Here is a 72,089-nt window from a genome sequence, read left to right as displayed (position 1 = left end):
TCCAAAGGTCATTGGCAAGGCATCTATCCAGCCTTTCAAGGATTAGACCTTGTCTATTTCTATATCTCATGTTAGACCAAGTATATTTGCTACCCCTGAAGCCTAGATCAATAAGGTTACAGTAATTAATGCAGTTCATAAAGAGGTTGGTTCTATTCTGATTAATCCTAGAACCTTCAAATTTCTCAGAGGCCCCCTCTACTAGCCAGCTCTTTCCCTCAAGGAAGATGTAATTGTCAGAGAAAGAAGCAAGCTGATTTCAGAGGTCTACCCTAGAGTGGAAGTCAGTACTAGCATAAATAATACTAACTGACCAAGAAGAAGAAAGGGAACTAACCTTGACCTTAGCATTAATGTTTGGGTGGAGATGGAGACAGAGGTGATGGAGATGAAATCCTCCCCCAACATAATGACCAGTCCCCCTGAATTTCCATTTGCCTTAGATTGGATATGGTTATGTAAGCCAAGCTCCTCACACAAGTCTTGGTGGTTAGTCATCTTAGTTTTCAGAAGAGCTAGTATGCATGGTTGATGTATATTAACCATGGCTTTGCAGTGCTTCCTGAATTCAGCATTCTTAGCCCCCCTAGCATTCCACACAATGCATATCATCATCTTTAAGTGAGGGGGTGTGAGGGTTTTGCTGTAGTCACCTTTTCCTTCCCCTTTGGGTTGGAGATGGATGCCAGAGTGGAAGCCTTTTTTTTCCTACTTAGAGGAGCTAGCAAGACCTTGGGAGTTTCTTCTTACATAGGGTTTTTTGGACTTAGTCTTAAACCTAGACCTACTAACCCTAACGGAATCAATATGATCACTACCACCTGAATGGGCTCTGTGAACTCTAACTCTAGAGGCTCTACCAGGTTGAGAATCTCTGTTCTTGAAACCCTGAGTTGAGATAGGAATTCCGCCATGTCCCTGTTGCTTGGTCTTAGAGCTTTTATAGCATTCAACCTCTCCACCCTCTCCAGAGTGAGTTGCGGAGAGGTTGTGATCAAGGGTAGAGGTTGAGCCTGGCTTGCTGAAGTTTGGTGCTCCCCAGTAGGAGGTGCAAAAGCTGGGCCCAGAAACATCAAATTTGGGTTGTGTGGTGGAAAGAATGGAAGGCTCAGACTGAGCTTATTGATGATGTTGGCCAGTGACTCCGTAGTCAGTTTCTCCTAGAATGGTGAGTCGATTACTTGGAACAAGGTGGCTATCCAAACATTGGACCCGTACGTCTATAGGCCCTGGTTCAAGCTCACCATGTCCATCTGAGCAAGGTACTGGGGATCCTGAATGAGAATAATAATTTGTCTCCGCTCTCATTCGAGATGTAGGAAACAGTTTGGTTGGATAAATAAATCTCTAACCAAGAAATTGGTTGATGATTCGGGGATAGAGGTGTTGTGGTGAATATTATTTGGTTAGAGTTGGGGGAGTCTATGGTTGCCTTCTAGTGAAAGCTCAGTCATATTTTTCTCCAGATATATAGAGTGAGTAGAGTTGAGATAGGACAGCTAAGAGGTTTTTCCATGGGAAACACCACCAGTATTAAATGCAATGTCCACGTCCTGGACATTCCCAATCACATCACTGCAAGAAGAGGAAGAGTTTCCCGCAGTCATTGGTGTAGGCTTATCATTGCCTAAGTCCAGGTGGCTTTGGGCGGTCCCACAACGGGAGGCTTCTTTTCTTTTGATTCCCAATTTCCCATAAGGGGAAGTAATTTTAGAAGAAAAGGGATTTGGAGAAGTGGAGTCAGGTAGCTTAGGGCCCAATTGGGTCTTAGCATAAGGCTTAGGAGAGATAGTGGTATTAGGCCTCTAGGTTAATAGTGTTATTGTTTGGCCCTCTACAGCAGACGATAGTTGTACCTGTTTATTATTTGTCCCAGTATTCAATCTGCTAGGGGCACTGTCGTTCTTAGGCATGGACTTGGAGGACTCACCTTGGGCCGGTCCAGTGGGTGAGAGTCCAGGTGAATGAGGAGAGGGGGCTTTTCCAGTGCCGCCTATAGCATTCTAGGGTTAAGGAACTTACCTGACACCACATCAAAGGTCTTAACCTTCACGATGGGTGTTCCTTTAGAGATTGGTTGATAATTTTTTTGGCACCGATTTTTTCTTTTTGGTGAAGTAAACCGTTTGCCAGTCTGGTGTGTAATTCTCCATCGTCTTCTTCTCCTCCAAAGTTGATTCCATGGTCTATGACCCTGCTGCTTCAATTTTGTTGTTGGATTGATTTGTTCTTAGTGGGTATAAGCAAATGACCGTCGTATGGCCTATACGGCCACAGGTCTTACAAAGAAATCCCTCTCCCTCGTAGAAGAGAGGTTGCGTATGGTGGTTAATGGAGATAGAGGCTGCTACTAGTGTGTCCAAAGAAATTTGGACACAGATCCTAGCGTATCTTCCCCTTAGAGCAGCAGAGGTGCAAGCATCTACTTTCAACAAATGCCCTATTTTCCTGTCGATACTTTAAGGATAGATGTGTCAGATAGTTCAGTAGGCAATTGAGAGAGCCTAGCCTATATAGCGGTTGATTCTACCTTTGAATCGCTGGGTATAAAATTGGGTTCCCACTTCCTAATTGAGATGAAGCTTCCGGCAACGAACCACGGTCCTCTATGGAGAATTGAGGACTGACTTTCCGGCTTGGATAGTTTCACAGTAAAAAAGCCCAATCCCAGATCTATGAGGCACAGTGATTCTGAGAGTTTCCACAGATCCTCCAATTTTCTTTTAAGATATTGGTGGTTGAACTTCAATTTGAATGGTTTTATAATGATGGAGTGTATCCACGGTGCGTATAGTCTGTGCTTGTTTTCTTCCACTAGGAGGATTTCGTTCTCAGCAGTTTCTAGATCTTTATTCTCGACGGACATTCGAGTTTCTGAGTGCGAATTGGGGGTTGAGATTTTCCCCACCGCTATGTCTCTATAGGAGGGGATGGCCTCGTCTATGAGAATTTCATTAGGGGTATCTAATATTGGGGGATTTGAAAGTAGGGGTGGTGTCAAAGTTGTATTCATGGCATGGTCTGTGCCGATGGAGTGGGAAGGGGATAGAGAGAGGATGGTCTTTCTCTCTCCCATGTAGACCTTATTACTTATTAGTACTACACTAAGTCAGTGGGGAAGGATCTTTGATGTGATATTGAGTTCTTTTTGCAGCTAATAGTGGTCAAGTGAGATGGTTATTGATGTTGATGTTGATGTTGATTGTGATATTGAAGTTCCTTGTGTAAAAGTATTATAATGTTAGGAAAATAGGTTAACATATGCTGAATTTCTAGAAATCATCCATTTTAACACACATAAAATATAAAGCATCAAAGAATTAAAAGACAGAAATTAATAACTGGACGTAATTTATTGAATTCATATAAAAAAGGAATATAAAAAATGAACTAACTTAAATTACACGCACTATATTTGAGTCATTTGATGTTTTAGTCCAAATTAGTGGATAGATACTTTGTTACATTTGATAGTTGATTTTTTTTATTTTTAATTAGTATGCTTATTAAAAAAAATCAAGTAATTAATATTTTTGAACGCTTATTACTACTGTATAGAAAGACGAGCAATGGAACGATCAATGGCAAAACTGAAATTAAGTTCAATCAATAAGATTAAAGTGATAAATTGACATACAAAATATCTTTGGGGACAACTCTGGAAGCATCTTACTTCATCACTCTCATTCCAAAAAATCTCTTTCACATCTCCAACAATATTCATTGGTATTCATTAGCTTTTTTCTTCATCATTTCAAGACGCTCTTTTTCATTTTCTCGATTGGATGATGACAAAGGATAAAAATGTCATTGCAATAATTTTGTAGTTTAACTACATCATCCAACTTCAAGCAGTTGTACAACATGCAAATATTATATTAAAATTTTGAAAAGTCATTCAAGTTATATTAAATTCTAATGGACACGGAAAAATCACATATTAGAACAACAAAAATATCATGTATACGTGTAAAAATGTGAACTCAATTTTTATCTTCAAATGGTCATCAATTATCACTCTTATCAGAGAAGCTTTTTTTTGAAATAGATAATATTCAATGCTATATATATTTTTTCTTATTTTAAATTAATCTGAGATTTAATCTAATTATCTTTTGCAATTGCTCCACTTTAATTCATAACATAACTAATGTGAGTATAAACTATTTATTATTTTAGAAGTTAAACAAATTAATTATTTTTTAACTTAGTTTTCCTTTAATATAATAAAAGTTGAATGAAAGTAGTGTGATAAAACAAATAGTATATGTTAAATTGAAATAAAATAATTTATTGAATTATCATTTTTAATATTTAATAGAGCATAAAAATAACAAGACAAATAAATGAATCAGGAATGCTTGAAATTTAAAGTAAACTAAGTAGGAGTTTGATCATAAATATTATTCACAGTATTTCATAAAATATTTTTACTTTATTTTGGATTATTTGTTTGGCCATAAATATTTCGAATTAATTTTTCACTAATTTTAGTTTTTTGAAAAACACCTCTAAACACCTCAAGAGGTGTTCCACTATTTTTTAATTCACTTTTTGTATTTTTTAATTAGTTTATTTTTTAGAATAATTTTTTTTATTTTCATAAAACTTCAATTTTTTTTAAATTTATTTTCAGCTTTTGTATTTTTTTTAACTTCAAAAATTACTCATTTCCAAAATATTTTGATCAAATGGATCCTAAGAGTAGTCCCTAAATTCAAAAATTGTAGTTGTTTATCTAAATAGAGAATCAAGTCTGTATTTTATTTCATTTTAAACATTAGAAAATACTTTAAACAGTTGAATTAATGTAAGTTTGATTTAACTTTGAGTTGCCGAATCAAATTTGATAAAAGGTATAAAGTATTCTTGAGCAATTAATATATGTCGAATTATTGATAATAGAATATCTTTAGATTATCAATGTGGATAGTGGTGCAGTGTTGGGATTGCTCCACCCTTAATCAGAGGTTTCAAATTTGAACGTTGAAAATGAAGAAAAATCTTTTGGGAGCACCACCCTTTGCAGTGCGTGATCCGAATTAGTCGGGATTTTAATGCAAGTACTAGACATAGTGAAAAATAAAAAAAAATATCTTTATATTTTAAAATTGATCAAATCAAAATTTAATCAACCATAGTAAATTATTTTTCTTATTTCTTTATTTTTTTAATTTTAAGATAATTAATACTTAAAATTCTGTTAGAAATAGTTTTTCTACCTCTGAGAGTGGAGGTAAGGTTTATGTATATTCTACTATTCTCAAACCTATTTTGTGAAATTATATATTGGATATGTTATTGTATCAATTAAAACTTAATATTATTTTAATAATTGATAATTTTGTACAAGTAACAATTCATGTGCAAAGAATAATGAAGAAAGAAGTATTAGAACCATGTTTTTAATAGATCTTTCAAAGGAAATAAAGGAGTTAGGAATACTGTAGCAAATTTATTAAATACACGATATGGTTTTTGACTTTCTTGAATAAAGTATATTTCACGTATAATTCAGTTCAATCAAATAAATTAAATTATTTTTTAAATCGTAATAAATTTATGTCATTATGCGATATTGAAAAGCAAATTAAATTTTAGATCCTTAGTGCTTTAGAACAGTAAGAAATGAATGTTTTCATATTAGATACCAACAATACTTGAAAATATTTGTGAATTAGGTAACTTTGTATATAGTATTTTATTTATGCTAAAATTTTAGTTGCTACTAATGTTTTAAAGGAAGTTTTGAGGCTCACCCTAGGGCAGGGCACTGGCAAAACGCCTCGAGGCATAGGAGTAAGGCTTTACTCCTATGAGGCTTATGCCTTAAGCGCTCGACTGTACGCCGTAAACACGCTTAACACCCAACGCCCAGGACTCACCTAGCAGATCTTAGACAAATTATGAGTCAAGTTTCTTAATTAACACTGTTGACTCTTATAATTCTATATTAAATAAATGACATTGCATAGTTTTTTTTCGACTATATGAATAAGAATTTTGTGAATAACTTAATAATGAGTCATTACATTACTTATTTACCATTTGAAAGTACCATAAGGATGAATATCATTTAACATTATTTTAAAAAATATTTAATTAGTTGAATTCTACATCTTCACTTATAATTGATCTTCATATTATTTTCATACATCTCAAATTATCATATTTTATTATTTGCCACATGTCTCAAAATAATCGCTATGTGAAATGATAACTATCACAAAATATTGAATCCTCATTCTAATTTAGGTAGTTATCCACTTTTAATCGAATAGTAAGTAAATTATTATATTTTATTATCTCAATATTACCATGGGGGTACTAGTAAAGTTTATTGTTTAATTTCTTTTAGGATATAAATTGCAAGTACAGTAGTAATATATTTTACAAAAATGTAATTTTTTTATCATTTGAAAGTGCAAATGTTAGAATTGAATTGCTTATCACAACAGCTTATAACATTACTTTATTTATATGCATAAAATTAGATTAGAAGATTTATTTTCTATAATTTTGTTTAGTCATATTTTTAGTTGTTTACAGTTTTTGCTTTGTGACATTATTTTACTATATTATAAATTAAAAATTGAAAGATTTATGGGGCTTACGCCTCATTTCTTTGAGGCTTATGCCTCGCCCTGTGCTAACTAAAACGTCTCGCTTCACGTCTCTGCCTTTTATACCACTGGTTGGTATCAATAGAATGTTGGTCAAAATGCAATATCATATTTTTGAGAATAATTTTTAAATTTTTGTTTAATAGGCAAAATAGTAGCAAAAACTTGAAACTTTTTTGTGTATACTTAATAAATTTAACGTTTGTAATAAGTTATATTGGGTCCGTTTACAGACCTTAAAATTATCTAGTATGTAAATAAAGCTGAAAGACTATTTGCTTTAAAAATGAAAATCTTGAGGTTTGATCGATGGAATCCAAAAATATTATGGAAACATAATGAAGAAGTATAATCTCCTAAGGCAGTTAAAAATTTAACTTATTAAACTTTAGACACACTTAAAAAAAATTATGACAAAAAATTTAATTGAATTTTTCTCGATATAATTGAATGATGAGTAATTACTAATTGACAACACCACTATGAATATAGGTACTCAAACTATTTGAAATTTTCTAAATAAGATTTCTCTTATTTCAAATACGCCTATGAAGTAATAGATTATAGATTAGATGAAAGCATCTTTATAAGGACATCTCACAGAAACATAATTCGCATAGACAATTAAAAAAACTGAATTATATTTGTGAGTAATTAATAATTAATTTATAGACTACTCAAAAAAAAAAAAAAAGACACAACATATAGATGTTATCTTAAGTTTTTAATCATGATCCAAGAAAATGTAGAAACAATAAGATTAAATTCATTAAGAATGTTGAAATAGAAAAAATTATATAATTTTATACATGTCTAATTCTTATTGGATCACATAGTTATATTCATCTAAGATACATTAGAAGTGTATTTTTAATTTAGGAGGATAAGTTATATTAATTACGGAAGGTGAGATTTATCTTTGACTTGGACATTACTTTATTATTAAAGATTTAAGTATATTAATAATAAATATGATATTTTTTCTCTCATAGAGGAAGTTAAGCAGCTCAAGCAGACACGAGGTCGACATATCAGCTTGTGTTGTCTGCTTCAACTGTTTCAGTTATAATTTTGATGTATCATTCTTAATTAATTATTATAAATCATTTACGTAGTAGAAATTAAAAATATTTAATAAAAATAAGTAAAATAGATATTTCTGACATGTTTGTTTCAACTGCTTCAATCGTAATTTCACTATATCACCCCTAATTAATTATTATAAGTCATTTAAGTATAAAAAAATAATAATATTTAATAGAAAAGTTAAAATAACCATAAAATGATAAATTAACTCTTGATGTTTTAAATTAACTTAACGTCTTATATGATGCCCATTTAAAAAAAAATCACAAGTATTTTTTATAGTAATTTTGTTATATTACTTCTAATTAGTTAATTATAAGTCATTTAAGATATGTTTGTTTCATTGGTTCCATCGTGATATAGTAAGTCAACATGCTGAAGCAGACACGAGGTTGACATGTCTGTTTATGCTGCCTGCTTCAGCTGTTTTCAACCGTGATTTTACCGTATCACTCCTAGTTAATTAATATCAGTCATTTACATATTATAAAATTAATAATAATTTAATAAAAAGATAAAATAGACATTTGTGACATGTTTGTTGCGGTTGTTTCAACCATAATTTTATTATATCACCCTTAATCAATTATTATAAGTCATCTAAGTATTAAAAATTAATAATAGTTAATAAAAAATAAAATAGACATAAAATGATAAATTAACTTTTGATCTTTTAAATTAACTTGACGTCTTATATAAGATCCACTTAATTTTTTTCACAAGTATTTTTTATAGTAATTTCGTTATATGTCTTCTAATTAGTTATTATAAGTTGTTTAAGACATGTCTATTTCGCTGCTTTCATCATGATTTTACTATATCACCTCTAATTTATTATTATGGCCATCCAAGTATTAAAATAATAATAATATTTCATAAAATGGTTAAATAAGCATAAAATAATATGTCGACGTAAAAAATTTGATTGAATATAAAAATTATATTAGTGCCGCATAAATTGATATGTAATAGAAAGTCGTAAAGTAGCATATATTATTTGAAAATGAGATAAAAAGGATTGCAAATCACAATAATTAATAACTTAATATAAATATATAAAAAATCAATTGGCAGTCGAAATTTTATTACATAAACTAGGACAGAGAGAGTATTCATATGTTATTGAAAAATTAGGTAAAAAATATTATAAATCACATAATTCATAGCTTAAAAATTTTAAAAGATATAAAATATTTGGCTGACTCTCAAAATTATATCAGTCACTTAAACTAAAATAAAAGAAAAAATATTATAAATTATAATAATTAAAAAATTAGATTATTTTATTGAATATTAATTATTTAAATTCTATTTATGTCACATAAATTAAAATTAAAAAATAATATATATTGCACTCGTGTCAATATCTAGTTCCAAAAAGAATTGCACTAGTTTTTTGTCATATTTTTTGTGGAAATTCCTTTTGGAAAAATAAAAACTGCAGTAGTTTTATCTTTTGGCAAAATAAAACTGCCACCCTCCTTAAACAGTTAAGCGTGTGTTGTCTAATTAATTTGCAACTAACATTAATAACACCACCCCCCCCCCCCCGCCCGCCCCTCTCCCACTTTCTCGGTTTCAACACACACACTCAACCGCCGTCGCCCCCTCACGCGCTCTCTCTCACTATAATTTATTATTATAAAGTAATAAAATACTTTTTATTCATTGCACTTTGCATAGATTTTCTCTCCTTCATGGGTGCCACCTTAAGCTTTTCTTGTTTTTCTCTACTACTAGATATGCACAGCCCGTGCTAGAATTTAAATTTTTAATCATTAAAATAATTTAAAATTTTAATTATTGTAATTTATAATACTTTATTTTTTATTTTAATTTAAGTAATAATAATATAATTTTGAAAGCCAGCCAAGTATTTTATATTTTTAAATTTTAAATTATTAATTATATGATTTATAATATTTTTTACATAATTTTTCAATAAGATATAAATACCCTCTTCGTCCCAATTTATGCGGCACAAATAAAAGTTTGGCAATCAGTCAATTTTTTTAAATATTTTTGTTAATTATTGTTATTTACAGTACTTTTTATTTCATTTTTAAACAATATGTGTTGCTTTATATCTTCCTTTGTCCCGTCCCGATTTATATGATACTAAAATAATTTTGATAGTCAATCAAATTTTTTACGTTAACATATCATTTTATTATTCTTAATTTTTTAATACATAAATGACTTATAATAAGGAGTGGTATAATAAAATCATCGTTTGAAGAACGACAATTTAATTTAAAACATCATGAGATAATTTAACATTTTATGTCTATTTTATCTTATTATTAAATATTATTAATATTCTTAATACTTAGACGACTTATAATAATTAATTAGAAGCGATTGATTATGTTACTTTTATAAAAATTAACATAATTTTATCATATCCAATAGTAATCATCAATAACTCATCGGAGTAGTATATTAATTAAATACGGGATGTTATATTTTACATATACAAAATATGATATTATTAAACATTAATGGATGGTGCATTATGTTTATCTCTCACAGTAATAAGATTTTATTATATATATTTCTTTATTTCCTTTTTACTTCATTCATATTGACCTAACACAAAACTTAAGAAAATATTCATTAGAAATTTATTTTACTAAATTAAATTTATTAATGTTGTATTTTAAAAATTTAAAGTTAAGGTTAAATATTAGTATTTCTATATAAGGAAAAAAATAAATTTAAATTTACTAAAATAAATGAGTAAAAAAAATTAATTTTGAAAATAAAAGTCAATTAAAATAATAAAATTTATTTACTTTAAATATTTAGTAGCAATTAATTAAGATAAAATTATTATATTATTAAATTACATAAATTTAAGATGCTATATTTTGCATATACAAAATATGATATTATTAAACATTGTTGGATAGTGCATTATGTTTATCTGTCACAATAATAAAATTTTATTATATATTTTTCTTTATTTCTGTTTTACTTAATACATATTGACCCAACACAAATCTTAAGAAAATATTCATTAGGAATTTATTTTATTAAATTAAATTTATTAACTTTGTACTTTAAAAATTTAAAGTTAAGTTTAAATATTAGTATTTCTATATAAGAAACAAATAATTCTAAAATTTAAATTTACTAAAATAAACAAGTAAAACAATTAATTTTGAATATAAAAGTCAATTAAAATAATAAAATTGATTTACTTTAAATATTAATTAGGATAAATTTATTATATAATTAAATTACTTAAATTTAAATTAAATCTATGCAAAATTGGAACGTACTGTGGGACCCACCCATCATATATATAAGCATAATTAAATATAGCTTAGAGGGCAAACTTGTAAATAAATAAAATAAGGTAGACTTTTTTAAGGGCATGGTCTGTAATTAAATAAAAGATTGTGAGCATTTTTTAAAGTTATTAATAAGATGCAATTAACATAGCACGAAAGAAAAATTCTTTAAGCAGATTTTTCACGTAAAAAGACTAAAATGCTCTAACTTTTTATTAATTAAAAATAATTATTTCAATTTACTTGTTCAAATTTTGAAATTAAGAAAATTTTGTTATATTTTCTCCTTGTCTATCCTTAGTATTTAATAATTATATAAAATATCAGTAGTCAAATTTAGAGTTTCTAAGTGCATTTAATAAAGTTAATTTAGTAAAATATACTCCTAATTAATGTTCTCTTAAGGGTGTATCAAGTCAATATGATCTTAAAAATTATTTATTAAAAAATTATTTTACTAATATGTTTTGAAAATCTAAATTTGATATAGTAACTTAATCACAAGATTAATATTAGAAGAAAATAATATTTTTTTTCTTAATTTTCTCAAATAAATAAGTAAAAAGAAAATTATATTTTCAATATATGAGACAATTTAACAATAAATATATGACATTTATTAATTTTAAAATTCAATGACATTTATTACTTTTGAAAAGGTTGTATACAAATTAACAATAAATATATGACATTTATTACTTTTGAAATTCAATTATGGCTAATTAATATAAATTATATTTTCAATATAAGATATAAACTAACAATAAACATATGACATTTATTACTTTAAAATTCAATTATGATTAATTAATATTATGATTTGTTTTAAATTACTTAATTATAATAAATTTAGAAAGTTATTTAAACATGTACAAAAAGTTGTTATGCAAATTAACAATAAAGATATAGCATTTATTACTTTTAAAATTTAACTATGATTAACTAATATAAATTATGATTTGTTTCAAATTACCTAATTATATTAAATTTACAGAAGTTATTTAAACATGCATAAATAGTTCGAACAAAAAAATAAATAATTTTTTTAATTCCCTAAAAGAAAGTATAAAAAGTTGGAACGAAAAATAAAATTAATTTTTTATCCCATAAAAGAAAACATAAATGAGTATTTGTACCATTTCCATAAAAAGAGAATATGCATTTAAAAAGGAGTTGTTGTTTTGTTTTTTAAATAAGGATTTGTGCTTAGGATCATGGGTCCACCATGTGGAAGATGACATCACTTGAAGGGGACATAATTGGTATTTAGAGAAAGTTGATTGATTCTTTTGTCATTAGATATTTATATTCATATTTATTTAAGTTATAGCACAATCCAACAATACACAAGTTTTTTTTGAATTGACAATAATACCCTTAGAATAATTTCTTTTTACACAAGCACACATATTGAAGTGGCTCTTCTAATATATGCAGAATTTTGTTCTTTAGATAATTATTGCATCATCTCCGTACACGAGTTAACTTTTATATATTTGATACATCCAATAATCAACGCATACTTTCTTTTATAACTTCTGCTTGAACTTTTTAACTTTACGATTCTCTATTCTTTATGTATGAAAATATTATTGTCGATTTCAGAAACAAATATTCTCAAAGTCAAACAACGATCTCAAAAAAATCATTGATTTTATACATAATACGGTATGCACTATGTCTTAAATAGAGATATAACTTTTGATTACTTTTGAAAATTGATTATATTATACTCTTCGATTATCGTTAGTAACAGATACAAGATTTATATGGAATTTTGAAATAACTATAAATTTATCATCTTTTTTCTATAAATCTAAAATATTATACTTAACCACTCCTTAAATTTTCCTTAACAATTATGTTCCTAAAATACATGGTGAATATTACGATCAGAAATTAATTCCTAATCATAATACGGTGCTTAAAGTCATAAGTGATCCTAAGCTAATCCATGACCTGACATGTCACTAGAAATATTGTATATAACCGATAAATACTAAGCAAAAGTTAAAGTTTTAGGGATATGGTAGTAATTAAAACCAAAATTCAGTACTAGAGTCAAAACAAAATTCATCTAACATGAAAAAAAAGTTGAAAGTCTACTGTCTATCCATAACCCTCTACTAAGACGAGTTGTTGGGACAAACTCCCAGTTAACAAGAACTATTTGAAACTGAAATAATATGTATAAAGATACTAAAAACTATTCCTCGAATGATGAGGACTCATCAAACTCTGCTGCTGAGATGAGTACGAGATCGTGTTAACTGTGAGCTGGAGGCTGAATATTTGAATCTATATTATAACACAATATAGCGAATAACAACTACAAGCTGGGCATGCTGATGATAAAATACTGCAAGGGCTCATCATATTAAGCATGAATACTAATGCGTAAGTACTATTTTGAGATAACTGAAATACTGTGAATAAGATTGAGTTGGGGTTATGCAAATATTAAAGTTAAATTGTGAGAGATACTATTCACCGACATATATCCATGTGAGTTAAATGTGGAGTTCAGTGTCATACACCCACTAAAAAAAGATTATTCTAACCTGTCAAAGTAGGAACCACAAACACAAGGACCCTGAAGATGCTTCTAAGAGAGGGCAAATGTGTCAACCTCAATTAACGGAAGACTCTTATACTACGACGACACGTAATTATGATACTTGAATTTATTTTGAGCCCTTGTTCTCTCGATGTTAAGTACTACTCCTAACTGAATATAACTAATAGCTTTTGAGGATACTTATGGTACTATATTTGAATGTCAAACTACCCATAATCATGGATGCCATATTCGATTTCCATACTATTAGTGAACTTTGCTTTTTATAAAAAAACTACTTTACTATCATTGATGACTTTTCGAAGACCGTGCTAATCGTGAAACTTACTTTTGAAGAAAAGTGCTCGAAAGCATTGGTGACATATTTGGATGTCATGTATTATATTATTGTAGGCTGAAACTCCTGGTTATGATATATATATATATATATATATATATATTGAAACTTACGTTTGAAGAAAAGTGTTCGAAAGCATTGGTGCAATATCTGGATGTCATGTATCATATTATTGCAAGCTGAAACTCCTGGTTATGATATATATATATACATATAAGAGACTTGCGAATTTATGGGAGACATGAGATGACTGAAGCAAATGCATAACTCCTCGTAATCTAAGATCTATGCTCGTTTGAAGTTGACTATAGAAATATTCTATACAAGAATCCAATCGGTAAGAAAGCTTTCAACTTAACTATGAATTGGAAGTTACTTATTGCCTTAACGAATTCCCACCTCAAGCACTTTGTAAACTACCAAATCACTGAGTCTGGTTTTAAATCTACTTGAAAATTAATTTTGTTCTTAGTTTGAATTTTTGAAATGTTATAGTAAAAATGAAGTTTATTTAAAAAATGCATAGTCCCTAAAATATATCGTAAGAGGAAAGATATGTGATAAAAGTTCTAAAATTTCTCTTATCAATACGTATGTATGAAATACTTTAAAATTTTAAAAAATCACAATGATGTTGATGAATTTTAATGCAGTCCTGAGAAAGGGGCGTAGTTCAAAAATATCAGTAGTATTCCGTTACAACTCTACAATAAACTTATATATTTTGTGTATTGCTTTGATATAACTTGGAAATGTTTTTTTCTTGCATTCTATTTTCTTATTCCTTTTTGTTTCCCAAATTGATGATATGGATGCTCTTTCATTATTTAAATTAAAGGATATTGAGTCAGTACCCTTTCATTAAAATCGAGTCAATACTCCTTCATCAAAATTGAGTCGAGTAATTCTCTTTTAGGTTATTTCAAGTTTTACTTTTTTGCAGGTACTTTTAATTTTTGTGTAATTGTTATCTTCATCGATAATAGTATGTAGCACCACTGCGTCCCAACAACATTCTCATAATTTGATTTCAATCATATTCAGAGAGTATATCAAGAGTTCATGATGCAGTTTGCATCACAAATCATCCTAAGTTCGAGAAATATGCTACCAACAACCCTCAAATCACAACGAAAATTTAGGAAAAAAGAATCAATAAAATATAGACACAAAATAATATTCACAATTTTAAAAATAAAATCACTCCTATTTATTTGTTTTATGATTATTGTTTATTTTCGATAATTTTATTTTCGATGGCTATATATTTTAATCTTTTAAAATATGAATTTATGTCAGTTTATTCAAATGAATATGAAAAGTACATATGCAATGCATGTACACAATACCAGTTTATTTCAGTATTGAGATGAAATTTCTATAACGAAGATCGGAAGCAAAAAGAAATTAAATACCTATTTAAAAATTCTTTATTTCATTACACACACAACGAGTCGACTAAACTTTCACTTGAAATGACATAATCATTCGAATTAATGACTTTTTATTGCTAATTGATTGACAGATGAGTTTAAGTACATCTTCTTCTTCTTCTTCTTAAAAAAAACTTGCTCCTACTTTTAATGAAAAAAAAGAAGAAGAGATTCTCTAAAGAAATTTATATAACTTTATTTTATGATTTTTTTGTCCCTTTATTTTTAGAATTAAAACATTTTCCCTTGCCATGAGAAAGTTCATGCTGTAAATCAATAGAAAAAGATCGAGTCTGATGTCAAAAAGTTTATTTTTTCAAGCTAAAATGCCAAAAGAACAGTGCTTTTCTAGGAAAATCAAGATGGACACAATGTTCAACTTTCAACAACTTACTATTTACTTAACGATACGATTATTTGCCTAGTTATTTATTTTTTAAATTTTTTACAAGGTTATATGTTGCTCACGTTTACACGACTCACATTATTTTTTTTAGTTTATTTTAGTTTTTGTTGGTAGCTTTCTAACTGACTTATGTTAATTTTTAATTTTAAATTCTGTGTTTTCACACTACTTCTAAAATATTTCTTTAGTTGTCAATTTCACATTGCTGTTGGGTTCAATTGGTGTGAATGAAAAATAAAAAAGTTGTTTGGAAGAGACAAAACTCTTCGAGTAAAAGACACACTATTTCAGAAAAAGGTATGACTGTTTGGATGGTTGTGGCTATTTGGAAAAGTCACACTCTTTCGAATGGACTGACATGACTGTTCAGAAAGGATACACCTTTTCGGTGAACCATTGCCACCTTTCGGAAGGGACACTTAATGGCTATATAAACCTGCATTTTTCACAAGTTTTGTATGAATTTTTCTGCACTTAAAAATATTTCTTGTATTCTAAAATACTCCATGTGATCATCTAACTGTTGAGTGAGTTCGGAGAGAATTCGATCGTTTGAGGTACCACTAGAGTCGGATTGTTAAACCATTTTATCCTGGAAGAAAAATTTCACAACTCGGTTACTTGAGGAAAATTATTTTCTTAAGGACAATCCGTGGATTCGGAGGACTTAGCTTTTTCTGTTTCATCTAATTTTTCTGAAAAAAACACACTTCTTTAAAAGGTCTTTTTGATCTTTTGTTGAGGGTGTTACATAACTTCATAAGTGTTCTTGTTTTATACTAGAACTTGTGTTGAAGTTGTTGTTCTCATATACAGATTTTTGTGTACCCAAAAACAACAATCTTAAAGAAATAACTTTGAAAAAAAATATTCTTTTTTGCTTGTTTGGTGAAATTTCTTTTCACAAAAGTTTTTTTTCCATAATCTGTTTAGTTTGGTTTCTAGAGATTAAAGCTTTAAGTTTTCTACTCCGTTTGAACTTGACAAGTAATTTGAAGAAATAAAATATCATCACAAGTTAAAGTTCACTCGACTGACGATTGGAAGTCATAAAAACTTCATCGTTAAACTAGAAACAAGGGGTGTTTAAAGTTGCTACAACTTTCTAAGTAGTATTTCGATATACTAAAAATTTACTGTCTTGTTGTGACAAGAAAATAACCACTGACAGTCATGTGCATGATACTGCAACGACTGTGACATCAACTAGTGTTGCCACAACGAGTCGTACGAGTGCTCCGCAGGCAATGGCACCAGCGAAGAAACCCGAAAAATTCACGAGTGTTAATTGTAAAAAGTGGGAGCAGAAGATGTTCTTCTACCTTACAACTTTATGTCTTCAAAGATTCATATCTGAAAAAGCTCCAAAAGTGCCCGAGGGAACTTCAGACCAGGAGAAATTTGCCGTTATGGAGGCGTGGAAACACTCCAATTTTCTATCTAAGAATTACATTCTAAATGACCTCCAAGAAGAACTGTACAACGTGTGTAGTGGAATGAAGACGGCAAAATAATTGTGGGGTGCGCTAAAAAAAATACAAGACTGAGGATGCTGGAATCAAGAAGTTCTTCGTTGCAAGATTCCTTGAGTTTAAAATGATTGACAGCAAGTCTGTTGAATCTCAAGTTCAGGAACTGTAAGTGATCATCCATAATCTCCTCGCGGAAGGTATGAGTTTGATAAATACCTTAGTTGAACATATTAAAAATGTTCTTGATGTTCACATAAACTTTAATTGTAGGTTTGATTGTGAACAAGGTGTTTTAAGTCGCGACGATAATAGAGAAGTTACCACCTATGTGGTAGGACTTCAAGAACTACTTGAAACATAAGCGAAAAGAGATGTTAGTTGAAGATCTTATAGTAGGACTGCGCATTGAAGAAGACAACAAAGTCACAGAAAGAAGGTCAAAAGGAAACTCTGCAATAAGTGGAGCAAATATTGTAGAAGACGACCACAACAACTCCAAAAAGTGAAAGAAAACTGGACAGAAAAACAATTAACCTACGAAGAAATTCAAGAGAAAATGCTTTAACTGTGGCAAGATTGGCCACAAGTCAACGGATTGTCGTGCCCCAAAGAAAGGCAAAAAGAAGGACCAAACAGATATGACTGAATCCAAGAAAGAAGTGGATGATCTGTGTGCCATGCTATCTGAATGCAACTTGGAGGGAAATCCTTGAGAGTGGTGGATGGATTCCGGTGCCACATTTGCGCAAATAAGGAGTTGTTTGCTGCTTTTTCTCCGGCTTAAGGTGAAGAAAAGATATATATGGCTAACTCCGCAACTACAAAGGTTGAAGGAACAGGAAAAGTCTGCCTGAAAATGACATCAGGCAAAGTGTTGACTTTGAACAATGTCCTATATGTACTGGAGTTACGAAAGAACTTTGATTTTTGTATCACTTCTTGAAAAAATTAGATTCAAATGTGTATTTATTTTCAAAAAAATTGCACTTAGTAAAAGAGAAGTGTACGTAGGAAAAGACTACCTCACTGGGGGCCTATTCAAAATGAATGTAATGAATATTGAAATCAAATAAAAGTTCAATTTCTTCTTACTTGTTGCTTGAGTCTAATGATTTGTAGCATGAACGATTATACCGTGTTAATTACAAAACATTGCGAAAACTGATTAACTTAGAAGTTTTTCCAAACTTTGAGTGCAATAAATTAAAATGTCAAACGTGTTTGGAATCAAAGTATGCTAAGCATCCGTATAAGTCCGTTGAAAGGAATTTCAATCCTTTAGACTTAATACACACTGACATTTGTGATAAGAAGTCAACACTATTTCGTGGTGAAAATAAGTATTTTATAATTTTTATTAGCGATTGCACTAGATATTGTTATGTCTATTTGCTAACCATAAGGATGAAGCAATAGATGCGTTTAGGCAATACAAAAAAAAGTTGAAAATCAGTTAGAGAAAAAGATCAAACTATAAGAAGTGGTACGGGTAGAGAATTTAAATCTCCCTTTGCAAAAATATGTGTAGAGAATGAAATTGTCCATCAAACTACGGCCCCGTATTCACCTCAATCTAATGGAATTGTGGAAAAAAAATCAAACCTTGAAGGAAATGATGAATGCTTTACTTATAAGTTCAGGATAACCGCAAAACTTATGGGGGAAGCTATCCTTACAGGTAACGGAATACTCAATAAAGTGCGCCATAGTAAGACACAATTTCATATGAAAATAGAAAGAAAGGAAACCCAACTTGAAATATTTCAAAGTGTAGGGGTGTCTAGAGAAGGTCCAAGTTTCTATGCCTAAAAAAGTAAAGATAGGACCTAAGACGATGGACTATGTGTTCATAGGATATGATAAAAGTAGTAAAGCAAGTTGGTTTTTGGTTCATAAATTCGAACATTCAGATATCAATAAAAATACGGTAATTGAATCATACAATGCTGAATTCTTTGATAACATTTATCCGTATAAAATTAGACATGAACAGTCTATTGGAGAGTCTAAACGACCTCGAGATAAACCAAATGAGGATGTACATAATGATGAGAACCCAAGACACAGTACACATCAAAGAATGTCAACTTCATTTGGATTGAATTTTATAACATTTCTCTTAGAAAATGAGCCTCAAATATTTAAAGAGGCGATGACGTCTTCAGAAATTACCCTTTTGGAAAGAGGTAGTCAATAGTGAGATTGATTCAATCTTAAGCAATAATACGTGGAAGTTGGTTGATCTTTCTCCAAGAAATAAACCTTTAGGTTCTAAATGGATCTTCAAAAGAAAAATGAAAGCGAATGGTACTATTGACAAATACAAGGCACGACTTATAGTAAAAGACTTCAAACAGAAAGAAAGCCTTGATTACTTTGATACATACTCGCCTGCAATGAGGATAACGTCAATTCGGATGTTAATTACCTTGACGGAGGTATATAGTCTTAAAATTCATCAAATAGATGTGAAAACAACATTCCTAAATGGAGAATTGGAGAAAGAAATTTACATGGAACATCCTGAGGGTTTTGTGATTCCAGAAAAAGAAAATAATGTGTGTAAACTTGTTAAGTCACTTTATGGACTAAAACAAACACCTAAACAATGACATGCGAAGTTTGACCAAACCGTATTGGCAAACGGGTTCAAGATAAATGAATGTGATAAATGTATTTACATTAAAGACACTCCAAATCACCAAGTCATTGTTTGTCTGTATGTGGATGATATGTTGATCATCAGTAGAGACATTTATGACATAAATGTTACAAAATGAATGCTCCTGAGTAAGTTTGATATGAAAGACCTTGGAGTTGCGGATGTGATCTTAAGAATAAGAATCCATAGAACTCCACAAGGATTGGCATTGTCACAGTTCATTACATTGACAATCTACTTGACAAATTCAAATATTCAAAATTTGGTATTGCCAAGGCTTCATTGGATGTGAGCTTCGCACTTCAAAAGAATGAGGGTGAAGGTAACTCACAGTTAGAATACGCAAGAGTGTTGGGATATTTAATGTATATCATGAACTGTACATGACTAGACATAGCATGTGCTATTAGTAAGTTAAGTCGATACACGAGTAATCCCAATAAAACTTATTAGATGACAATGAAAAGAGCTTTGGGGTATCTTAAATACACTCAAGACTATGCTTTGCATTATAATAAATATCCCGCGGTACTTGAAGGATATAGTGATGCAAATTAAATCACCAGATCGAATGAAGTAAAATCCATGAGTGGATATATATTTACTATAGGTAGAGGAGTAGTCTCTTGAAGATTATCTAAACAGACATGTATTGCTCGCTCTATAATGGAATCAGAATTTATCGCATTAGATAAAGCCTGTGAAGAAGCAAAATGACTCCGAAATTTCTTGAAAGATATTCCTTATTCGCCAAAACCATTGGCACCAGTATATATACACTGTGATAATCAAGCTGCAATAGGTAAGGCAGAGATCATGAAGTGCAACGGTAAATCTCGTCATATAAGACGAAGACATAATATCGTTAGAGAGCTTCTCTCTAGTGAAATTATCACTGTTGACTATGTGAAGTCAAATGATAATGTGTCGGATTCATTTACAAGAGGCCTATCTAGAGAAGGAGCTGAGAGGACATCTAAGAAAATGAGTTTATGGCATAGGACAAGTCAGCATGGGGGTAACTTTATCTAGCAGACTGAAGATTCCAAGAGCTAGGTTCAAGGAGATCAAACAAATTTGTGTCTGATAGATTCAACACCGTCAATATACCCAACCCATTCTCATGATGTAGACAATATTTAGTAAACAAGGATAAGACTTATGGAGGAAGTCTTTTAATGATTATCTAAATTTGACAAATTTGATCAAATAGTTTAATCTCTAGGATTGAACGTTTAGAAATTACCTATGTGAGAGTGAAGTGGAAGCCGCTTCAAGGAGAATGTTAGTAAAGGTCTATTCTCTAAACTCTCATGAGATCGAGACGTGTTCATGGCTAAAATGAACAAAACCGTGAGAACATAAATGGTAAAAGGCTGGTTGTGTAACATGTGTTGTCTAGGTGTACATTAAATCTCGACGGTTCAAAGATATCAAATCTACCAATTGACCGATTGCATCCAATGCATGTTCACTATGAAAAGTTCAAAGGAAAATCCACTTATCCAGATGTAATCAGTCTTTGCTTGATGATCACATACTTGTCTGTAAAGTTTTACAAAGAGTAGTCATTCCCCAATCATGCGGGAGATTGTTGGGTTCAATTGGTGTGAATGAAAAATAAAAAGTTGTTTGAAAGGGACACAACTCTTAGAGTAAAAGACATTATTTTGGGAAAAGGTATGACTGTTTGGATGGTTGTGGCTGTTCGAAAAAGACACACTCTTTCGAATGGATTGACATGACTGTTCAAAAAGGATACACCTTTCTGGTGAACCATTGCCACCTTCCGGAAAAGACACTTAATGGCTATATAAACCTGCATTTTTCCATAGGTTTTGTACAAATTTTTCTGCACTTGAAAACATTTCTTGTATTCTAAAACACTCCGTGTGATCATCTAACTGTTGAGTGAGTTCGAAGAGAATCCGATTGTTTGAGGTACCATTATAGTCGGATTGTTAAGCCATTTTATCCTGGGAGAAAAATTTCGCAACCTCGGGTACTTGAGGGAAAATATTTCCTTAAGGACACTCCGTGAATTCAGATGACTTGGCTTTTTCTGTTTCATCTAATTTTTTTGTTAAAAAAAAAAAACACACTTCTTTGAAAGGTCTTTTTTTTTTATCTTGTGTTGAGGGTGTTACATAACTTCATAAGTGTTCTTATTTTATACTAGAACTTGTGTTGTAGTTGTTGTTATCATATACAGATTTTTGTGTGCTCGAAAACAACAATTGCTTGATAACAACCTTTGTTTTTAATTTTGTTATTACCGTGGAGTGTTACACGCCTTACAAAGGATATGAAAAATATTACAGAACATAGCCAAAGATGCTTAAATCATTAAGAATCCATTTGGAAGAGTGTGTTAATAAAAATATTGCATGCATTCTTGTGTATTGTTAATATCTTGTTTGGTACAACTTTTCATCTTATATATAATTAGGGGTCGTTTGGTAGAGTGTATAAGACTAATGTCGAATATGGTGTATTAGTAATACTTGCATTGGATATTTTGTTTGTTAACGGCTCTCTCTCTCTCACTAGCCTCTCTCACTCTCTCTCGCCTCGCCCCGATCCACGGCCTTCGGCGCCATCGCCGACCGTCGGCGCCGACCCGACCACCGGTCTCCGGCGTCGACTGCCGTCGCCGGCCGAACGGCTTTTTCTCTCTCCCTACCCTCTCTCTCTCCCGCGCCCCGGTCTCCGGCCCCGTCGCCGTCGCCGACCTACGACGCCGACCCGACCGCCGGTCACCGACGCCGACCGCCGGTCACCGACGCCCCCCCTCCGCCGCCGCTGTACCCCCACCCCCCTCCTCCGGTGCCGGTACAACAGTGCAACAGCCGAAGCTCGGTCTTCAGCCGCAATCGCCGCTCGGTCGCCAGCAGCCGCAGATCCATCTCAGCAGCGAAATCCCCCGGCAGCAGGTCGACGCGGGGCTTGGTTGCCGGCTTGGTCTACAAGCGAAATCTGGTGACTTCTAACCTTTGCTTATTTCATTCTTCATTCTGCATTCTTTCATTCTTCGTATTATACTAGTAATTGAGTATAGTTTGGTTGCTGGAGTATTTCTTTGAATTTGTGTGAGCCTTGTATTACTTGCTGCTGCTTTGCTATTACCATCGTTTATGTCTTTATATCTTTATATTATCTTTATATTCTCTTATACTTTCGTCTAGTTGTGGCTGTGGGCAGGAATGGGTGGATAGGATCATGTCCGAGGGGGTTGGGGCAGGGGGCCGTGGTGGGGGCGGGGGATGAGGAAAGGGCGGGAGTGGGAGGGAGGCCAAAGTTTGGCCGCGGGGGAGTAGTGGAGGGCGTGCGGGTAGTGACGGTAGGCTGAGGGTTGGGTCTTGGAATATAGGGACACTGCAGGGCAAGTCCATAGAGCTTGTGAAGACCCTTAGGAAGAGGAGGATCAACATTGCGTGTGTTCAGTAGACCAAGTGGGTAGGGTCTAAGGCTAGGGATGTGGATAGTTACAAGCTGTGGTACTCTGGGAGCGAGAGGCGTAGAAATGGAGTTGGCATCTTAGTGGATGAAGATCTTAGAGGTAAGGTAGTAGAGGTGAAGAGGATCAACGATAGGTTGATGACTATTAAGTTGGTCATCCGGGGGTTTACCCTGAACGTGTGTAGTGCCTATGCACCGCAAGTGGGATCGGAGGGGGAGGAGAAGATGCGGTTTTGGGAGGCTTTGGAGGAGGTGGTGAGAGGCGTGCCTAGCTCGGAGAAGATTGTTGTAGCAGAAGATTTCAACGAGCACATCGGGGCGCTACCGAGAGGCTTTGGTGATGTGCATGGTGGTTTTGGTTTTGGGGAGAGAAATGAGGAGGGGGCTACCCTATTGGAGTTTGCGAGGTCCTTTGGGCTGGTGGTGGTGAACTCGGGCTTCCCGAAGAAGGACGAGCACCTGATCACCTTTCGAAGCGCGGTAGCCAGGACCCAGATTGACTTTTTGTTGCTTAGGAAAGGGGATAGGGCGTGGTGTAAGGACTGTAAGGTCATCCCGAGTGAGAATCTTTCGACCCAGCATAGGCTCTTGGTTGTGGATTTGGGTATAAAGAAGAATAGAAAGAGGAGGAGTAGGGAGTGTGGACTTAGAATTAAGTGGGGCGGCTTGACGCCAGTGAATGCGTGGGAGATAGGGGAGAAGTTGGCGGGAATGGGGGTGTGGGAGTGTAGGGGAGACGTGGATAGTATGTGGGATAGGGCGGCTAGGTGCATCAGGGAGAATGCAAGTGAGGTGTTGGGGGTTTCTAGGGGCCGGGCCGGGCACCATCAGGGGGATTGGTAGTGGAATGAAGAGGTGGAGAAGAAAGTGGGGACCAAGAAAGGGGCGAATGCCAAGTTGGTGGAGAGTAAGGACGAAGAGGAGAAGCGGGTAAACAGGAAAGAGTACAAGCTAGCGAGGAAGGAGGCTAAGTCAGCAGTCACGGCAGCTAAGACGGCCGCCTTTGAGAGCCTGTATGCAGGGTTACAGGGGAAAGGAGGGGAGAAAAAGTTGTTTAGACTCGCTAAGGCTAGGGAGAGGAAGGGTTGTGACCTCGATCAGGTGAGGTGCATTAAGGGGGAGGACGGTAGAGTGTTGGTGGAGGACGGCCACATTAAGAATAGATGGCAGTCGTACTTTCATAGGCTCTTCAATGACGAAGGGGATAGAGCTATTGTGTTAGGGGAACTGGAGCACTCAGAGGAGTGTCGGGATTTTAGCTATTGTAGACGTTTTAAGGTAGAAGAGGTTAGACAGGCTGTTCGCAGAATGCGAAGGGGTAGGGCGACGGGGCCGGATGAGATACCGGTCGAGTTTTAGAAGTTCCTTGGAGAGGCTGGTCTTAGGTGGTTGACGGGATTGTTTAATGAAATCTTCAAGACGGCAAAGATGCCCGAGGCTTGGAGGTGGAGCACCATGATACCTCTCTATAAGAATAAGGGGGACATCCAGAGTTGCAATAACTATAGGGGGATTAAGTTATTGAGTCACTCTATAAAGATCTGGGAGAGAGTGGTCGAGGTGAGGCTGAGACGGATAGTGTCTATTTCAGAAAACCAGTTTGGATTTATGCCTGGCCGCTCGACGACGGAGGCAATTCACCTGGTACGGAGGTTGGTGGAACAGTATAGGGAGAGGAAGAAGGACCTGCACATGGTGTTTATCGACCTGGAGAAGGCCTATGACAAAGTCCCCAGGGAGGTGCTTTGGAGATGCTTGGAGGTGAGGGGAGTACTGCTGGCATATATCAGAGCAATCAAGGATATGTATGATGGAGCGAAAACTAAGGTGAGGACGGCGGGAGGAGACTCAGAACATTTCACGGTCCGGACAGGGTTGCATCAGGGATCTACTCTTAGTCCCTTTTTGTTTGCAGTGGTGATGGATGTGTTGACGCGGCGTATTCAAGGGGAGGTGCCGTGGTGTATGCTTTTTGCAGACGATGTAGTTCTGATAGATGAGACTCGAGGGGGTGTGAGTGACAAATTAGAGGTGTGGAGGCAAACCCTTGAGTCTAAAGGGTTCAGGGTGAGCAGAAGCAAGACAGAGTATGTGGAATGCAAGTTTAATGACGTGAGGCGGGAGAATGAGGTAGTAGTGAAGCTGGAATCACAGGAGGTAGGTAAGAGGGAGAGTTTCAAGTATCTCGGGTCCGTGATCCAGAGTAACGGTGAGATTGACGAGGATGTCTCGCACCGTATTGGGGCGGAATGGATGAAGTGGAAGCTCGCGTCGGGGGTGCTGTGTGATAAGAAGGTGCCGCCTAAGCTTAAAGGCAAATTCTACAGGGCGGTAGTCCGTCCGGCTATGTTATATGGAGCGGAGTGTTGGCCAGTTAAGAACTCCCACGTCCAAAAGATGAGGGTGGCAGAAATGCGAATGTTGCGCTGGATGTGTGGGCTGACTAGAGGGGATAGAGTTCGTAATGAGAACATTCGGGAGAAGGTTGGTGTGACACCAGTGGAGTGCAAGATGCGGAAAGCCCGATTGAGATGGTTCGGACATGTGAAGAGGAGGGGCATGGATGCCCCGGTCCGTAGGTGTGAGAGGCTAGCATTGGATGGTTTTAAGCGGGGTAGGGGTAGGCCGAAGAAGTACTGGGGTGAGGTGATTAGGCGAGACATAGAGCAGTTACAGCTCACCGAGGACATGACATGGAGCAGTTACAGCTCACCGAGGACATGACCCTAGATAGGAAGGTCTGGAGGACGCGAATCAGGGCAGAGGACTAGGGCCAGTCTGAGTCGCTAGTGTAGGGAACTACTTGGTGGGGGTTTATTCCTGTTAGGAGTCCGTGTCCCATGTTTTATTATGAATCTGTGTGTTTTCCTCTGTTTTATATTACTTATGGGTGCCGTATTTATGTTATGTAATCTTGTAACCTTGTGCTGTGCTTTACTATGTGTTTGTGTGGTACCGCATGTCTTGAGCCGGGGGTCTATCGGAAACAGCCTTTCTACTTCTTCAGAGGTAGAGGTATGGACTGCGTACATCCTACCCCCCCCAGACCCCACCAGGTGGGAATACACTGGGTTTGTTGTTGTTGTTGTTGTAGTAATACTTGCATTAGTAATGCAAGTATTAGTAATGTTGGTATTAGTTATGCAAACGTTATTTCTTATACAATGTTTAGTTTGATGTATTAAAAATAATATATATTTCTATAATTTTTATAAAAAAATATTTTTTTACTAAAATGCCCTTCTTTCTATTAAAATCCCAACTTCAGTTCTTCATCACGATCCTCCAAAGCTTCTTCTTTTTCCTCAAAAAATTCTCAAGTATAAATAATTTTCAGAACTTCATCAAAAGTAGACATTCAGAATTCTTCAATAAATGCGATAATTAGCTCTTCCATCGAAAGTGATAAAGGTAAGTTGAAAAAGAAGGAAAATTTTGATGCTAATTGGAGAAGTTTAGAAAGTGATGTTGTTGAAGATCTTTGATGGAACAAAATAGTAGAACCAAAGAGTAAAGCACAACTGATGGAAAAAACAACTATTGTTTGATTAATTGGACAGAAGAAGGAGAACTTGAGAAAATTATTGTTGCTTTTCCATGGCAAACTGCAGAAAAGCGAAAGAGGGACAATTATTTGAGGGTAATTTTGTAATTTATTAAGTTAATGCATGTGTTGAAGACTTTGTATTACTAATACATGAAAAATAATGTGTATTGGTAAGACATACTTTAATACACAAAAGTGTGTACAACTAATGTAAGAATTAGTTATATATAGTCTAAAAAAAGATACCAAACACGGTACTACTAATACACAAACCATAATGCATGTATTATATTTTTAATACACTCTACCAAATGATCCCTTAATGTTTGTATTAGTTATACACTCTATTATGTATTGAGCTTTGAATTACTAGCATAAATAATGCAAAGTATTTCAACACATGCATTAATTTATTATATGAGAAATTTACCCCTCTAAAATATTTGCCTATTTCTTTTTTCACCAAAATTAAATTTTCTGACTCCGTTTTTCACCATCTTTGATTGTAAAAAGTTGTCTTCCTCTTTCTCTGTTCTACTTTTCATGGAAAAGAGGGTGCTTTTCCACATCTTCTTCCTTCTTCTTAATTAAACATTGCTTGCTTTTCTCCACTAGATTAGTAATCCTATCAAACTTATGTTTTAGTCATCATTGATAATTGTTATTTTTCGATTTCTTCCTCTTTATTTCAGTCAAAATTTCATCGATTTTATTGTCGGGTTTTTCGAATTTAGAGAAAGATCCAATTAACCTTAAAAAGATCAAAATTAAGGATCAAATTAAATGATAAAAAATGAATGTAAACGAAGGAGCTGTACTCTGATTTGATCGAGAAACCCCAAAGCAATCCAAGGAGAGGGAAGTGGAAATTGGGTTTTCATTTTCTATTACATTAGCTGTTACTTCGTTTCAAAAGAGAGTGGTATTTCGGTTAATTCTTTTTTTATAAAAATTATGTAAATACATATTATTTTTAATACATCAAATCAAATAATATATAAGAAGTAGTGTCTGCATAACTAATACTAACATTAACCACCAGAGTTGGCATAGTGGTTCAATCCCCGCCTCTGGCGAATGGAGCAAACTCTGTAGCCAGTTTTCTACCGTAAAATGTGCTGATCGAGGAACGGAGAATTAGTCTTATGGCTGCCGGCTGTGAGGATACCTTAAGAAATAAAAAAAAAAACTAATACTAACATTATTAATATTTACATTAATATTACAAGTATTACTAATATAATTTATTCAACATTATTCATATATATTCTGTCAAACACACTTCCTAGTTTTTTTCTTTTTATAAAAAACATACTACATGCCGTATCCTTTCTTGGCATGTCGTGGGAGTTGCCGCCTCCCAAGTAGTACCATATTTAATGCAAGGCGTGAGTCAACCCTAGGCCAATGCCATTTCCCTTATTTTATTTATATTCTTGGGTTAAACAAATTCTTCACATTTTATTCCTAGGAGTAGTTACTCTTCAAAGTTAACATTAACCAGTATAGAAAATTTAAATTAATTAACTCATGTTCATTAATTATTTTTTCCCCATGAGTTTGTCTTGAAAGTTAACATTGGCCTGTATAGAAAATTTAAGTGATTAACTCTTGCTCATTAATTTTCTTTTTTTCATTTTAGTCATTTTACTGTGCAAGATTTTATATTATGTGCATTGATGTTTTAGTCTTCCAACGAGCATATTTATCATTTTGTTGAAGATATATATTTTTTATTTTGTGTGCCTATTTTTACTTATCTATTTTTTAATTAATTCTAAAATATAATAAATTATAAAGGTAATTCACCATACTATCTTTTAAATATAATAAATTTAATATTTTAAGAAATACATTAGATAATGAATTGTATCTAATGCTAAAAGTAAACTGAATAGAAATAAATAAATTATTTATTGACTTTATAAATTAAATAAATATTATTGAACATTCCAAAATAAAAAATAAGACAAGTGAAAATAGATAGAAGAAGTACTATAATTAAAGAGAAAACTAAATAAAGACATGATAATAAAACTACCTACCTTCTTGAGAAGCCTGTACTCATAACAAATAACTATGGAGAGTATTAAAGGAGTATTTGAATTAGCTTTTATTTAAATGATAATTTTAAAATCAAAAGTAGGTAGCTTTTTTTTTTTTTTTTTTTACTTTGTAAGCTTAAAATAAAGTGATTAAGAATATTGTATGTCTTTACAAATCATCCTCAAGAAGTTAAAACATTAAAAATAAGTTAATTTAAACACGTTCTAAAGTAAATCGAAAAAGGAATAATTGAAATGAAGATGCGAATGAAAAGGCGGGACTAAATTGTATTTTGCACGAAAATAAGGAATCAAAACTGTAACTTTTTGAGTGAAGTTGCATTCGTAACGTCAAAAGAGAGAGATGGCACTAAACACACCCTCATTGGTTCAACGCCTAGAAATACAGATGGATAAAATTGTCCGAATCATTAGTAATTCCAACTCAAAACGTTTTTGTGTAGGTCCACTAATCCTTCCTCCTCTTCCACCTCTTCACTACAATCCACTCCTCCATTTCCACACTCCAATTTACTTTTCTCGCTACGTCCGGGATTTCCCTATATATATACACACACACTTTACTACAGGACTACTAGTTGTGCGTTACAAACGAGAGCAATTTGGTTCAATCGGTGATTGAGTATTTGTGCATTTTGTGATTTGAAGGCCGGTGATTGTTATGCGATCGATGTCGATACCAAAGGAGCCGGAGCAAGTGATGAAACAACGAGATGGATCGGTTTTGGGGAAGAAAACGATTCTGAAAAGTGATCATTTTCCTGGTTGTCAGAATAGACGATTGTCTCCTCACATCGATGGTGCTCCTAATTATCGCAAGGTTTGTTTCTACTTGTGAATTTTTGTTTGCTGTTTGTACCAAAAGCTGTTTACTGTTTGAACCAAATGTTGTTTACCGTTTGACTTATCATGTTTGAATTTCTCCATCTGTTTAATTTTCCAATTGTTGTGATCATGATTTGTTTTTTTTATTACTTGCTGGTTATATAACGCCCAAGTCAAACTCTGTATCCAGATAAATTGTTTTTAGAAAATTCTTAATTTTTTTTTTTTTTTCGAGAAAAGGTAGCAGTTAGTATCCTTCAGAAGTGTTGTAGTTACATAGGTCCTATCTTGCTAAATTACAACCAGTCAATAGCTGCATTGATTGCTAAAAAATTCCTAATCTTTTTGACTGTGCAAATTTTTATTAAGTTTGGTATTCCCTTTTTGGTACATTTTATTGATCATGGCTATTGAAAAGTACTGGTTTTTGGTACATTTTATCAATCATAGCTATCAAAACACAGTTCTCATGGCACCCAAGGGTGTGATCTAGTGGTCAATGACGTGAGTTAAGGACTATGAGGTCTCAGGTTTAATTTCTAGCAGAGACTAAACACTAGGTGATTTCTTCCCATATGTTCTAGCTTTGTTGGATAGAATTAACGTGTCTGTTGCTGGTGGGAGGTATCTCGTGGAATTAGTGATGTGGCACAAGTTGACCCGGATGTCACAGTTATAAAAAAAACACATCTCTCTTGATTCACTAAACCTCTAACTTCTAGCGTGGATTCATTTAGGCCATTTTGCATGCATTTGTTGATGAAGATTGGGAAAAGTGAAATATTGCATAATTCTACACATATATGGAAGGTTAAGTTCACTTGCTTATGGTTTTGGGCATAACCTACACGATGTTAAAGATGAAACTAATAGGCTTGACTTTATAGACTCACTACAGGAGTAGGATTTTCTATTGGTGGAATCTTCTCTCTTTTGCTTTTTACAAAATTCTCCCAAATTTTATTTCTTTGGCATTAACTTAGTGCCAGGTTTCTGATTTAATACAATTACTACTTACCAGTACATAATTCTGCATGTAAAAGTTAACAATATATCTAATCATTCAGTTTGTTTATTTCTCCTTTTATGTTGTTTGTTTTTTTGTTTTGGTTGAAAGAAGTGTACCTCATTCTCCTACTCATCCAATACTGAAGGATATTAGAAAATTGAAACTGAGGAGTTACATAATGTCAGATATTTACTTCCCCTCTTTAGATGCCTTTTTAGTTCTATCTCTTTTGATTGGTAGAGATTGTATATTAGAATCACCTCCTGGACCTGAAAGCAAGTGTTAAGTGTCTTGAAAATCTATCTCCTCATGATGAAGTGGAACGTCTAGAATTCCACTATTTTTAGGTTAATGTTGTGGAAGCAGCTAAAGGCATTGATGGACAGCAAGCTCATTACCGAAACATTCTTTACAAATGAATCCTTACAAATGAAATATGCTATGTGGTGTAAGTGACTTTACTATGCATATCGGACTCAAGATTGTGGTCTGTGATGTATTAGATACATTGTGCATGATTTCTTGAAGAAACATTCTGCAGTTTGAGAGGAAAAAAGCTAGAGAAAGAAGGATAAAAGCGATATAGACCATTGTGAGGGGGAGGAATAGAGGAGCTTCTGGAGAATTAAAATATATTGTCTCAAATGAAACATTTTGTTATTATATTTTGTATAACTTTGGGAACACATAAAATATTGAACATTGACTTGTATAGGACTCTCGTTTGGAAGAAAATTTCAGTATTGCAACAATGAAATGACATAGTTGCAGTAGAGAGGAAGAATTTGCAATACATGGTCTAAAATATAATGATTTATCAAGGCTGTGGATCTTCATACTGATCTCGACTTGTTTAAGATATTGTTAATCCACATTATGTAATTTTGTTGCTTGTGAGCGGTCAAAGCAATTGGTATTCTCACGGGTGTCCATTTCCTTGCATTTGCTATGGTTTATATGGTATTGCTCTTGGATGGCTATGTTGGAGAGATATTATGGCTATCTCAAGGGGCATACTTCTCTGCGACCTTCAATCTAGGTGATTTCATATTGATGCATGCCTAAAATGAGGTGCAATTTTTTTTTCTTGGAGAAGAGATGCCAGGTTTAATTACATGTGGTCCTCATAATAGTACTAAAAGTACATGCATATATGATCTCTTATTTTACAATGACTTTGTTATGATTACACATGTTTCTTAGCTGATCATCGATATTGGTCGACTTTTTTTTTTCTTTTTCTTTTTAAAAGAACGGACAATTGATTTTTACAAATTTAAATCCTTGAAATATCTATTAGTAACGAGGGTTGCAGGTTTGTGATTGTGATTTGCCATTTACAATATGTTGTGTTCCCTGACTAAAGAATTTGCATTAGGCCGACCATGTTCATGGTGTTGCTATTCCAACAGTTGAAGGTATCCAAAATGTTCTCGACCATATTGGAACTCAATTGAGTGGGAAGAAGACTCATATCCTCTGGATTAATCTTCGCGAGGAACCGGTAATAGTGCTTCATTACTTTTTTACATCTGCATTTCATTGAGTTTTATGAAAATTGCCCTTTATTTTATCGCTTCTTATAAGTGGTCAGTATTTCATCAGTAACTGCAATTTAGTTTTGTAAAGAATTTATGAATTGAACATATGCTATAATCTTATTCTATATGTTCTGTTAGAATATTATTAGAAATAGGAATAGTATATACCAAATCCTACTTGGAAAAGGATTGTACTTTAGTGTCTATAAATGGGGTCTTGATGTAATTATGTAAACACACCATTCAATAATATTTTTCTCCATTATTTCTCACATGGTATCAAAGCCAGGCTTACCCAGTTCATTGTTTCCGATGTTGAGTCCCCCGTCTTATATTGTCCACGCTCCAGATGTTCAGCCCTGGGCGTGCGGGGGGGGTGTTGGAGTCCCATATCGGTGGATTAAAGGGTCCTTGGTCTCCTTATATGGTCTTGGGCAATCCTCCCCTCATGAGCTAGTTTTTGAGGTTGAGTTAGGCCCAAAGTTCATTTCTTTATCATGGTATCAGAGCTTTGGTGAGAAACTTAAGAAAAGGAAAAAAAAAAACTTCAGTCACCGTCGTCAATTCCGGAGACTGATTTGTGTCATTCTTTATTTTAAGGGTTGTGTGAAAAATACAACACCACCAAGAGGCTCGGAAAGCTCAGGCGATGCAAACCCGACCTAAAATCACTGGAAAATCAGCCCCACGCGCCCCCACGCGCCTGCCGAAAATTGGCAAGTTCAATCACGCGCCGGCGCGTGTGCCTTCTTCGGTTGAATTTTTTGAGTGGTTCCTTTTTTGTTGGGTCGCCGTCCTTTTCCGATTCGGCCAGTTACCCTATATTCAAATTCCAGCAACTTTTTTGAAAATTCTAGCCGCCGAAGTTAGGGTTCCGGCGGCTTCAGTTTTTTTTTCCTGATAGTTTTTTTTTATTCAGAGATTCAGTTACTGTTCTTGGTACTTTCAAGTTAAAATTCCCAACATGTCTTTAGGGTATGATGTTTTTAGCCCCAAAACTACCGGTATCGGAAATTCAAGCCCAATGATCACTTTCGAACCATTAATGGGAAGTTCAAATTATTTAGCCTGGGCTTCCTCAGTTGAGTTGTGGTGCAAAGGTCAAGGTGTCCAAGATCATTTAACAAACAAGGCGAGTGTGGTAGATGAAAAGGGAAAGTCTAGCGCGGATGATGCGAAAGCTAAAGAGCAATGGGAGAAAGTTGATGCTCAACTATGTAGTCTCTTATGACGATCTATTGATTCCAAGTTGATGCCCTTGTCTCGTCCATTCCAGACGTGTTATTTAGTTTGGGAAAAGGCTCGTGCTTTATACACTAATGATATATCTCGTTTTTATGATGTGATAGCTCGAATGACCAATTTGAAGAAACAGGAATCCGATATGTCTACTTACTTGGGACAAGTACAAGCAGTCATGGAAGAATTTGATACATTGATGCCCGTCACTGCGAATGTTGAAAAACAACAAGAGCACAGACAAAAGTTGTTTTTAGTTCTTACACTTGCTGGACTTTCTACTGGCCATGATGCTGTACGTGATCAGATTTTAGCTAGTCCTACGGTTTCTACAATTGATGTGTTATTCTCTTGTCTGCTTCGTCTTGCCGTGCCTCCCGGTCACAAAGTAGTTTCATCACCCACTGTTGACTCTTCTATTCTTGCATCTCAAAACATAGAAAAACGAACATATCAGCCTATGGAAAATCGGCGAGGAGGAGGTAGTTTTGGAAAATCTTGATCAAAGTGTAGTTATTGTCATAAAGTTGGACACACTCAGGATATATGTCATAGTTTGCATGGTCCACCATCTAGTTATGAGCCTGTTGCTGTAAAGGAATATAATGAGTTCCTTCGAAATCAAGCAACTAAGCAGACATCTCCACAGCCTAATCGACCATCCAATAATGCTTATATTGCCCAAACAGAATATAATGAGTTCCTCCCGTATAGAGCAAGTAAGTAGACAACTCCACAAGTAGCGTTAGTTGCCCAGCCTGATGCTTCTGTTGCTGGTGATCCTTTTGCTTGTGTTTCACAGTTTAGTACTCTTGGATCATGGGTTGTAGACTCAGGTGCTTCTGATCATATTTCTGGTAACGAATCACTTTTGTCTAATATTGTTTATTCACAATCTCTTCCTGCTATTACTTTAGCCAATGGGATCCGAACAAAACCAAAAGGAATTGGAAAAGCCAAACCTCTATCTTTTGTCATTCTAGACTCTGTTCTTTATGTTCCTGATTGTCCTTTTAATCTTGCATCTGTTAGTCGTTTGACACTTGCCCTTAATTGTAGGATAACCTTTCTTGATGACTCTTTTCTAATGCAGGACCGCAGTACGGGACAGACGATTGGCGCAGGACATGAATCACAAGGCCTTTACCATCTTACCTCTTCAAATTCCTTCACAGCATGCTCTGTTACAGACCCTGCAAACCTAATTCACAAACATTTGGGACATCCTAGTCTATCCAAGCTACAAAAGATGGTGCCTAGTTTGTCTAGTTTATCCACATTAGATTCTGAGTCATGTCAACTTGGAAACACACCTGTGCTATTTTCCCACGTAGTCATGTCAACTTGGGAAACACACCTGTGCTATTTTCCCACGTAGTATTGATAGTCGTTCCGAGTCTATTTTCTCATTAGTACATTCTGATATTTGAGGTCCTAGTAGAGTCAGTTCACCTTTAGGTTTTCGTTATTTTGTTAGTTTCATTGATGATTTTTCATGATGTACTTGGGTTTTCTTAATGAAAGATCATTCTGAGATATTTTCTATATTCAAAAGTTTTTGTGCTGAAATACAGACTCAATTTGGTGTTTCTATTCGTACTTTTCATAGTGACAATGCCTTAGAATACTTATCCTCTCCGTTTCAGGAGTTTATGACTCATCAAGGAATTGTTCACCAGACATCTTGTCCATACACCCCTCAGCAAAATGGTATACCAGAAAGAAAAAATAGGCATCTTCTTGAGACTGCTCGCACTCTTCTCATTGAATCCCATGTTTCGCTGTAATTTTGGGGCGATGCAGTTCTCACATCTTGTTATCTAATTAATAGAATGCCATCATCTTCCCTTCAGAATAAAGTTCCCTATTCTATATTGTTTCAACAGTCACATCTCTACTCTATCCCCCCTCGTGTCTTTGAGAGCACATGTTTTGTCCATAACTTAGCCCCTGGAAAAGATAAATTAGCCCCTTGTGCTCTCAAGTGTGTCTTCCTTGGTTACTCTTGAGTTTAAAAAGGGTATCGTTGTTATTCACCAGATCTTCGTCGCTACTTTATGTCCGCCGATATCAATTTTTTTGAATCTCGACCTTACTATATATCTTCTGATCATCTGATATCTCTGAGATTTTACTCGTATCTCCAGTCTTACTTGCACCATCTTTGGTCTTACCCATATCTCCAGACTTACCCGACCCAACCTTTAAGGAATCAACAGTTACTTCTACATCTCCTGCTACAGTGCCACCACTTTTGACTTATCATTGTCGTCCGCGTCTACCATTAGTTCCAGATGATTCATGTCATGCGTCGGACGCTGCTCCTACTGCGGACTTGCCTTCTTCTAGCCAATCAGTTGCACTTCAAAAAGGTATGTGTTCCACTCGTAATGCTAACCCACACTATATTTTCTTGAGTTATCATCGTTTATCATCACCCCATTATGCTTTTGTATCGTCTTTGTCGTCTATTTCCATACCTAAGACTATAGGTGAAGCACTTTCTCATTCAGGATGGAAGCAGACTTTGATAGATGAGATGTCTGCTTTACATGCGAGTGGTACTTGGGAGCTTGTTTTTCTTCCTGCAGGTAAATCTACTGTTGGTTGCCGTTGGGTTTATGCGGTTAAAGTTGGTCCAGACGGTCAGGTTGATCGGCTTAAGACTCGCCTCGTTGCCAAAGAATACACGCAAATATTTGGGCTTGATTATAGTGACATTTTTTCTCCAGTGGCTAAAATAGCATATGTCCGTCTTTTCCTATCCATTGCTGCCGTTCGTCATTGGCCTCTTTATCAGTTGGATATTAAGAATGCTTTTCTGCATGGTGTGCATGGTGATCTTGAGGAAGAAGTCTATATGGAGCAACCACCTAGTTTTGTTGCTTAGGGGGAGTCTAGTAGCCATGTATGTCGATTGAGTCTAGTAGCCATGTATGTCGATTGCGTAGGTCACTCTATGGTCTGAAACAGTCTCCTCGAGCTTGGTTTGGAAAATTCAGCACAGCAATTCAGCAGTTTGGCATGATTCGTAGTGGAGCTGATCACTCAGTGTTTTATCGACATTCTCAACCAAATTTGTGTATTTATCTGGTGGTTTATGTTGATGATATCGTTATCACCGGCAATGATGAAGATGGTATCTCCAAATTGAAGCAACATCTCTTTCAGCACTTTCAGACCAAAGACCTCGGTAGACTGAAATATTTTCTAGGTATTGAGGTTGCTCAGTCCAGATCAGGTATTGTTATTTCTCAATGCAAGTATGCCTTAGACATTCTTGAGGAGACAGGAATGATGGGATGTAGACCCATTAACACTCCTATGGATCCAAATACCAAACTTTTACCAGGATAGGGGGATCTACTTAATGATCCTGAAAGGTATAGGCGGTTGGTTGGAAAGTTGAATTATCTCACCGTGGCTAGACCTGACATATCCTTTCCTATGAGTGTTGTAAGTCAGTTTATGACTTCCCCTGTGATAGTCATTGGGATGCAGTTGTTCGTATTCTACGATATATAAAGTCAACTCCAGGTAAAGGATTACTCTTTGAGGATCGAGGTAACGAGCATATCATTAGATACACAGATGCTGATCGGGCAGCTCTGATAGACGTTTTACCTCCGGATATTGTGTTGTAGTAGGAGGTAATTTGGCGTCTTGGAAGAGTAGGAAACAGAGTGTGGTTGCTTGATCTAATGCAGAAGCTGAATATCGAGCAATGGCTGTAGCAACTTGTGAGCTAGTTTGGATCAAACAGTTGCTGAGAGAATTAAAATTTGGAGAAATCGGTAAGATGAAACTTGTGTGTGATAATCAAGCAGCCCTTCATATCGCATCAAATCCAGTGTTTCATGAGAGGATTAAACACATAGAGATTAATTGTCACTTTGTCAGAGAAAAGATACTCTCAAGAGATATTGTTACAAAATTTGTGAAGTCAAGTCTTGCAGATATCTTCACCAAGTCCCTCACCCGTACTCGTATTCATTACATTTGTAACAAGCTAGGTACATATGATTTGTATGCACCAGCTTGAGGGGAAGTGTTAGAATATTATTAGAAATAGGAATAGTATATTCCAAATCCTACTTGGAAAAGGATTGTACTTTAGTGTCTATAAATAGGGTCTTGATGTAATTATGTAAACACACCATTCAATAATATTTTTCTCCATTATTTCTCACATGTTCAATTCATAAAAAGAATCTATCAGAAGTCCTAGAAATTTCTTCACAAAATTATATTGCAGTTACTGATGAAATACACTCACCTTATCAAAAAGAAAAAAAATAAAAATTCTTATAGACAATTTTTACATGTTGTGTTACACTTTTAAATTCATTATTTGGATTCCACTCATCATACAACATATTGTTTTTTGTTAAAGAAAAGACCATCATCTCTGTCTGCCTGTTTTTCTATCACCCCCTCTCTCAACCTTTTCCTTCTTTTTGTTTCTGTACATTTTTTTTTGGGGCAAGTTTAATGAAAGACTTTCCTTGTACAAAGGCATCATTCTAAAGAGTATACACACTTCTTTATTTTACAGTTTTTTCTCTTTCATGTATTGGGTTGAGTTGTTAAAATAAGTGCTCTTGCCTGTCTTTAGATAGATCATGAATTTTTTGTTCAAGTGAACTTCCTTAGATACTAGCAAACATATACTTGTCACCATTCTCAACACATAAAAGGAAAAAAATAATGCAGACTTATTTGCCATTAAATTTTGTGACGTCAAGTTCTTTAATCAATTACCTTAGATGCTACAATTGGTATCCATCTTCATGTAAAGAACAGAATATAGAAGATGAAATCCAACTGGCGGACTTCATAGGAGTTTTGTAAGTATTTCTGTCTTGTTTTTATGCAATGTAAAATGTTGTTTTTGGAGGTGGCCAGCATATCCTTAATGCTGAGGAATACAAAGTTACCAATTTCAAAAAAAAAAAAAGAGTATCTCAAGGTGCAAATATCTGCTAGCATTTGAATGAACGATCATTAGAAAAAGAAAAATTTGAAACTGATTGGGTTGAGCATAGGTATATGCATGTTGGTATGCTTGATCTCGCTGATGGCGGAACTAGATAAACCATGTATAGTGATGCCTGTGTTTCTTCCTGGACATAAACTTTTTGATAAAAAATGCTGCAAGATTTCAATGCCTGAAAACTTTATCATGATTTTTTCTTTTCTAATCACGGAACAGGTGATATATATTAATGGACGCCCGTTTGTCTTGCGTGAAGTAGAAAGGCCCTTCTCTAATCTCGAGTATACGGTGCGTCATGGTTAGGATTGAATTTTCATTTTGACTTATTGCTGGTTTTATTTTATCAAATGATCATGTTGATTCTGTGGGATTAGGATATTTTTGATAAAGTGAAAGTATTTTCAATCATATAATGATCATGTTGATTCTGTGGGATTAGGATATTTTTGATAAAGTAAAAGTATTTTCATTCATATACATGGTCAAACTGGCCTTATATAATGGATATACCAAAAGGTAAAGAATCTACGAAATATGATTCTCTAATAACTCCATATAAATCATCTATACAACAAGGAGCTTTCTCTTTATGCCAAGCAAAATAAGGAAGTCGAGACTACTCCTCAACTGAGTGAAACTCAATTCTACTCCTTCAAAAACTCTTCTATTTCTCTCTCCATACTAACCACATTAACGCAAGCAAAACCATGTTCCAAGTCCTTTTTTTTCTCATCCTTCTCACTCTTTTCCAGCTGAACATCAAATATTTCATTGTACTTGACATTGCCCAAGGCGTCCGAAACCACTTGAACGTATCCCGCCATAATCTCATGGTAAGCCCGCAATGTAGAAGGAGGTGATCCACATCCCTGCCCACCTTCTTGCACATGAAATACCAACTGAGCAGACAACCTTCCGCTTTTTAAAATTTTCCGCTATCAAAATCACCTCTCTAGTAGCTAGCCAAGCGAAGAAACACACCTTCCTCGGCACACTTATCCACACTAATAACTTCAACACTTCTGATCAAGGTATCAATGAGATATCATAAGACACATTTATTGGACATTTTCTTTTACTTTTTATTCTCAATGCCACATTGGTTGTAGGACTTTTGTCTAACACTTGCTGGGTATTCTTTCTTTCAGAGATTTATGACAAGTAATATGATAGACTTCTCTGTAGAAACCTGTAAATAAAGGAACAAGTACTGGTGTTTTATACTAAATACACTGATATTACAATAAGAAATCTGTAAACAACCACTCAGACACTGCTTACACTTGAAACACTGCTAAGGCTATAAATTTTCTCCTAATACATTCAGTTATACAGTACATAACACTAAATTCACACAGATTTCAGTATTCCTAGATATTCGATTGGCTAGAACTCTCCCAGAATTTCTTTTTCCTTTTTCTGAATACCTTCTTCTAACTGCCCTGCCCTTTTTTTACCGAATAAACCACCCTGTAAATGTCTCATGACATTATGACAGTTACTAAGTCTTTTAATTGTTTATTTTGGCCTTCTAAGTTTTAATAACTTGAGGCACATCATAATATGAACATAAACATATTACAAAGCTATACAGGATTTGTGGACAAGCAATTTTACCTTATTAAGATAGTGTGGCTCTTAATACCTGGTTGACCGAGCGAAGAATCTTGCCAAAGATTAACCTTCCTACTTCCTCACACACCCGGAAGAATGTTCCCGGAAAAAGCACCAATGTTCTCTATTCTTTGATGTTTTATCACACTAAGACCAAGAGGTGGAGGATTGGCTTTAGTAATGCAGGGGCTTAAGCAAGCAATATTTGATGCATTTAACGTTTCTCCAAAGAGAATTAGTGCACATCAAATTTTTATTTGGAGACTTCAAACTCTAGCTTCTACCCCCGATTTTAGCCAAATGCCTTGTTGATTTCGCCGCCAAAAGATCTCTTCCTTTATGGATATTTTATTCTAGTCCCATTTGAAGACTTACTCTCTGAACCAAATCTTCAGTACATAGATTCCTTGTTTCAGCTTCATTGTTGAACTTCAGAATTTCAGCAAGGATGCAAGATCTCCTTGTCCCCAAGTGGCTAGAAGATTTCAGCAAGAATGCATGATCCTAGTGCTTCTTGTTAGGGGTAAAACCGTTCTTCTGGCAATGCATATTGGTTTCCACATTTATCTTGTGTATGCTCACAACTTTTCTATATCTGGTATTTGTCAGTTTCTAATGCAAGTTTTTAACTTCATTTATTTTCCTAATCTATATGTTGATATTCTTCTTGATATGAACTTGGATTTTATATTAAATAGGGAATCAACAGGAAAAGAGTGGAGCAAATGGAGGATCGCTTGAAAGAAGATGTTCTACTAGAAGCTGCAAGGTTACTGTTTTCTCTATTTTATTGTCCGTGAATGAATATCTATTAAATGTCTCGGTGCTCACGTTATCAACATTTTTATCTGAACTCTTCTATTTGATAAACAACAGATACGGAAATAAGATCCTTGTAACTGATGAGCTTCCTAATGGTCAGATGGTGGATCAATGGGAGCCAGTAACATATGATTCTGTGAAAACGCCCTTACAGGTTTCATGAGTTTACGAAAGCTTTCTTGAAGTTGGCATCAGAAAAGATTGTATTGATTGCTCATTTTCATTTTGAACATCTCCCTCTAAGTTAGGTGTACGAGGAACTGCAATCGAAGGAGTATCTTGTTGAATACGAGCGGGTTCCTATTACAGACGAAAAATCACCTAAAGAGCTGGATTTTGATATTCTTGTGAGTATCTGTATCTTTATTTGGCTTTTACATTGATTCCCATTTTTTATGTTGAGGATACCTTGCTTGTAATCACGAAGGTATTGGAGTTTCCTTTTCTGAAGTTCTTATTATTCTTGGTCAGAGGTTACGTCTAAACTTAATACCTCATGCATTGGAATATAGTTGTTTTAAGTTGATTTGGATGGCCAAATCATGAAAATTAGACCATAAAAGTTTTTTGAAAACTTTAGTCTTATGCAACCAATCAATTTTTTTTGATCTGGTAACTGTATATTTCATTATGAACGAATCAGTACATAGGTTGTACTGTAACCATATTTAATGAGAACTCGAATCTACTGTCCTATGACTATATTGAATCTAAAACATTAATAATAGAAACAGTGTCATTGGAATATATCTGGTTACACCAAAAGCACAAGAGTCACTAGACAATTCATTTTAATCTGCTGCACAGTATTATCTATTGTCTCAAAACATCTAGAGTCCCTCTCCTCCAAATTGTCCACCAGATGCTGAGATGCATGCAGGGATCATTCTCCATCTACTTCTGTTCTTAGCCTTCAAACCTGCTTCGTCCCAGCTATGGATTGCCTCTCTAATCCTTCCAGGCATAGATCATGACATACCTTTGAGATTTAAGAATAATCTCCAATTTTTCGAATAAGATTTCTGTGTAGAAAGAGATGGTTAATTGTCTCAGCATTTTCACCACAAAAGAAACATCTGGAGCATGATTTATGGGTTTCCACCCAAATTCATGGGTTTCCACCCAATTTAGAAATCTTGAACCACCCAAATTCATGGTTTCCAACTAACCTATTCACATGATTCATGAAAAACACATCAAGACACAACCTTGAATCCAAAAAACAATCATTAACATGAATATAGTCATAAAACAACAAGGAAATCACAATTTATAATTTAAAACATGATTCTTGAGCTCCATGGATGAAAGGGACCCATGGATGAACACTACGCATACCTTAGATTAAGAATTCGTGAAGATTGACGGCGAAATTTCCTTGAAATAGACTCTTCTATGAAAACCCTAGGGCTTGTTCTTGAGAGTTTTGATCTTGAGAGGAAACCCTAATCTTGTGGTTGAGAGTGTATGAGAGAGCTTTTTGAGATGTTTAACTAAAGAGAATGGAAGATAATACGCTCCTTGAGGGTTATAAGTCGTGGGAAGTGAAGGGAAAAGATCAAAATACCCTTACTAAAATGTCCCTCAAGTTTTGGAAAGAAAAGCTGACGACATTCGTGACAAGGCATCAAAAATGTGACAGGCCGTCAAAAATGTCGTCACACAGAAGCTGGATTCTGCCTAAGGCTGACGACGTCGTCAGAATGTGACGACGTCATCAAAAAGGTCGTCAAAAAAGGGTGAAATTTTGAGTTTCGTGTTAAGGTTGACGACATTGGTGATAGGCCGACATGGGCGTGACGGCTTGTCACAAAATGTCGTCACCAGGGTCAGAAATCTGCCCAGGTCTGACGACATTGCTGATAGGCCGTCACGGGCGTGACGGCTTGTCACAAAATGTCGTCACCAGTTTCCAGCCAAACATGCTGGAGTAAAATGGGTATAACTCTTTGCTCCGATATCGGATTTAGGCGAAATTGGTATCGTTGGAAAGCTAATTCAAAGAGCTTTCATTTGATATACAGTAAACCACTCAGTTCGTCATATACAACGAGTAATGGTTGATTGAAGTTGACCCGAGTTTTGACGCTCACTAAAACTTGAGCGATAGGAAAGCTTTCAACTTGTACTTGAGTTAGGGGACCTATATGATCTAAATTCATGCTCAAATAGATTCCCACACTACATAATTGATTAACACGCTAAATTTACATAGGATTCGAGGCTTTTGAAACGTCTACGCATAGGAATGACGGATTTTCATCCTAGTCCGAAATGTGGGGTATTACAGATCCTCTCTTCCCTTTCCTTTTCATTTTGGCAATGGAAGGTCTTACTCAGATGCTAAGTAAAGCAAAGGAGCTTACTGTAATCTAATTGACTCAGTCAGTGTCTCACACCTGCTATATGCAGATGACACACTGATGTTCTGTGATGACGAGAGATCTTAAGTCATAAATCTCTACCTCATTCTGCTTATTTATGAAGCTCTAACAGGCCTACTCATTAACATGCTCAGAAGGCACTATCTATCCCGTCAATGAGGTGTTCATAATTTGGAGGTATTAGCAGAAGCTCTAAACTCCAAAATTGGTGCCAGGTATTAGCAGAATCTCTAAGCTCCAAAATTGGTGCCTTACCCACTATATATATCTTGGGCTGCCTTTGGGTGCAAAATTCAAATCCACTAGAATTTGGAAAGATTGATAGAAAGAGTGGAAAGAAGGCTTGCAACATGGCAAATGCAGTACCTATCCATAGGGGCAGGCTAACTTTGAATGGTAGTGTGCTTGATACATCCAACCTATATTATGTTATTATATTCTATGCCAGCCTCTGTCTTAAAACAGCTGAACTGTTTAAGGAGGAGATTTTTATCGGAAAGCGGCAACGAGAGTCTCAAATTCTCTCTGGTGAAATGGCCCATTATCACCCAACCAAAAACTGCTAGAGGACTTGGCATCAGGAAGCTTAAACAACATAACCAAAGCTTGCTAATGAAATGGTTGTGGAGATATGAACAACCAGATGCAGGTTAATATAGAGCTGAGAATCACTGGAGTCCAAAGGTTAGCCCAGATCCTCATGGTGCTGGACTCTGGAAACATGTCAACAGCTTCCATGAAGCCCTATTTCAGAGCATATCCTTTAAAGTTGGCAATAGCTTGAATGTGAAATTCTGGAAAGATAGGTGGATTGGAAATGGAACACTCAAGGAACTCTTACCCAGCATATTCCTTAATGCCAGCAACCTGGATACATCTGTGGCTCAAAATAGAGAGGACAACATATGGAGACCTTTATTAAGAATGAACCTAAATGACTGGGAGATCATTGATCTGATAACTCTCCTAACCACGTTGGAGACTCACTCACATATGATGTACCAGATAAGCTCTTATGGGGAAGCTCAAGGGAGGGGAAGTTCATAGTCAAAGAAGGTTACAATATTGTGTTTTCAAAATGGTGTGCTTGAGGAAGGTCCCTGGAAACGTATCTGGAGAACCAAAATGCCACTCAATGTCTCTTTCTTTACTTGGACAGCTCTCAGGTAAGCAATTTTAACTCGGGACAACCTTTGTAAAAGCAAAATTGTTCTAGCTAGCAGATGTTATTTTTGCCATCAAAGCCCATCAAAGCCTAGAGAGTGTCAATCACTTACTTTATCATTGCCCTCTCACCTCTGAAATTTGGAATTTCTTTCTATCTATTTTTGGACCATCCTGAAACCTCCCTCGGACCATCAAGGAAGCTTACAGTAGCTCGATTTTTTGGAGAGTTGACAAAACCATCAAGAAGGTCGGGGAAATGATTCCGGCAGTCATCTTTTGGGTTGTGTGGAATGAAAGGAACCCCCAGGTGCTACGATGGGATATCAACTCCAACTCAAGCCCTGAAAGCTAGATGCTTAAGTTGTTTTGTTTAGTGGAATTTTCTTACTCCTGTTAATAGCATGAACAGTTTTTTGAACTTTGTTAGCTCCATGGTTGATGGTACTAGTATAGCTCTTTTGTAACAGAGGCTAACATGTTTTTTCTTTTTGCTTCAAAAGCCTACTGACTTTTGCTTTTGTAATTTGGCACCTTCCAGTTGCCAAATATCAATGCAACATCTTACTTCATTAAAAAAAAGAAGTAACGTGCTTCATAGAAAGGCCATTAAAGAGGTGCAAAATTATAGGAGGCTAATAATAATACCAAAAATTCTCTCCTATAGAATTAAGGAAAAGTTTCCAAATTTTAACCAAAATATTTGACCATTCCAAAGTCACTTATTCGCGACTTTTTTCCTCCTTTTGGGTGTGGATTTCATGCTCACTTTTGGGCAGAAGCTTCAGTTTCATGTGGGCTCCAATATTCTTCTATTCGGGCTTGAACTTGAACCATAAAATATGAGTAGCACTTAATCCATTCTTCTCCATAATTCCTGGACTCGTTCTTGGGCTCTTCTTCCATGATAAACATCTTCTTGACTTCCCATTGAACTCCATCGGGGGTATGCCACCGTTGGATGCTATCAAAAGTGCTAATAAAATCCAAATACTATAATGAACTAGTTACTGCTGACAACATTGTCCAACAAAAAAGATTAACTAAACATTTAGCTTTAAGAGAATGTGGCTTGGAGTTGAGATGCCATCAAAACACTTTCTATTTCTCCCATTCCAAAGGCTCCAAAAAAATAGCAGCAGGGGTCATCAACCAGGTCTTCTTGATGGCCTTATCAACTTTCCAAAGATTCCATCTCATTTGAGCCTCTCTGAGATTCTGAGGCATCACCCATATTAATCCAAAAATACTGAAAAATATGTTTCAAAGGTCAAAAGCTACTGAACAATGTAGGAAGAGTTGGCTGACTGTTTCCTGCTGACAATTGCAGAAACAGCATCTATTGACCAGTTGAAATCCTCTCCTTTTTAATTTATATAGAGTAAGGCTGGCATTGTTGAGGGCCATCCAATTGAAACAACAACATACCTTGTATATTCCCACAAAGTGGGGTATGGGGAGGGTAAGTGTATGCAGTTCGTACCACTACCAACATATGATCTTAATAGGTAGTTTGGTCCACCAAATCAATTTCCAGGACCATGAGTCAATAACCTAATCTTGGTTGCCAAGTTGTCTATAGCAATCTTTAACAAAGAAATTGCATTTACTGGCCCATCTCATTTTGTCCGAAATACTTCTATCTATGTCAGATGTTTCCACTTTGTCTAGTGATTCCAATTTCCAGCAAGTCCTCTAACTCCCAGTCTTGTTGGTGTCTTCCGAAATGTATGTCCCAGATGTTATTGCTTCTACTCTGAGCAATTGAGAAGACCTTGTCCAATGCCATATTGAATAATTCAGGATACTCATCCTTTACGGTGTTGTTGCCTAGCCATTTTTCTTCTCAAAATTTGACATGTTCTCCATAGTTTAGGAGACTTATTAAGTTTCTCTTGATGAAAGTACATGTCTTATACTGCGACTTGAATTACTGGAGGAATCGTCACAAGAAAGGCTTAAATCCCTTGTGCTTTTGCATGATGGTGGAACTCTACAGCTTTCTGTTTTGCGTGAATACCTATTTTTTTTTTTGCACCCTTTGTGGTGTATTTATATGTATCTCTGAATCTAACTAGGATTTAGATTGTGGATTATCCATCTTGGATTTGAATTGATAATGAGCTAGTACCCTTTATAGGTGGACCTGTCCTAAACCTGACATCTGCCGCTTAAACACAAAGGTGTGCTTAGTTTTTTTTTTTTTTTTGAAGTTAACATATCTATTATCAACAAGGAGTGCTTAAGAGCCTATTTGGCTGGGCTTATAGCTTTTGGCTTAAAAGGCATAAGTTAGGAATTCTAACTTATGCATTTTGGCTTATTTTTGTCTTTTTGTCTTAAAAACACTTTTTTATTTCCCAAAAGCTATAAAAGTGCTTAAAAGCTAGTTTGACTTAAAAGCACTTAAAATAAGCCGATCCATATAGGCTCAAAATCTTACCAAGTCATTGTAAACTTATTTTGGTTTGGTAACTCAGGAGAGAGGTTCTTCATCCAAAGTTGTTTTTTAGGATATTTAACTTTTTCATGTGCAAGATTGCGGGGGAAGATGTGTATCTTTACGGATCATTGCTCCATGGCCTATATATGTTTGGAACTTGTTGGATTAAGCCAACAATTGTTAGAGCGCTGCTTCGCAGATGGAAGTACAAAAAGGGATATAAAAAGAATGTGATGCAACTCCTTAAGCACTCATGTGGACAATATTAAATGAGAAAAATAGATGAGACCTTGAAGAAGTAAACTCTAATTTAGATAAAAGTGGAAGATTGTTGAACTTTGTATATTTTTTGGAGTATACATCCTGTTCCAATTTGTAATGATCATTAGTTTCTAATGTGGAAAAACACATGGTTGTGTAAATTCTAATTATCTTATTGTTTACACCTTATTAATACCAGATCTTACATTTATTAAAAAAAGGACATATATGGTATTGAAGTATTCTTCCTTTATTGTTGCTTTTTAAAAGCATTTATGGTTTATATCCTCCAACTTATTCATGTGTGGCTTAGAAAATTGCTAGTACCCCCGTCCTAATTTATGTGGCATATTTCCCTTCCAGAGATTCAAACATGTCTGTGTTTGATGTAACTTTTCATATATATTTCAAATATTTTGAATAGTCAATTATTCTGGCTTATAGTACTTTTTACATAGTTTTCAAATATATAAATTTTATTTTAAAAAAACTGAAGATTTCATGGCCAATTCATGGTCTATCTTTGTTTGATAATCAGGAAACGAAATATGCTGCATAAATTGGGATGGAAGGAGTATAAAGTAAAAACATCAGCTATTTGCACTTTATCACCAAGAAAAAATTAGGAGAAAGTTACAACTCTCTTTGCTCAATTTAATTTTGCAATTAGTTGATTTGTCTTAACAAAAGAGAGCACCCCGTATACAAGTTCTATTCAAACTAAGGCTGTACTAAGGATTTGAATCTAGAAATCCCACACAATCATCTAGACAATAGAGAATATGACGTATTCTTTAAGAGTATACTAGGAATAACAAAATGTTCTTTGATTTGCGTCAATGAATTTTCCTGTCCTTCAAAAGCCCTCTTATTGCAATTTCAGTACTCCCTAGCAACTCCCTAGCAAGTTGCTTGGACTCTTCACTTTCGATGCCGCACCCGTGTCGACATGACGTGCATGTGGGTGTGGCCTATGGGTAGGGGATCCGTACCGAATCTGGTCAGCCTATTTTGGCTACTTTGACCAAAATCGGCGAAGAAATTTGGGCTTGATACAATGATTTCTGTAATCAAAACAAAAGCTATAGTGAAATTTTGAAAAATGAAATGTCTTCAATGCCGCACCCGTGTCTACATGACGTGCATGTGGGTGTGGCCTATGGGTAGGGGGATTCGTACCGAATCTGGTCAGCCTATTTTGGCTACTTTGACCAAAATCGGTGAAGAAATTTGGGATTGATACAATGATTTCTGGAATAAAAACAAAAGCTATATGAAAAATTTTGAAAAATGAAATATCTTCAATGCCGCACTCTCGTCGACATGACGTGCATGTGGGTGAATCTGGTTAGCCTATTTTGGCTACTTTGATCAAAATCGACAAAGAAATTTGGGACTAATACAATGATTTCTGTAATCAAAACAAAAGCCATAGTGAAATTTTGAAAAATGAAATATCTTTGATGCCGCACCCGTGTCGACATGACGTGCATGTGGGTGTGGCCTATGGGTAGGAGATCCGTACCGAATTTGGTCAGCCTATTTTGGCTACTTTGACCAAAATCGGTGAAGAAATTTGGGACTGATATAATGATTTCTGAAATCAAAACAAAAGCTATAGTGAAATTTTGGAAAATGAAATATCTTGTATGTAAAAATTTCGATGTCAGACCTTTTCCTTTTATTTCCCTTTGGGATTCTCCTCTTGATTAATATTTTCTCTTCAGAATACTTTGTTAGTTTTTCACATAAATGTCTCATAATTTACACATATAACTTTGATTTTAGATATTTGAATTATTTCACTCGTACTTGGATCCATATACCTGATTCTTAAAATTTGGATCATGAAGGATACGACCTCTAGATCTACACCCATATCTGACACCCTCATCCGAGTCCAAGCAACTTATCACCTTGCCTCTTTACGTTCTCCAGGATTTAAAATGTTACACTGTGTTTGGCATCACAAAGTTGATTTCCTTCATTCTAAATTAAGTTGCTCGAACTCGGGTGCGGGTTCCGATATGGGTACGGATACTTCACGGTCTCAATTTAAAGATTCGAGGATATGGATCTAGGGATCGATATGGGTGTGGGGATTTATCGAAAAATAATTTAAATATCTAAAAATAGAGTTATAAAACATAAATTATGTGATATTATGTGGAAAATTTGAGGAGAAAATATTGTTCAAGAAGAAAATCCTGAAAGGAGATAAAAGTTAACACATTAACATAGCAATTTCTATATACAAAGTATTCCATTTTCTTCAATTTCACCTTAGCTTTTGTTTTGATTACAAAATTTCTTAAATCTATCCAGACTTTCCCAGTTGATTTTGGTCAGAGTAACTAAAATCGACTGACCAGATTGGGCACGGATCCCACACCCACATCCATGTCGTGTCAGCACGGGTGCAGCACCGAAAGTGAAGAGTCTGAGTAACTTAGACTCTAAACTCCCTCACAAATTCGAAGCAAAATTACAGTTTTTCTTTTGATAACCATGGTTTCTGGGTCAGCTTGTGCACACCTCGATTAATTCTACGAGATACCTGTCACCTCCCACCAGCAACAAATACCAGGTAACTCTATCCACCATGGCTAAAACAGATGGGAATAAATCACCTAGTGTTTGTCTATGTTGGGAATTGAACCTAAGACATCATGGTACTCAACCCCACTTCATTGAACCACTAGGCCATACCCGTGCTAGGTGATAAACCTCTTTTCAGCCCCTCAAACATAAAGCACCAATTAAACAAATATTTTACTTCTCTTGAGTTTTCTTTCCAATGAGATTGAACTCCAGGAAGTAGTGGTGGAGCCACAACCACCCCTTTGTTGGAAAGTAATACCGTGCAAATAAGGCAAACATATCCTTATTAACTTTTGGATCTCCTTGTGCAAAGATAGTTAAGAATTGCGCTAGTTCCTATGTTCAAACTTTATGTATCTCCTTTTTGAAATTCCTGGTTCCTCCACTGCCCAGAAGCTGTTGTTAAAATGCCGATTTTCTAGGTGCTTTTTTTGCCCGTACAGCTGCATGAGGGAAAGTCCTTGAGTTTCACAGTCTATATAGCATGGCAGTGATCCAACTGTAAAAGTACCTGAAGGAACTCCCTCACAATTCGAGGAATGTCACCCTCTTGCAGGATCTTAATAGCATAAATATTATTTAGAAGTCCTGTGCTTCCTCCACTTTCTAATCATTGAAGGTTCTGGCTGAAGTTTAAGTCCCAACTCTTGTTGTTGACTCCACATCTACTTGAAGGTTCTGGTTGAAGTTTAAGTCCCAACTGTTGTTGTTGACTCCAATCTACCTCACTTTTGCTTAAGAAATAGTCAAGTATTTCTTCTTTAGTACAATCTTTTTTTTTTTGATCAAGTAAAAGTATTTTCATTAGTAATAGGGCCAGGAATATATGGTCATATATAAGTGGTGTACCAAACTGTAAAGAAACTACAAAATTATATGAGTCTCACAAATGTCACCTAATCCTCTTACAACGAGTGACTACATGGGTGCACCAAAAGCGACATTCCATGCTTTGCATCTTCTCCTTCATCTCCCACTCTTTCAGAAGGTAATCTTTTACGGTTTTTGGCATCACCCATCGGATGCCAAACCACCTAATAAATCCCACTATAACCTCACAGCTAAGCCATGATGTATTTCTTTAGTATATCCTTGAGAGAGTGGTTAAGGTAATCTGCCCAAGACAGGATTGCTTTTGGGTTGAATATTCAGAAAAAAATTAGTGAGCAAGGTTTCTAGATTGCAAACTAAAACAAGAAGGGATTTTATGAATTCTTGTTTTTCATTTTACCATTTTAAAAAAATTGAGAGGAATGTATGTCGTTTTAAGGTAGTGTCTTAAATTTCGTGTAATTGGAGGGAGGGAGCTAGCTGGTTTTCGTTTACCTTTAAAATTAAGACTTTACGTTTCTGTTATAGTCTTGCTACTCTCGTGACTCATTAGTTAGACTTCTTTTGTGCATATTGACATGATATGGTTGTTTAACTTTTTTTGCTTTTTAATCAAGTAGTCTAAAAATGGATGTCAGACATGTTTTTATGACCACATTTAAGCTCTTAAAATTGTGCTTTTGTTTTTATAAATATTTCTGTCTTAATATGGAGACACTCTTCTAAATCATTTCCATGTTTGATTTGAACATTTGTTTTTGTCTTATTCCTTTTGTTTTTCTGGCTCCTTTTGATCGTAGGTTCTTAGAGTTTCTCAAGCTGATGTGAACACACAGATTATTTTTAATTGCCAAATGGGACGTGGGCGGACAACCACAGGAATGGTGATTGCAACATTGGTGTACCTTAATCGAATAGGGGCTTCTGGTAATTCTTATTTTCTATGACGTCAGACCTGGCATTTCCCTTCAATTTCCAATTTAGAAATATTCCTGCCTTCAGTTTTTTTTCGTTCTAATGCAATAAGTAATTTCATTAATGGCATCCAGTGGATGCAGAAAATCAAAAGTACATAGCGCTAGAAAATATAGATCAGCTCCCACATAGAGAGATAAACTAAATATTTGGGGAGTTAACAGAATCTATTGGACTATCTTGGCAGTTTACGGGGAAGAGATTATGCCATCTTTTCATTCACTGCACTTTGACCACTTTCAGCACACACGTCTGGCATTCTGAATATTATGAGGGTTAGCTGGGCAATGCCTAGGACAACTACTGAGCTCCTAAAATGTTGGTACTTGAAAGGGTTGGGCAAGGAAAAGTAAAAGATCTGGAATAAAATGCCTGTTTCCATCTGGCGGATCATCTGGAAAGAAGGAATACAAGAATTATTGAGAGAAAAAAAGGAATCTGTTATCAGCATTAAGGGCAGATGCATTCCTTCTTGTTTTTTTGGTGTAAGATGGAAATCGCAAATGATGTAGAGTCCATTATAGACTTGAGCTCATTACACAACATGTAATGAGGCTTTCCAATGTGAATACTTTGCAGCAGTTTGCTGCTCTTTAATACCATAATTTTAGGGATACTTACAAGCCAATGTTTTGGGTGATCTAGTTTACCAAATAACCAACAACTGTATAGGTTCTATATATTTAAGTATAAATATACATATACTATACATACATAATCACTCTAAAGGTTTTGTATACTTTGGTTAGCACCGGTAATTAAGTTAGGTTGGAGGGACATAAACGAAAGAATCCCATACTTTTACCAATAGAAAAACGAGCATGTGCCAACCGAATTGGTTAAAATATATCTAGCATTTACAATGTGAATTGGAGTTGATGCTCCGTCAGAACATCTTCTCTTCCTTTATGTCCAGATACTCCAATACTCCCTTGCTCGTTGTTCTTAGATTCTGTTTTATTAAACCTTTTTAGTTGGAAGGACCTTTTTTATTCTCTTTGGATAGTGACCTGAAATTCATTTGTTCAGAGAAGGTATTCAATTCCTTACTTTGATAGCATGAGAGAAGAGAAAATGATTCTTTTTCAATTTATAGAAGTGGGACACAATATCCACTACTTAAGTCTTCTCTTCCAAATTCCAGAAAGTTCAATGTTTAGAAGTGGGAATACTTTTGAAAAAATGTTTATAGCAGAGATTCAATTTCTCAACTCTGATACCATGGAAAAAAGAAGAGAAGAAGACTTTCTGGAATGATTATCGGACATTTTATTTCACTGGGATGCAACACCTAAAATTCCACTCATGAAGAAAATAAAAAGAGAAAGTTTTGGAGTATATTTTACTTTAAAAAGTCACTCGAAAAATGCCAAAATAGTGTAGATGATGCCTCCAGAGAAAAGCGACACAAAGCCATTGAAGGGTCACTGAGAGTAAGTTCAGTGCTGTTGAAGCAATCATATGAAAAGACGAGTATTTTGAGAAGAATGAGCCTTGGCCAGATTGATGGCGAGCCTCGTGGGTAAGTAAAAGCTATTTAATGTCTATCAAAATGTGGAGACTTTTATATCATACAAAAGAGATGATAACATAATAGAACTTGCTTGAACTGGTTAAGAAAAACATACAATATGCTTCTTATATACTTCTTGAATCAAGAAGAGTTAGTAATGAGTAGAATTTTGAAATTCACAGTTGTGACTGAATGAGAAACCATATTCCATACTACTAACGTAAACATAGAGAATGAATCCAGACTACTTTAGCTTGTAATTAATTGCATTAATTCTCTTGACTTTTAACAGATTGCATGCAAAGATTTTTTCCATCATATAAAAATTTGATTTCATAAAAAGAAAAAAACATAAGCAGGCTCTAGTCGCATGCTTTCCTTAACTGTGACAGCATTGAACATGATATCTTGTAATTAAAGATAATTTTTGTCCGGTAATTATTCCACAAAATACAATCAATTTGGCAGCAAAATCACTCATACACTCATACAGGGAAGGTTTGATGCGAGAAGATACCGATTTTAGGTATAAAGCTCATGTGGCCCTTGAATGGGTAAGGGGTGGGGTATATGACAGATCCTCCAGACTTCATAATCGAGTTAACCAACAAAAGGGCAGAGTTCCATTTGATGGGTGGGTCTAGGGCGAACGAAAGATGTGTAGTAGAGGCCACGTGAGGCATTGTCTCATCGAACAAAAAAGAAATTTGCTTTTCCATTTTTTTAGTATGAGTGCTCCTATGTCAGCAGGACATTTTATGCAAGAACTAGATTTAATATTAAGTCCCTCATTTCTGCTAGTAGTTGATTCACACTTAGTAGAATGGCTTAATTGGACAATGAGAAATCATAGATCTTTGTATGTTCTGTTTGCTGTCCAACCCATTCTGCTACTTGGCAAAATGTTTCGAAAAAGGGAAATGGTAGGCGGAGGATGAAAAGGCATGTGTAATGTTGAGCCTTGTCGATCCTGTGGAAAAAACGCTCGCCGAGGGAAACTCTATAAGATTCAACATGGAGCGAAGAAGTATGGCTTAATTGGACAATGAAAAATCATAGATCTTTGTATGTTCAGATTTCTGTCCAACCCATTCTGCTACTTGGCAAAATGTCTAGAAAAAGGAAAATGGCAGGCAGAGGATGAAAAGGCATGTGTAATGTTGAGCCTTGTCGATCTTGTGGAAAAAACGCCGAGGGAAACTCTATGATTTGGTAAGTCAGGAGATCATTATAATAGTAAAGTATTGATATGGAATTTATTAGGAAAGTGGTTATGGAGATTTGGGGTTTGCTCTTTGCAGGGAGATGACCATGGAGAAACATGTGGTTTTGGAAGGGGGATGGAAGAGTAAGACGGTCACCCTTTTATATCGAATTTATATATAGATGAATTTATTGAAGGGTTGGGCAGAGTTTAATGAGAATGTATCATTCGAGGAGGGGGATGGAAATAGAGTAATTTTTTGGTGTCACAAATAGTGTGGGAATGATGCTTTGAGAATTTCATTTTGAAACTTAAGCTAGATTTTAATCCAAAAGAAGATGCTAGTCCAACATGTACAAAGGTTACACAGTGAAAGTTCACTGTGATTTGGTGTTGAGGAGAAACTTGCAAAACGAGGGAGTTGCAGAATTTCAAATTTTAGTGAATTTCTCCACGAACACAAGAAATGCACGATATATGGAGTTGGAGTCCGGGGAATAGTGGCACATTTTCTGCTTACTCTTACTATGAGAAACTTTTGGTGATGGTGTTCTTTTTCTATATCTATCGGTATGGATCTCAAGGGTTTCGAGAGAGATGTGTTTTTTTCATTTGACTATCTTGGGGAGGGGGATGATCTTGACGATTGAGAATTTGAGGAAGAGGAAGATTACATATGTCGGTATTTTATGTGTAAAAGCTCGAATGAAGAAGTGGTGTCAGGTACAGTGGATGATGCCAGGTACCGGAAAACAAGTGATGTTTAGTTGGAACCTTAGAAGACGGAATGGCCTTGTACACTTGAAGAATAGCCTCTTCTCCTTGTTTTCTTTGTTTACCCACGAGGTTCCTTATTTGTATGTATAGATGATTAGGTGATGTACTTTCGTTTGTAGAACGCCATATCTTCTAGTAAAGTTTTTTAGTTTTTTGTGTATACTGGTATACTGGCAATTTTTTGCCCTTCGTTTATAAAGTCTTATTACTTTATCCACCCCCCCCAAAAAAAAATGTGAAGGTAGATTGCCGGGACTTGATCTATGTTTAAATATTTGCTGGAAACATTATTGAGGTGCTTTCATCTAACAGGGATTCCGAGAAGCAATTCCATTGGTAGAGTTTCTGACTGCCTCTCCAATCTGAATGACACATTAGCAAACTCAGAGGAGGCAATACGTAGAGGGGAATATACTGTGATTAGAAGCTTGATTCGGGTATTAGAGGTATCAAAATAAAAATTTCTATTTCAATAATTTTAGCAGATTTGGCATTTTGTTGATTTAATAATGACTGGATTTGTGCTTCAAAGGGCGGTGTCGAAGGCAAAAGGCAAGTGGATAAGGTCATAGACAAATGTTCCTCTATGCAGGTAGGGGTGTATTATGTGCAAGAACATGTTTCCCTTCTACTACGTTTTGCCTTTGGTTATTTTCTCTACACAATCTGCTATGCTGTCTTATTGTTGGCATGACTGCTTCTTGTGATGAGAACAATCCATGAAGAATGTTTCTGCCATCCCTTTCATTTCATCTCATTTGAGGATGCTTGAAATTTTGCAGTTCCTTTTTGTGTGGATCTGAGAAGAAAAAATTATGATGCAAAGTTTCCGTTTGAATTTAATATGTGGATCTATGTGCAGAACTTACGTGAGGCTATTGCCATCTATCGCAATAGCATTTTGCGCCAACCTGATGAAATGAAGAAAGAGGCAGCACTTTCGTTTTTTGTGGAGTACCTCGAAAGATATTACTTCCTCATATGTTTTGCTGTATATCTCCATACACAACGAGATGCACTTTTTGCAGGGTCCTCTGCTCATTGTAGCTTTAGTGATTGGATGAAAGCAAGACCAGAGTTGTATAGTATAATCCGCCGGTAAGGATAAAATATTCTGCTATTGTGTTTAAAGTGCTTTCCTTACATGATTTTATGCTGCCACTTTTGTCGTAGTTATTCTTATCATTGCTTTTACACTTTCATCTTTTTTGGCACATAAATACTGCTGCAACTGGCTCTTTCAGGTAGTTATCTTACTTCATTTTTCATGTCAGTATTTTGTCACTGATTCATGTGTATATTATTGTTTGGCCTGAATAACTTTCATAAGGTTGCGTAATTTGATTTGTCTTATATTTATGTGAGAAATTAAAGAGATGCCTCTGTGCGAACATAATTTGACTGAAATTGACATCTTAATCTCCATATACTAAACTGGTGTTCAGTTGTTGAATTGCAGCTGATCACCCTAGCAGCCATGCAATTTACTTGCTCCTTAAATATTTAAGTATTTTAATGCATCTATATTTTATGGAGAAAACTTACTGTAATATTTCCCAAGAAAATCTACGCACTCACTAAATTTGTTTCAATTTGTCCTGTATTAGTTCCCTTAAGTTATTTGGCTCGGGGATTGATGTTTGGAGAAAGAAGGTAGAAACATCTCTTCAAACTTGTGAATCTGAACTTTGAGAAGCCTCTCAATTTTATTAAGTCAGTCGTCTCTACTATGCGATACATTGATCTAGTTACTTTCCATGTGTGGCTGGTGTTCTGATTTGCTTAAATTTTTCTAATGTAATGAAGGCTATCTTATGACATCTCATTTGTGTGGATGATGGTTTGTATTGAAAAAGCTATTACTACATACACTAGTTTATGATTCTTGACATTGGACTAGTGTTTATAGAGCTTTGAAAGCACTTGTATGTGCTCCAAAGGGATGCTTTTAAAAAAAAAACTGTAAAAGCCCAAAGGAATCCTGCAATATTGGAAGACTTATATGCTGGAGTTGGCTGCAGATTGCTAAGGAGAGACCCAATGGGAGCACTCGGTTATGCGAGCCTGGAACCGTCTCGTGCTAAATTAGTTGACAGTGCTGATAATCGCCCTTCTGAGATGGGGCAAGTAGCTGCTTTGAGGAACGGAGAAGTTCTCGGACCTCAAACTGTTCTTAAGAGTGACCACTGTCCTGGCTGTCAACATCCTGGCTTGCCAGAAATATTAGAAGGTGCTCCCAACTTTAGAGAAATTCCAGGATTTCCTGTATATGGTGTTGCAAATCCAACTGTCAGTGGTATTCGATCTGTTATTCAAAGGATTGGTAGCTCCAAAGGTGGACGTCCAGTTTTCTGGCACAATATGAGAGAAGAACCTGTTATCTACATCAACGGAAAACCATTTGTACTCCGTGAGGTTGAAAGGCCCTATAAAAATATGCTTGAATACACGGTATGAATGCAATTTCATGCAAATTTTTGATAAGTAACTTCTGTCGACCTTGTTACTGCTGACGATGCATAGACCCTTCATTTTGCATTGATGTACCATTGCCAAATGTGTGTGACATTGTATGGCATCATTATATGGATCCTTTAAACGGGTGCAACATGATATGGAACCATTATATGGATCCTTTAAAAACGGCATGTTAGAAACAGTCAAAAACTGAATGGACCTGTATCAGATCCATACTTGTCTCGGATCTTGGTACTCGGTCCTCGTTTCTAAAACTCTTGCTTGAATCCATTTATAAATTGCTGGTGGTGCATCTTTTGAAGCTTTGTGCCAAATTTTTAGATTTCTATTGTGCTGCCAGAAGCCATTCCACTACCTTTTGGCTTTCTCTATTTGGAAGAATGCAGCTTCTTCTTTCTTTCCTTCTTTTTCTTTCTCTTTTCACATCAAAATCAGGAAAAGTAGATCATGAAACTTCTGTTTGATTATAGCTTTTTATCTTGGTACTTTAAAAATTCTTGCAATTTCTTGTGTCACATGTTATTAATTTTAGAAAATATTCTTATTGATATTAATTCCAATGAGATCTCAATACACTCCCTGTTTCAATCTATTTGTCTTACTTTCGTTTTTTATTAGTCTGTTTAAAAAACATTAATACTTTCTATATGTAGTAACTCTTTTATTCCAACATCGTACTTGACATGTTTAAGACCACAAGATTCAAAGGGAATTTTGGTACATTGTGCACATGTTCAGTTTAATACCACAAGATTGAAAAGTCTCCCTTATTTAATTTAACTCTGTGCCAAGTCAAATTAGATACTTAAATTGACATGGAGGGAGTAGAACATAGTGCAAATATCGTTTTAAGTCCCCTTTTTGAACCTTTAGCTGTTATCAAAGACAATCGGATCTAATAGGTACTTCCTTTGTACCGAACAATCAGATTGCATAAACTGGAATTCATTTCGAACTAATTTTGATAGGTTTCAAATGATGCAGGTAGTTCTATTTTGAATTGTGCTTGTGTTTCTGTAGCTATTTTATCTTTCACTCAGAAGTTGTTAAAGTTCGTGTTCTCTATCTTAAAAGCCTTATTCTGTTTTCGTCACTATACAATATTTTCATTTCTAATGCAAGGGCTTTTTGTATTATGAAGTTTGCTGAAATTACCAGATATTTTCTTCTTTTAAGTGAATTTGCTGTGGGATCTTGACTCCTCTACGACTTGTGATTTCAATTCATGATGATAAACTGGCTAAGTACAACTATCTGAATATAGGGGATCGATCGTGAAAGAGTCGAAAAAATGGAAGCTAGATTAAAGGATGACATTATGCGAGAAGCTGACCGTTATCACGGAGCTATAATGGTTATTCATGAAACTGATGACGGTCAAATATTCGATGCTTGGGAACATGTGAGCTCTGATGCAGTTCAAACTCCTGTGGAGGTCTTTAAGTGCTTGGAGGCTGATGGTTTTCCTATAAAGTATGCTCGTGTTCCTATCACTGATGGCAAAGCTCCAAAAAGTTCTGACTTTGATGTTTTGTCTTCTAACATAGCTTCTGCTTCCAAAGATACTGCTTTTGTCTTTAATTGCCAGGTAACCTAGTATACATTATCTTCTTCTTCCGATTCGAAGACATTTGGCTCCAAACAGATATGTTGATGTTACTTATTTCTGCGATTACAGATGGGTATAGGGAGGACTACTACTGGAACTGTAACTGCATGCCTTTTGAAATTGCGTATTGATCATGGGAGACCCATTAGAGTATTGCATGATGCATCAAATCCAGATTTAGGTGGTGGTATGTCAAGTGATGATGAAAGTGAAGGCCAACTCAATCCACCTGCATCGTTAGTACTGAAAAGTAGACCTCAAACACATACGAATGATGCATTTGGGATAAATGACATCCTGTTGCTCTGGAAAATAACAAGATTGTTTGATAATGGGGTGGAATGCCGAGAGGCCTTAGATGCTATTATTGATCGATGTTCAGCTCTGCAGAACATACGCCAAGCGGTTTTGCAATACAGGAAGTTGTTTAATCAGCAGCATAATGAGCCTAGAGAAAGAAGAGTAGCACTAAATCGTGGTGCTGAATACTTGGAAAGATATTTTCGTTTGATTGCTTTTGCTGCATACCTTGGTAGCGAAGCATTTGATGGATTTTGTGGACAAGGAGAATCGAGGATGACATTCAAAGATTGGCTGCACCAGAGGCCGGAGGTTCAAGCAATGAAGTGGTCAATTAGATTACGGCCTGGGAGATTTTTTACCATCCCTGTAATGCCTCTGTCATCTATCTTTCTCATGGTTTTGGATTTTTTTGAAGTTCGATTTGATTCGGTTATAATTGTTTGTGCAGGAGGAACTAAGAGCTCCACATGAGTCGCAACATGGGGATGCTGTTATGGAAGCTATTGTGAAAGATCGGAATGGTTCTGTTCTTGGGAAAGGTTCTATTCTCAAGATGTACTTCTTTCCTGGCCAAAGAACTTCCAGTCACATACAGATTCATGGTGCTCCTCATGTTTACAGGGTATGTCAAATTTCCACTATCGTCAGGATGATCAGAAGAAGCTTAATTTTGATTTCACATGCCTAATATGGAGATAGTTATAGTTGCGTTAGGGTTTCCAAGAGAGATGTATTAGTACCATTTGCAACACAGGCCTTTATGATAGAACTATGTCATGTATCCCCCCCCAACACACACACACACACAAAAAAAAAAAAAAAAAACATGCACCATGCACACAATTTTCATCACATAGATTTGAAACCAAGTAGCGACATAAACATCATATGGCAAAGAACTATTTTCAACTTGATAGAGTAATAATACTTTGAGTGAAATTTAGCATACAGTATATTTGGTGTATGCTAAATATTTTCTTCCATTTTAAAAAAATAAAAATAAAATAGCATGCAGTTATATATATAGTGTTATATTACATCTGTAAATGTGTTACTACGAAGTTTAACTAAGCATATTTTTTTGTTGCCTATATTAGGAGAGATCAATACATAAATAGACTTTAAATTAGGATCAAATGCAAAAATTTGAGTAAGAATACTCTGATGAAATGCAATTACACACAGTAAATTGAAGAGAAGAATATACCCACAAAATAACACACAAGAAACAAAAAAAGAAAAAAAAAAGAGGAGATGATTCATGATTATGCCTGGTTTTGTTATAGAAGATTGTTATTTTTTCCAACCGGCATCATAGAATGTTAGGAAATGAAAGCAATAAACAGTAAGTAAACCCTAAGCTGAAAGAAGGGAGGCAGCTATGTAGAAAATCGGGTCAAACAAAGAAGTCCAAAGTATTGTACCCCAATCAGCAATGCAGTATGGGGCTGGTTTATCCCTCTGCTACTATTAGAGATCTAAATGTAAAGCCAGAAATGAAAACAATGGCACAGCAAGATCAAGTAAGCAGAAAATTGCTATGCTTAAGAAGATTACAGAATATACTATTAACAACAATGGAAGTACAAAAATATTGTTTGTCAAACCTTACCAAAGCAATGTATAAAGAATGGGACAAACAAAGAAATCCAAAGTATTCTACCCCTATTCAATCAGCGGTTCAGTAGGGGATTGGTTTATCCCTCAGCTACCATTATTGATCTCAACAAAATCTCCATAATCCGAATTGCAGTAGGGGGTTGGTTTATCCCTCGGCTACCATTATAGATCTCAACAAATATCTCCATAATCCAAATTGTCACGGCGTGGACTCTGTCCTTCTAATCAGGCAGAATTCAGGGCACAGAATAAATCAACCAAATATTCAACTTTTACCTAATTGTATAGGGTAGAGTTTTTAACATTTTTAAATGTCATGCAACTGCAATGCATTTATTTGACCTTGTAATGTAAGAATAGAATACAGTGTAAGATAGAGGCTAAGGACATAAAATTTGTAGTGAATATGCACAGTTTTTCAAATTTGTGAATTTTGAGTTTTTTTTCATGGCTAAAGCTTAAAATTCTTACTGAATTTCTCATACTTAGGTTGATGGATACCCCATTTATAGCATGGCAACTCCTACAATTGCTGGTGCAAAGGAAATGTTATCTTACCTTGGTGCAAAGCAGACGTCAAAAGAAAAAATTGCTAAAAGAGTAATTTTGACTGATCTGAGAGAAGAGGCTGTTGTTTATATTAATGGAACACCTTTTGTTCTTAGAGAATTGAACAAGCCTGTTGAATCCTTGAAGCATGTCGGAATCACTGGTCCATTGGTCAGTCTTTAATCAAATTACCCCTTCAAACATGGTTATATGATGATTTTATATCTATTTAAGTTCATTTTCCCCACAGGTGGAACACTTGGAGGCACGGTTAAAAGATGACATTCAATGTGAGATTAGACAATCTGGTGGTAGGATGCTTTTGCATCGTGAAGAGTATAACCCGACTTCAAATCAAGTTAGTATCATTGGATATTGGGAGAACATATTCGTAGATGATGTTAAGACTCCTGCTGAGGTATATGCAAGCCTGAAATGTGAAGGGTATGACATAACCTATAGGAGGATACCGTTGACTAGAGAAAAAGAAGCCCTGTCTTCTGATATTGATGCTATCCAATACTGTAAAGACGAGTAAGTGGCAGCACATAATTTAAAGAACATTTAAATGTCACTAGCCGTTTTTGTGAGGGAAAAGTTGGCATATTTGAACTGAGGCATAATTCGTTGATTGTATATGAAAGTTGGATAGTGCCTAGTCCTTCTGCAGCCATCACCATGGTAAAGAATGGATCTTGGGCCTAACTCAACCTCAAAAGCTAGCTCATGAGGGGAGGATTGTCCAAGTCCATATAAGGAGACCATGGACCCTTTAACCCACCGATGTGGGACTCCAACACCCCCCGCACGTCCAGGGCTGGACATTTGGAGCGTGGACAATATAAGACGGGGGGGCCCAACATTGGAAACAATGAACTGGGTGGGCCTGGTTCTGGTTCTGATACCATGTGGGAATAAATATTATTGAATTGTTGTCTACATAATTACATTGACACCCTGTTTATAGACACTACAATATAATCCTTTTCAAAGTGGGATTTTGTATACTATTTCTATTTCTACTCATATTCTAACAAGGATGACATTGGCAGATCGCTCTACATCTAGAAGTAAAATCATGTTTGTGTAATGGCTCGGCAACTCTAATATATCTCTGTGAATGTCCAATTGGAAATAATAGGATATGCCTCGCTGTACTTTTTTTTTGTAATCGTGAGTTCAGGAATCTTGATCTGAAACAGCCTCTCTACCCCGCAATAGGGAGAGGTAAGGTCTTCGTACATCCTACCTTCCCCTACGCTTCCCCTACGCTGGTTATGTTGTTGCTTGTTTGTTGTGAGTTTAGGAATCTTGATAGAACTATCATTAACTTGTCATTGCCAATTTATACTAGTTAGTGGCGCAAAAGCTACTATTCCTGAAGTTGTCTGGCTTGATTTGGTGTTTGAAAAGATTTAACCGTTCATTCTTTGATAAGAGTAGTGTTATAACATACTTCTTCTTTTGTTGTTGTCTCTCTGAATCCAGAGAAAAATTCTGTTCTGTGTCAGGTGCAGTGTGATTTTGATTGCCAAAGGGCAAAAAATGTCTTTCTACTAATGACTTTTTACCCATGTTGGATGAAGAATTTATTTGAGTTATTAATCAGTAATTTCCTTTTCTATGTTCTCATTAGAAGGAAAATTAAACTAATTGTTCTTTTTCTTTTCTCTAAACAGCTCTGCAGGAGCTTACCTTTTTGTATCACACACAGGATTTGGAGGGATTGCTTATGCAATGGCTATTATTTATTTAAGGCTTGAAGCTGAGGCTAAGTTGTCATTAGATATTCAGCGACCATTTGGAAGTACTGGTCTTCCTTGTTCATCTGTAGAGAATTTCGATGTTCAAATTTCTGATGACGAAGCTGGGAGAATGGGTGACTATCGGGACATATTAAGCCTCACTAGGGTTCTTGTGCATGGCCCCGAGAGCAAGACTCATGTTGATGCTGTAATAGAAAGGTACACATCCTCTACTTAATCCATAATTGCATGGGTTTCCTTCTCGCTTCCTTTAGCAGTTCAGCTTCCTGAAGTACGTACTACACAGGAGATTGGTTGAGGACAGATTCCATAAACTTCTCATACCATAAATTTTGTAAGGATTATTTAGATTCAGTTAGGGGATTCTCTATTCAACAGTAAAGGGAACTAGTCACTGAACTTTATTGACTTTATTGGGTGAAGACAATTAGTGAGTCAAATATATCCTTAATGCTTATTAAGATCTGTATATATTAGGGGAATTGGGTAAAACTAATTAGTCCAAGGTAAGGGGGAGACACAGAGAGGAGGCAGTGACAAGTTGTTAGGTAATAAGGCTTAGGGAAGGGTGCTCGTTTATCGGTAAAGTCATCTTACTGTGGTAAGCTGCTCTATAAAGATGTACATGTCTTCCCAAACCTGTCCGTTCGGATCCCCAAAAGCGCGAGAAAGATGTATTTTTTTTTGCATGGTTAGAGGCACTTATGTTGGTGCCTCATGTGCAAAATACAGGAAAGGATGTGGACTGCCTTCTATTGCATTGTCAGATAGCGTCACAACTTTGGTCAAAGATTCTGAGATGGTTTGATTTTGGACTATACCGGGTACGGTGAAGGATATTATATTCAGTTGGGCTTTTAGATGACACAGTAAAAGATATAGGGCATGATTTATTTCTTCATTGGCTTTGATGTGGGTAGTATGGAGAGAGAAATAGAAGAGCTCTTGAAGGAAGTGAGCTTGATTTTGTACATTTGAAGAATAGCCTCTTTATCTTTAATATTTTCTTGGTGTCTCATGAGGTTCTTATTCAAGGACGGGTGTCTTCTGTAGAGAACCATTTATTTCTTTGTTTACTTTTTGGTATACTTCTTGTAGATGGGAGCTTTACCTATTATTGATTAAATTATTCCTTGGAAAATAAAGACAAAAAGATTTGCCTTGGCTTTCTTCAGATAGTGTTGTAGTACGGTTAAAGGAGGAGCGATTTCTTCGCATGAGGAATTTCTATAATTTGCACTGAGAATTTGGGGCTTCTTGAGATAATAATTGTGAGTTCACTTGGTACATAGAAGGCAGCAGAAGTACTGGGAATGAAGATTGTGGAACCTGAAAGGAATCCATTTGTAATACACGGGTGACCATTCTGCCTGAGCTGCCCCTGGTGAAAGAGACTCTGCTTCCATACCACAAGGTTGTTTCAAGACTTGACCACATTGCATTTCAAGAGGGGGGAATTTGAAAGAAGCCTCAGTGCACTATTAATGGTCATCAGATCAAAAAAAGAGGGAGCCAACAGACTGTAGAGACTACAGACCTATAGTCTAGTGAGAAGCATCTACAAGTTAATCGCTAAGATGCTTTCTACTTAACTCAAAAAGGTGTTGGAGAAGACAATGTCTATCTCTCAGAATGCATTTGTGGAAGGAAGAAAAATCCTAGACACAACTTTGGTGGTAATTGAAGTGGCTAATTCGGAAAGAAGACACGAGGATTTCATGCAAACTAGACATTAAGGAGGCATATGATCATGTGAATAGAGAGTTCATGTACTTTATAATGTTGAAGATGGGGCGAGTAGGTGGAGGAAGTGGATCATGTTTTTCATATGAAAGGTCGGATTTTGATCCTAGTGAATGGTAACCCATCTGGTTTACTTGGAAGGTCGAGGCATCTAGCAGAGGACTCATTATCTCCCATGCTATTCATCCTGGTAATGGAAGTTCTTGGGGAGAATGATGGATAGATTTGTAGCACGTGGTACTTGAGGGCTTCTTTGCAGCGATCGGGGGGCAATGCGCAGTAAGGGTATCACATCTCTTGTTTGCACTCAGTCCCAAACAAGGAGGGGTCGGCTATATATACCGGATTGACCATGCTTCCCATGTAAGTTATCTTAGACCAATACTATATGAAATAAAAATGAAAATGAGGAGTGCTAGAAGTTATTTATATTTCCTAATACGGCTAAAAGACTTCTAGAAAGCATATGAGACTTTAGTTTTTTGTGACACATGCATCATGTGCTCTGGCAGGGTTGAAGCTCTTTTGAGTACCTATCTGGGCTTACCGTTGATGCTTCCAATAAGGACCAAGTATCATGGAGCCCTTGATGATTGAGAAAATTGAGGAGAGTATAGAAAGTATCAATAAAGTCCTAGAAAGTAAGAGAGAGAAGAGCTAGTTCTCATAAGCTTTTATTGAGGGGAGGAATTAGGTTTTCCTTCATTTGTATGGAATCCTCAACACTCAAAAAAGTTCTCCTATTTGCCTTTTTTTTGGCAGCGAGTGAAAATTTGAGAAAGAGGCGGATTACATATGTCGGTGCTTCATATGTAATTGTTAAGGGGAAGGTGTGAACCACCTCCTATTATATTGTCTGGTGGCAACTCGATTGAGGTGTGAGATTTGAGATGTCCCCGGCTGTGAAGGGCAATGTTGGACATAGTGAAGGAGGTACTCTCCATCTGAAAATTCAGAAAGCAGTCAGAGAGACAGGAATGTTGCTCGACTAGAACTCATTTGGGTCCTGACTCCTGTGGAAGTAAAGAAATAGGGGAGCGTTCCATGGGATAGAAAATGAGTACTTGAGTTTGAGGAATAGTCTCTCATTTCTAATTTCTTCTTGGTGCGCCATTGAAGTTACAGAATCTAGTTGTATCGAAAATTGGGTGTTGTTTGGGAAGAATCATATTCTCTCCGTTTCAGTTTGACTGGACACAGTTTAAGAAAGTAAAGAAGACTTCTCAGTCTTATGGCTGTTAACTAAAGGTGTATACTGTACCCAAATGTCCTTTAATCTGGTAGTCATAAACATGTCTATGTGGAATATTGCAATTAGAGAGTTGGCAAGTTTAGAAAAAGGTATTCTTTTTTTGAATGGGCTAAAATAGAAAGTAAGACAAACTAATTGAAATAGAGGAGTGTTGTAAATTATATACTTTTTAGTATCTACCTGTGCACAGGAGATTTTCTCATTATTAATAAAGTCATTAGAGAGAATATGTTTTTTTGTACAGCAGGAAGTGGGGAAATCATTGTTGACCAGCTTTTTAAGTTCGAAACTTACAGAAAAACAGAATTTTGCCACTTATCAGTAGACTCAGGTCATGCTTCTACTTTGATATGGTGTAGGTGTAGGAATTGATCTAACTAGTTTGACCTTGAAGGGTTAAATCAACTGAATTGCAAGCCACTGCTTTTCTGAATATTTTCTCTGACAGTTTCTTTCAATTTTTCAAAGGTGTGCCGGTGCAGGTCATTTGGGAGAAGATATTGTTCAATATTCACAGGAGCTGGAAAGGAAATTAGATGAAGATGAAGAACGTCGAGCATATGTCATGGATATGGGCATTAGAGCTTTAAGGTTAATTTTCATCCATCTCTTTTTTAAATGAAGAATTTGTTGATAAAAATGGAAGGTAGAAGCAGAGAACAGAATATGCTCAGTTTTCAAGGAACAAACATACTGCTCTTACACCATCTTCGAGGTCCTCTTTTGAACGCTTGATTAAGATAAACTGGAATTTCTATTGAGCGGCAGAAATGCATATTACTGAACTTCGATTGTGCAGCAGACAAGTATACAAAATATTGAAAACTAAAAAAAAAGTTGATGGAGCAGGGGACAACCTAAAATAGATAAATATTGAAAACACATAATGTGGACTGAGAGTAGTGCACTATAGTGAACATTTTGTCCTTGAGAAGCCCGTACTTCATTCATATGCTATATGGTCTTTTTATAGTTAGCCTTTTCCTTGGAAGGGAAAGGTGAATCCTTTTTCCCAGAGCAATGGCCTGTTAACATTACATCTTAGGTTCTTTGCTGCAAAACAGGTTTAAAACTGTTTAATAATAACGGTTTTATTTGTTTCTTTTTGCAGGCGATATTTTTTCCTGATCACATTTAGATCCTATCTCTACAGCAGTTCTCCAGCTGAGATGATATTTAGTGAATGGATGGATGCGAGGCCTGAACTTGGCCACCTATGTAATAACCTTAGAATCTGACAGAGGATAGTGTCAACTCATATCCAACATTAAACTCTTAAGGCTCTCTGTGTGCATACCTACAAATACAAAAGGGATGTGGAATAAAGTTGACCAGATTGAGAAATTTCTGATACTAAAACCAGAAAAGTTAGTAGCTGATAGCCATAGCCTTTAATTGGTTCAGAACATAGACGTTGTGCTGCAGCCAAGCAAATTGCAAGACTGTGGCGACAGAAATCAAGTTGAATTGAAAGAGCATTTTTTGTGTAAATTGGGGAAAAGAAACTTCGTAGGTTAAGGTGGGTTGTAAGTTGCTAGTTAAGGAATATTTCAGTACTCTAGTTGTCAACAAACTGTAAAGTAGTTTCCGAACAATGTATGTGTATATTAGCTTTTCCTGTGGAAACACATAGATATAGTCTTTTAAGTGCAGATGTAATGACATGTTGTGTTAATAACTGTTGACATGTATAGAAGCTGCTTCGTGTAGAGATGGATTTAATTGCCTTGATGATCATAAAAGTAACTTTTATAGATATGAAACAAATTAAAGGCTTGTATTTTTTGGCTGTATACGACCTGCAAATCAACTATATTTCGATCTCAAATTAGTTGGAATTTGCTATAGGATTCTTTTGCACAAGTCTTCTCGCTACCCTATGAATATGTGCTAATAGAAGGAAAATTATCCCTTACTAATGTAAAGGGATAAAAGAGAACGATGCATATTAAGGCAACTGCATATAGAAATATTGAAATACATTTGTACAAAAATGTGTTCCTCCATATGGAACACCCCAAGTCTAATTTGTTTTCATTATTATTAAATCAAATCTTTATTTGATAAGAAAATCATTTATGTTTTGTAGTGACGGTGGAGATGATTTGTAGTGGTGGTGGTAATGGTAGGTGGACATTGACAACGATGGTAGTGGTAGTTGTGATGGTGGAGATGATTGGTGTTATGGTATCTGTTATGATGGTGCCAATTGATAGTGGTGGTGATGGTTGTGATGGTGAAGTTGATTCATGTTAGTAGTTGGCGGTGTTGATGGTAGTGACTGAAAAATGTGTGCTAGTTGACGATGTGTTGATGGTATTGTTGCACCATTAATTATAATAGTGAAGGTGGTTGGTAGTAGGAGTTGGTCGTTCTGCTGGTAGTGACTAATAGTGGTAGAAGAGGTGTAGGTGACAATGATGACGACGGTGGTGGTTGATGATGCGTTGGTAGTAGTTGGTAGTGAGGCTAGCAAGTTGTGATGGTGAAATTGGTTGATATAGAGATTGGTTGCAGTGGTGGTAATGGTTGATAGTGATGGTGGGGTGGCGGCAGTAATAGTGACGGTGGTGGTGACAATGGATATATTTATAATGATAGAGGTGGCATGTGTGATAGCAGTTGACAGTACTGAAGCGTCAAGAAGATATCGATGTAATAGAAAACCTCAAGAATCAATCGTATTTATGTGGGAATATGAAAGAAACCTTCAAATGCTAAAATATAAAAGCGCTTCTTCTTGACGAAAACTAGAGGCCATGGCTACTACCAATGACCAGCCATCTCAAATTGCTTGTCATTACCTTTTCCGAACACTGATTTCCGTCCGTTGAGCTCTCCTTTAAGAAACCCTCTTATAGTTTCGGCACCAACGCTTGCAATTGGAAATTATGCCTCAATCGTTAATCCAGCAACCACTGCTATTCATAAGAAAATAGATATTACACCTATTCCTATTTAAAAAGTTGACTATGTAAATGAAATACCGGTAATCAAGTGTACTGATCAAGAAGTCAAACGAATGAACATTATTGAGGAGTTACAATTCGCAATTATCGGTAAATTCTCATATGGATGGCCTGATATAGCAGAACTTAGAGAACAAATTCCAAAACAATGTGGTATTAAAGGTGATTGTAAAATAAGGCTTATTAGAAATTGACATGTTCTAATAAGATTGGAGTTGACTGAGGATTTTGTTAATTTACTATCTAAGAGTGCATATTACATTAATGCAAGAGATGGTGGTTCATTCAAATGTGTCCTCTCATTTATGATGAAAACTTCAAGCGGGAGGACGAAACCACACAGGTTCTTTGTCAAAAAGGTCCTTTTTCACTTGCTTCAGCTGTTAGGAAACCCCTCTATTTGGATGTTTCCACAACAAATAAGACCAGAACAAGTCGTGCCAGAGTTAAAGTGCAACTGGACCTGATGGCAGAGAGACACCAATATATGATAATGGAAATTGAGAACGAATTGACAAAAGAAAAAAGGAGCATCAAAGTAAAGATCAAATATGATATGATTCTAACCTATTATACTAAGTACAGTTTGCAAGGACATGAGATGGAGGAATGTAGGGTGTTTCATCCTGAATTAAGACAAGTTGTGGAGAAGCCTACAGAAGATAATCAACAAAATCACACTCAGCCACAACAAAATAAGAGGTGGAGATATGGAAGGGGACAAGAAAGATAGAATCCAACAAGAAAATGTTTACATATAATAAAAATGTAGATGCAGCAGAGGAGGCTCTCTCTTTGGCTAATCCATTTGATGTGCTTTAATAGGGGGAAAGCAAAGAAGAAGAAGGAGATAAGGTAGTGATCAAGAATAGTTTAATTCTAATAAAAATAGAGAAAAAACTCCAACAGTAGTGAAGGAAGCAATTCATTCAACAAAAGAACATGGTAACAGTAAGTCACGACAAAAAGGAGAAAGCGATTCAAAATGAAGAGATAGAGTGGAAGTTGAAAAATTCACACTTGAAGAAGGAGAAATTGATTCTACAAATGTTAGGTCACCAAACAGAGGGGAAATAATTAATAAGCAAGATGATGAGAGTAAGAACATATCTACAAAAGAGTTGATATCTAAGTTTTTTCACAACCATGCAAAGGTTGGTCATACAATTGATTCAACGGAGACACTTGCAGATCAGAAGAAACAGTCAAATGATGATAAGGAAAAAATCACACAAGCAGCAAAGGTTGACGATATCTTGGACAATTATGAAACTTAAGGTAGGGAGAACTCTGCTGATATGGAGGGAATTACTGATGAAGGGAACAATCAAGTAGTTATTCACATACAGGGCCAGAAAAATAAAAGTTTAAATAGATTAGTAATGGTTCAGAACACATTTCCAACAAATGAAAGGGAGGAAAGGCACTTATCTTGCAATAAACAAATAGCAACAACATATAATTCTTTGGTTACGATAGACATATCTTTGGATGTTGATGAAACAATACGTTGGAGAAATAACAAACGAAATAATATTCTCCGCAACATGCTGACACATAACATTGGGAAAGTGCAGATAGTTGCACAACTTGAGGATGGAAATAATCAAAGTACCTCACAACTAGCAGATGCAGAATTGAAAGATGTTGATTTATCACCAAAGGATTTAAACTTAATCAAATATGCAAAAAAAGGAAAAGAAACAGGGTACTGGTGAGGCTAATTTGCCTAGCAGAACTCAGCCAAGAAAAAATAAAGGGTCGCAAAAGACAAAAAATTCATGAAGGCTATTTTTTGGAATATTAGATCTGTGAAGCCACAAAAGACTTTTCAGAGAGTGAAAATGTTACACAAGTTTCACAAGTTTGCTTTAATTTCTTTACTTGAGTCATTTCAACATACAAGAACCATCAATAGTTATAGGAGTAGAATTCAAATGTCGTTAGTGTTTCACAATTGCAATGGAAAGATCTGGTGTTTTGTCAAACAAGGGTTTGATGTCACGGTTGTTGTAGATACTGAACAAAAGTTGACTATGCAGTTCAAGGATCAAGTTAGTGGTATTAATTTACTGGTGACAGTCGTGTATGCTAAATATGATAGAAATCAGATATTACAAGTCTGGGACAGTATCTATGATAACTCAAATGGGGTGAATATCCCTTGGATAATTAGCGGATACTTTAATGTAGTTCTTTCAAGGGAAGATAGGATTGGTGGTGTTCTAGTGATGGATATTGATGTTGAGAGCTTCAAGAATTGTATTGAATCTTTTGGCTCAACACAAATATAATATAAAAGAAGTATATATACATGGTGGAATAGGAGAGCTGGTTCTGATTGTATATTTGAAAGGCTTGATAGAATTCTTTATAATTGATACTTTTAAGGTATGTATTCTCATTCAAAAGTAGAACACCTTTCTAGAGGCAGTTCTGATTATGTACCACTTCTCATAATTTGTGAGAATAGAGTCTCTAGATTTCAAAGGACTTTCAAATTTCTGAATTTCTGAATTTTTGGTCTGAAAATATTGACTTTAGGGAATGGTTAGGAGTAATTGGGATAGTGAATACTCTGATGATCCATTTTTGGATTTTAAAAGAAATATTAAGAAGGTTAAAAAAGCTCTATC

The 72,089-nt window shown here is 35.5% G+C and overlaps 2 protein-coding genes and 1 pseudogene across 2 annotated transcripts; all 3 read left to right on the top strand.

The window, feature by feature from the left end:
- The first annotated feature begins 29,342 nt into the window (after positions 1–29,342).
- Positions 29,343–68,193, top strand: LOC107840136 (paladin). The gene is made up of 19 exons (XM_047398165.1): positions 29,343–29,785; positions 32,178–32,303; positions 38,792–38,863; positions 40,888–40,958; positions 41,066–41,165; positions 41,260–41,358; positions 51,496–51,622; positions 55,477–55,610; positions 55,697–55,756; positions 56,027–56,262; positions 57,186–57,615; positions 58,907–59,230; positions 59,321–59,920; positions 60,003–60,176; positions 61,664–61,894; positions 61,974–62,257; positions 63,403–63,687; positions 66,953–67,075; positions 67,596–68,193. Exons 1-19 carry the CDS (start codon positions 29,627–29,629, stop codon positions 67,720–67,722), a joined length of 3,762 nt encoding a protein of 1,253 aa, XP_047254121.1. The 5' UTR covers positions 29,343–29,626; the 3' UTR covers positions 67,723–68,193.
- On the top strand, positions 32,310–34,666 carry LOC124888039. The gene has a single exon (XM_047398177.1). It carries the CDS (start codon positions 33,593–33,595, stop codon positions 34,079–34,081), a length of 489 nt encoding a protein of 162 aa, XP_047254133.1. The 5' UTR covers positions 32,310–33,592; the 3' UTR covers positions 34,082–34,666.
- Positions 36,473–37,621, top strand: LOC124888037 (annotated as a pseudogene).
- Positions 68,194–72,089: the final 3,896 nt, after the last annotated feature.

This window comes from Capsicum annuum, chromosome 1 (assembly GCF_002878395.1).
Source record: "Capsicum annuum cultivar UCD-10X-F1 chromosome 1, UCD10Xv1.1, whole genome shotgun sequence".
In the NCBI taxonomy this organism is placed as follows: Eukaryota; Viridiplantae; Streptophyta; class Magnoliopsida; order Solanales; family Solanaceae; genus Capsicum; species Capsicum annuum.
This window is presented reverse-complemented; position numbering and strand designations above follow the sequence as displayed.

Coding starts and splice junctions, on each gene's coding strand:
- LOC107840136 (XM_047398165.1), top strand. CDS start 29,627: ATGCGATCGATGTCGATACCAAAGGAGCCGGAGCAAGTGATGAAACAA. Junction 41,359..51,495: donor AGCTGGATTTTGATATTCTT/GTGAGTATCTGT, acceptor TTTTGATCGTAG/GTTCTTAGAGTTTCTCAAGC. Junction 67,076..67,595: donor ATGGGCATTAGAGCTTTAAG/GTTAATTTTCAT, acceptor TTCTTTTTGCAG/GCGATATTTTTTCCTGATCA.
- LOC124888039 (XM_047398177.1), top strand. CDS start 33,593: ATGCCCTTGTCTCGTCCATTCCAGACGTGTTATTTAGTTTGGGAAAAG.